Source organism: Perca flavescens, chromosome 4 (assembly GCF_004354835.1).
Source record: "Perca flavescens isolate YP-PL-M2 chromosome 4, PFLA_1.0, whole genome shotgun sequence".
In the NCBI taxonomy this organism is placed as follows: Eukaryota; Metazoa; Chordata; class Actinopteri; order Perciformes; family Percidae; genus Perca; species Perca flavescens.
Window position 1 is genome coordinate 16,256,074 of NC_041334.1, and position 72,089 is coordinate 16,328,162.

The 72,089-nt window shown below is 39.0% G+C and overlaps 6 protein-coding genes across 7 annotated transcripts in view; 2 read left to right on the forward strand and 4 right to left on the reverse strand.

Annotated features, from left to right (window-relative positions):
- LOC114553690 (tubby-related protein 1) overlaps positions 1-10,160 on the reverse strand; it is a 16,511-nt gene extending 6,351 nt beyond the window's left edge. Inside the window, exons 1-5 of the mRNA XM_028575028.1 lie at positions 10,114-10,160; positions 8,516-8,564; positions 5,770-5,902; positions 5,512-5,628; positions 5,241-5,366 (exon numbers count right to left, since the gene is read on the reverse strand). Coding sequence (XP_028430829.1) covers positions 5,241-5,366; positions 5,512-5,628; positions 5,770-5,902; positions 8,516-8,564; positions 10,114-10,160 — 472 coding nt within the window. The remainder of the gene's footprint in view (positions 1-5,240; positions 5,367-5,511; positions 5,629-5,769; positions 5,903-8,515; positions 8,565-10,113) is intronic.
- Positions 10,161-24,517: 14,357 nt separating this feature from the next.
- On the reverse strand, positions 24,518-27,443 carry LOC114554042 (adenosine receptor A1). The gene is made up of 2 exons (XM_028575599.1): positions 26,944-27,443; positions 24,518-26,703 (listed from the first exon to the last, which is right to left on the reverse strand). Exons 1-2 carry the CDS (start codon positions 27,291-27,293, stop codon positions 26,061-26,063), a joined length of 993 nt encoding a protein of 330 aa, XP_028431400.1. The 5' UTR covers positions 27,294-27,443; the 3' UTR covers positions 24,518-26,060.
- Positions 27,444-37,689: 10,246 nt separating this feature from the next.
- LOC114554043 (adenosine receptor A1) lies at positions 37,690-39,679 on the forward strand. The gene is made up of 2 exons (XM_028575600.1): positions 37,690-38,003; positions 38,920-39,679. The coding sequence occupies exons 1-2, from the start codon at positions 37,690-37,692 to the stop codon at positions 39,554-39,556; spliced, it is 951 nt and encodes a 316-aa protein (XP_028431401.1). The 3' UTR covers positions 39,557-39,679.
- Positions 39,680-44,567: 4,888 nt separating this feature from the next.
- On the forward strand, positions 44,568-47,109 carry rplp2 (ribosomal protein, large P2). The gene is made up of 5 exons (XM_028575601.1): positions 44,568-44,674; positions 46,313-46,436; positions 46,529-46,577; positions 46,669-46,764; positions 46,981-47,109. Exons 2-5 carry the CDS (start codon positions 46,314-46,316, stop codon positions 47,055-47,057), a joined length of 345 nt encoding a protein of 114 aa, XP_028431402.1. The 5' UTR covers positions 44,568-44,674; position 46,313; the 3' UTR covers positions 47,058-47,109.
- Positions 47,110-49,255: 2,146 nt separating this feature from the next.
- Positions 49,256-53,406, reverse strand: LOC114554281 (uncharacterized). 2 transcript variants are annotated; one of them, XM_028576015.1, is made up of 6 exons: positions 53,173-53,406; positions 51,537-52,273; positions 51,247-51,348; positions 50,878-50,939; positions 50,167-50,427; positions 49,256-49,979 (listed from the first exon to the last, which is right to left on the reverse strand). In XM_028576015.1, the coding sequence occupies exons 1-6, from the start codon at positions 53,193-53,195 to the stop codon at positions 49,941-49,943; spliced, it is 1,224 nt and encodes a 407-aa protein (XP_028431816.1). In that variant the 5' UTR covers positions 53,196-53,406; the 3' UTR covers positions 49,256-49,940. The 2 variants fall into 2 exon arrangements, with proteins under 2 accessions (XP_028431816.1, XP_028431817.1); XM_028576016.1 differs by having other exon boundaries at positions 53,088-53,406.
- A 7,404-nt stretch (positions 53,407-60,810) lies between these two features.
- On the reverse strand, positions 60,811-62,478 carry LOC114553691 (potassium voltage-gated channel subfamily A member 10). Its single transcript, XM_028575029.1, has one exon. The coding sequence runs from the start codon at positions 62,476-62,478 to the stop codon at positions 60,811-60,813; it is 1,668 nt and encodes a 555-aa protein (XP_028430830.1).
- Positions 62,479-72,089: the final 9,611 nt, after the last annotated feature.

Genomic DNA, 72,089 nt, shown 5'->3' on the forward strand with positions numbered 1-72,089 from the left:
AATTAAATCCATTTCCATGGGTACCATTAACAGAGCACCTGGCTTTCTTTTACAGGAGGAGCAGGGAGACACAAACACAAGTTAGAGCAGGTATTCCTGAAATGACTGACAGCTGATGTGAGGTGGAGAAAGGTTAAATTAAGCTGAGAGGCAAAAGCTCTGGAGATAATCCAAACAAAGTCATAGAAAAGAGCAGCAAATTGTAGGTCAAGTCAAAGGAATAATGAGCTACACACAAAAGTTTTCCCTCTCCGCTGTAAAAGACAGGTCTGTCATGTTCTTATAGTTTGTTTTTTTCAATAATTAGTGACATTAGTGCCAACATATTTTTGTTCCGGTTCACTGAATGAATGTTTAAGACTTGACTGGTCTAAAGCCATGCTATCAGCTCTGTAAAGCTGTACTTTGGCACAGCAGTGCTTTGAGCTAAATGCTAACATTAGCATACTAACATGCTCACAATGACAATGCTAACATGATGATGTTTAGAAGGTATAATTTTTGCCATGTTCACCATCTCAGTTTTATGTGCTAGCATGCTAACATTTGCTAATTAGAACAAAACACAAAGTACAGCTGAGGCGTGGTCACTGTAACTGGCAGCCACAGGCCAGGCTGCAATGTAACCCTATGAGGCAATTGTGCATCGTCAATTTGGTCCACTAAAAGTTTATTTTGCCACTGAAATGCTTAGTTTATTATTCTAAGTGTCTCACAACATTATGGAAAGGATCCCTACAGAGATAGGCCTTTAAAAACCGAATTTAAGACCTTTCTGTTTAAGCAAAAAGGTTGAGAAGACGACCTAAAATGGCTTTTCCAAGTTTTATGTCGTTTCTGTCGACTTTGAATTAAGTGAATTTTACGATTATTTACATGGAGTCTGGTGGCTTTAGCGAACGCAATTTTGCAGATGCTTTTATGTTTAAAAAAAGGATCTTACTCTTTAACAGAAAGGTCATTCTCTTTAGAAATCCTTTCCATAATGTTGTCAGAAACTTAGAATATTAATCTGAGCCTGTCAGTGGCAAAACAAGCACTTTTGTGATCGTAAATACAAGCTGGACAATTGGCCTATTAACTTACATTGTAGCTTGTTCCGCCGCTGCAGACTGCAGCGGTTTTGCTTAATACTGGACCAATGTTAAAGATTGTTGTTCTCATCAGTCACTTAGACACAAAGACATAGGAAAATAGGGTCCAGGTGGAATAAAATGGTAGTTACCCTTTAAGTGTAAAAAAATTGGGACCTACAAAACAGCCTTGGTATGTACCAAAACTTTGAGTCACTGAAGTGGAGAACACCATGACCTCACATCCCTCTTTCATTTTAGTTCTCAAGCTGGAAAAAGACTCAAAGTTCATTAAGTCATTCAAAGTCTTTAATTATTTCTCACCATAGTTGCAATTTAGCAAGCTTGTTGGCTAATCAGTGTTTTCTAATTATTATATAGTTATACTAACTGAGAATGTGTTCTACAGTTTGGAAACGTCTAACATCATTTTCTCCAGACCTCCTGCAAAGTGAATTTTCTACAAAGTGCTACAGAGGAGTCTGGCCAAAACCTTTGATTTTTAACTGTACATTTAGAATTAAGAGGACATTATCAGAATTTGACCGTTGCAACAATTTGATGAGATTTTCCACAGTTAATTACTTAAGGAAAGCTACTCCCCTGACTGCCGTGTTTTGTTGCCCCTGCTACCAAGTCAGTGTTTCCATTCAATCACTATTACACAATAAAAACATTTAATCCTCTTAACAACCTGAGTCTGGTCTCATAACTGGGTATTTCCCAGAATTCGGGCCTATTTCTGTCCACAGGGTGTAATTCTATTAAAAACAAATTAAATCTAATACATTTTAGCACCACTAACTAATATAAACAAAAACAAGCCTACACTTTTTTATGGCTGCTCTTACTAATGATTTTAACACATTTTATTGGTGTTTTGTGGTACAATATCTGTGTTTTGGTGTTGTCCGCCACCAGAGTTTTCACATGTCATGCCATATCTCAAACATTATTTATCACAAATTAATTAAAAGAAATATGAATAGGAATTAAATGTTACCTGAACTAATAAACTATATGCACAGATTAAGCATATGTATGCATTTTGTACTTTATTTTGCTCAATTTCTACATGTCCCATGGTTTAGCCGTCATTATCAACACGATCTGCATAAAGGCACTTTCCTACTGTTTTTTCATCAAAAGTTTATTTGGTAGCCATGGTAACCTAATATCATAGTGGAGCACATGGATTTCAAGCTGCAAGACTGATGCCTTGATGTCCAGAAAAGTAAGTAAATCTACTCTTTATTCTTTGTGTTGGGCATGTACACTTATTATGCGTCATTACCATATGTGTTGTATTTCTGTATTTTTAAACATTTTTGGATTATTTTTATCACTTTAATAGTTAAAATGGTGTACATTACATGTAGAAAGCTAGCTGAATTTGATTAGTCATCATGTTTGCTAGTAAAGCTAGTTTTTTGACAAAAATGTCATTACCAGCACAGTCATTACCAGCACATTACAGCTTGTGCTGGTAATGACATGGTGGTGATGACGGCAGATACATTAAACATACTGTTCTTTAAAGAATTAATATACATTTACCAATCAAAAGTCACTATATTTTAAATGAAGTAATGCATTTGTTTTTAAAATATTAAATTAATTCATTACAATTGTTGTGTTTAGGTGTGACATGGCTCCAAAAGCAGCCGCCCAAAGGTCCAAATCATACAGAAAACGTCTAAAAGATAATCCTGAGAAATATGCACAGTGGCCCTCATTTATGAAACGTGCGTACGACCTAAAACAGGCGTACGACGGGCGTATGACGATTCCTACGCAAAGCTCGGCATTTATCAATTTGGACGTGAGCGTAGGCTGCGATCAAATCTCACGTCTGGTCTGAACTCGTGTACGCAAGTTCTCGAGTCAGTGTGGACTTGCGGTGCAGCATATAATCAGTTTAACAGGAGAAGGAGAAGTCATCAGTTGATCACGTATCAGCAATGGCAGATCTGGCTCTTTTAGAAGACCTCTATGCGCCGGTCTGCAACAGTGTTTTAGCCTGGGGGGTTCTGCACAACATCACACAGGAAGACACGGTGCCATAAATGTAGCGATGGAGCCAGATGACCCGATGCCCAGAGAGCAGTGTCCAGAACAACCCCAACTGAGGGCTATATGAAGGAGACAGGATATTATTCCTCACTTTTAAAAGGTAGCCTATAGTGTTATGTTTGGCAGTGATATTCAATACAGGAAACATGACGATGCACAACATTTTTATTTATTCTTCAGGTTTTTGTTTCTCTTTCAAGTGAATGATTTATTTCTGCCATTGACCAAGTTATTTTGGCTTGTTTTTCCAGCCCCTCTGCTGTCAGGAGACAGGGTCCAGCACGGGGGGGGGCGGAGGACACGCGCTCTCCCTCAGCTGTTGCCTCGTTCCGACGAACACGAGTAAAATAAAAGACACTGCATAAACTCCGCTACCGTGTGTTTATTTAATTATAGGTACACCTACATGTAGGCCTAATAGATTGCAATAGAAGCCTGTATATTACTATTAGGACTACAGAAAATGTGTCAAGGATGTATAAATTAAATAGGCTAAACTTCAACTGGAGTCCGATTTACTACGGCAACACTCTTGACCGCATCAGTGATCTCTTTTCATCCCGCATTCTTTCTACAGCCTTTAATACCAGTTTTCAGGCTGCCAAATAGTACACACGTTAGTGCAAATGAACCAGAGATATCAGGGTTTCAATCTCCACCTCTGAAAAGTTCTGCTTCTCAGCCGGATTACGTCTCGCCATTTCGTAAATTGTAGGGGCGAGGCCTCAAAACCCAGAATATATTGGGGCGTGATATTTAAATGACGATCGTTTCCAGCCGCCGCATTTATCAATGTACGACCATTCTTACGCTCGGATTGGTGTGATACGAACGTTTCATGAATCCCACGTGAAGCCTGTCGTAAGACGATTTCTGCACTCATATCTGCGCTGGTTTCTACGTTAGGTTGATAAATGAGGGCCAATGTGTATCATTGGGGTTAACCGTTTTTTTGGCCTCTGAGAGACGACATCCTGTGGTACAGGCATGAAGATTTCCTGGGGCTCGTGCCACAGCCAAAACCAGTCACCAAGAGGCATATGATGCTTGATGTCTCTGTCTGGAATAAAGTATCGTCCATGATGGATGAGAGGATGGAAGTTTGACAAGTTTTTGTCTGTTTTGTGGAAGATTTGGTATCAATGACATGTTTGTGGTGTTTCATATTTTAATCAATTGTTGAACAAAAAGTTTAAGTAAACTGTCAGATTAGATTCTAGTTCTTTGGTATAGTTAATATGACTAATGTGTTATTTCAGCGTTTTACCTGTTCTTGACTGCCCTCCTGTCTGTTTATAGTCTGTTTAGACTATATTTATACTGAACCAATCCTGTTCACAAGGAACACAGTTTATGTTTGGTCTTCCATATTCAGATTAAACTATGTTTTGATGTTTAAACAGATTACTAGCTGTTGTTTTTTTTGTTGGTCTGAAGTCACTTAGGTTAGGATCAGTGATTTGTCATCACCGCAACAAACTGTCATTACCAGAACTGCAATGTCATACATATTTTTGCCAATAAATTATGTATACATTACAAAAACAACCTACAATTATATATTTCTGACAATGTTGGACAGTCTAAATGATCACTGTATTAAAAAGTTTTGATGTATGGCATTCACTTAAAATAAATTTATATTCCAAGCCAGGGTAGATGGATTAATCAGAAATGTAGATACTTAAATGATTATAATTCACCTTGCAAGTAAAAATCAACAATCCCATTAAATTCAAGATAAAATAGATTCCATGTGAAACCACAAAATGTTTTAAAAGCACTGATTTATCATTTAAGTTTGATTTTTTACATATATTTGATGATGTGATGGTAATGACACATTTACTTGACATAGTTAAGAAAATGGCAAAAAATCATAAATTCCCTTATCTTATAGTCTTAACCAATCTCATAACGTCGCTCCTGACTAACTGATAATTTGATGTATACAAATTAGTCAAATTGTGAATTTTAATTTTCAAAATTGCAGCAACCCAATTTGGCCCTTAATCTGAGAAATGCCCAACTGTTGTTTAGATTAATTACACTGTTAATGCCTTTAGAAAATTGTTTTCCTGCTTCTTGCCATACCTTTAGATTTAGATTTCTTTTCTTTGGCAGACGTTTCAGAGCTGTCCTTTGTTGTCTTTTTCTTAGTCTTCTTTTTGGGGGTGTCTTCATCATCATCATTATCGTCGTCATTATCTGAGCCTGAACCTGCAAAGACGGAAAACATATTTGGAAGACTTATGTTTTGTTTTATTGATTACATTTGATTTAAGAGTTCATTTGTATGGTATTTAATTAGAGTTAGGCCTTAAAGGTTTTCATTTTAAAACTCAGAGAGTCACTAATGACATACCTTTCTTCTTTTTTGGAGCACTTTTGGCTTTCTTTTTTGGCTCTTTCTCCTTTTCTTTGTCCTTGTCTGGTTCGTCTTTATCTTTTTCTGGTTTCTTTTTCTTCACCTTTTTTCCATCTATAATGTTGATAAGGAAACAGCAGTGGGGATATATCACAGTAGAGCTAGAGATACATGCAAAATATCAGTTTGTTATTGCGGGCTTTGTAGGAAATGCTTAAAATATTATAGAAATATCATCTCTTCAGAGTTGCTCACTTTGGATGGCAGGACTGTCCTCATCGGATACATTTTCACTTTTCTTTGTCTTTGTTTTTTTGGGCTTGGCCTCTTTTGCATTCAGCTTGGCTTCTGTTGTGCCATTTGTCTCTTCTTTCTTCTTTTTTGGCTTCTATGGATTTTCTTTAAAAGATTCAAAACAGATTAGAGGTGAGACTTGTGGAAGAAGGACAGGAGATCAGAAAAAAGATGACAAGGAACTGGACAAAATGAAAACTGGGAGACATAAAAAATAATCCTGGAATAGAACAGCATTTAAATATATAATAATAACAACTCACCATTGCAAAGTCAGATGTGAAGGGAAGCAAGGGCCAGAAAGTGAAAGAGAAAGCAAGAATTGTATTGTACAGCTATCAATATTATTTTTCTAGTAAAAAATATACAGTAACTTACTAATTTAATGCTGAATTGTCCACATGCAATTTTATAAAAAATACCCTAACATCAGTGCAGTAAGACAGTCATATATGTCATATTGATAATGTAAAAGCTTCTGGTAAAGCTATATGTTCAGTTGCTGATATCAGCATGTATTTATGTTGTAAGCATTTCCTTGAATCAAATCATCTTTTGCTATTTTTGATAATACAGTTTTGGAAGACCCAAAAAAGGTTTTTAAACTATTTTATGTAACTTGCTCAAGCCTCGTCCTATGAACACTAAAAAACGTTTTATTTTTAAAACGTTTTTTAGTGAGGTCACAATCAGAAACACACTTCACATCACACATATTAGACACAAGATGGCAAGTCAATTACTTTATGAAAAAAATACATGAGTTAACCACCAAAGACAGTATAATGAGAGCCAGAAAATGTATTTATTGACTCTTTCTTGTTCTCTTGTCTGTTCTGTATCCAAAATAAACGTGAACATTCTCTCCAATTTGCTATTTCTTTCTACATCACCTGCAATATAACCTTTCATCTTGGCCGTTTGATGCAAGCTAATGGAAAAGTCCAAAGGGGTCTCAAACCCCTGACCCTTAGTCCTCCGACCCCCCCCCCCATTCAATGCATTCTTACATACATTTGTCTATATGAGTATGTTTGAATATGATAAAACAATCAAATATATCAATGTTATAATAAATAAAAAGAGAACCAAGATGTATTTGTATGAGGAGTCTGGAGACTAAAGTACAAAGCGACAGGAACAACGTGTCACTGACACAAGTCACAGAGAAGGAGGTCAGTGTGATTGCGGCCGGTGAAGACAGGAAAGGTAATCCTATTAGATGTAGATCCTGCAACCATGGAGGTCTATTTGTGTTCGCAGACAATCCACAACTCAGAGTTACAGCAGTACATTTGACATTTGTCATATTGTAATCAATTGTTGTGTTAAAGTTGTCCAATGTCATATAACACTCTACCAAAAGGATCATATTTGTTATATTATATTTTTCTTTTGTAGTGTTCCGCTGTGTATATTTTGTAGAATTACACAAAATTACACACAATTTGAAAAAAAAAGTTTTGGTTAATTTCTGTCTGCTGTACTTTTCAAAAATCATTAGATTTTCTTTTATCATTTTCAAATGCTTGGTTATAACCGTAATCAAAGCTAATCTTTTTTAAATAATGTATCTGAAACTGTAATAGTGACCTTTATGCATTGCTTTGTAAATTCTGGATGACACATAGATTGCATAATTATTGCAATTCACTGGGAGGATTTGGATTTAACAAACACATTTATAAAATGATGATTCAGTAATCACCTACAATAATGCGTAAAAGGGAATTGCATTAGAAAGGAAATGCTGTTGCATTTGGTTTGGACGTCACCCCAGTAGCACTATAAGTGGTTTGGGTAGCTGGATTACTTGTCTTCAATCCACCATTCATGCTTTTGCAGATGCATTACTCAGGAGACGAGTGCCATAAACTTGGAAATCATCAGTCGAGATGCAACATAATGTCAGATATAAAGTCTGTCCAGGCTTTAGCTGCCTAGAGAGATGCTTTCCAGTTTTGAAGTTCTGTCTGAATATTGTCTCTGGTGGATCTCACTCTGATGAAATACTTCCCATGCTGGCATTGGTATACAGAGCAGTTATCTCACATGTGGGTCAGAGATTATTGTTTACATAATCATTATTCTAAATATATGTGATTTAGATTTAAGTACCTGAAGTAGTCTACATTACTAACTAAACAGAAGGTAAAATGTCTGACAAAAAAGATTGAAAAATGTCTCATGGATGCATTGCTTCCCATCTCTAAACTCTGCATGGGCAGTCCAACTGTAAATATTATTGTATGACAGCAAAAAGTGTTATTTGACTCTTTTCAAAGTAACTTGTATCCCTTAGGTCTCTCTTCAAATAGCATTACATGTCATCATCACACATGTAATCAGATTATATTTGGTAGTCAATAAAATAAATCCACAAAACCACAACCCTTCCCTTTTACCTTCTCTGCAGACATGGCGTAGCCTCTGACTTCTGCTCTACCACTTCTTTTTAGAGGTTAGAAAATAAAAAAGCAGACTTCTCAGTGGAGATAATAAAAGAGTGGGAAAGCCCTGTACTCACTGAGTCTCCATCAGCAGAAAGTTGTTAATAGGATTTATGTGTAAAGCCATCTGCTCTGTAGAAACACGTCAACGGGAGAAACCAACAAGGCTCGGGAGGAGGGAGACTTGTCTATCACGTGTGTCCGATATCCACAGACTTAGCACTCATGTAGAAATTACATTTAAATAAAAGATCTACCTGAACTTGCAGCTGTGGGGCTGAAGAAGAATCCATATCCTCTTGAATCCTGAGGCAAAAACAATTATAAACACATTAGTAATTAAATTTAGTGATATTAGCTGTAATTTCATTATTTTTTTATGTATAATTACATAAAAAAAAAAAAAAAAAAAATGTATAATTGTCTCATTTTGGTGTCAACTAAATACTTAATTTACCTAAAAGAGAGGCATTAATTTGCTATAAAGTATATGATCTGAATCCCACATCTGAATAGGGCTGTAACCAACTATTACTTTCATTAGCAATTTACCTGTCAATCATTTTCATGATTAATCGATTAATTGTTTGGTTCATAAAATGTAAAAGTAAAGCCCAATTTGTCATATTCATATTGCTTGTTTTGTTAGACCGAGAGTCCAAAACCCAACTATATTAGTTTATTGCCATAAAGGACAAATAAACCAGCAGATATTTACATTTGAGAAGCTGGAACCAGTACATTTTGGGCACATTTGCTCAAAAACAATACATTGATTGTAATAAAAAGTTGCTGATAAATTTTCTGTCGACTAATTGATAAAAAAAACCAAATAGTTTCATCTCTAACCTGGAACCACCCGCGGCGCTACCATCTGCCCGGGTGGGCCTGGGCCCACCCATTTTAGGTCCGGGCCCACCCATTTTGACCCAGGCCTATAGTGAGTAGTGAGTGATTTTCATTCTAGCAGTTCATCCAATAAGCAGCCCGAGGGAAGCTTTGAGTGAAAGCTTCTCAGCCAATCAGCGGCTTCTACCCCACTGTGGCCTCTTAAGCCCCGCCCACAGGCTGCATCATCACCAGCAAGTGATCCAATGAAATGAATGACGTTGCGCGCAAGCTTTTCAAGCAAGCTCAAAAAAAAAAAAAAAAAAAAAAGACACAGACGGTAGCTATTAGCTAATATGAAACGCAAAGCAGCTCGTTTTCATTTAAATTCAGCAAGAAACGCTCCGAGGAGCAGGAGGAGGACATTTTAAGTAACACGGTTACAAGTGACGAGTTACCATCCTGCTTGGCCGCCCTCTCCCCATCAAGTCCTCCCGTAGCCACCCCCCCTACACACCAGCAAGGCAAGTAGGGCAACAGTTAGGCTAACGTTAACGTTAGTGTCTGGCTGTCTGTATGCAGGGGGAACCTGGGTTTTTTTTGGCTTATTTTAACTGGCCCATCCAGTTTTCTGGAGGCCCACCTACAATCAATATCCTGGCGCCGCTAGTGCCTGGAACCTGGGTAGGTTAAAAAAAGGCTCAAATAGCATGTTCCCAGACAAAACAAATAATTACCTACATACAAATTTTTGCTGTACAGTTATATTCAATATTCACCTTTGGCATTCACAAATAAAACACCTTGCCATACAAATACAAGACAATACACTCCATCCACCCATCCACCCATCCACCCATCCACCCATCCATCCATCCAGCCAGTGTCCATTTTTTGCCAGCCAAGACAGTGTCAAAAGCTTCTCATCTTCAGCTTCCCATAACTCAGTGAACTCCGTGGTACAAATTGTCATTCTTACATTAACATTTGTAAAGTTTTGTCTTGTTGTGTGGTAATGCTGACATACCTGTCCTGTGTCCAGGCCTCTTTCACACTGTGACGGTGGAGGGGCATGGCTGATGTGTAGAGAGGTTACAGCCTATCCAGATTTTGGTCTTAATGAGCAAACATGACAAAGACAGTGTACTGACAAAAGGATATCCAATGCAAATCACTACATTTAAACCGGTATGTTAGTATGAACTTAAAAACATGCATTAATACAATGTCTCACCAAGTTTTTCTAGGCAGCAGTGTGATTGTCTCCATCCAGCTTGTGAATGCCCACCAGGCTCATGACCCGAGTTCTAAGAGGATTTTTATGAACAAAGCAACAGGTTCCCCCTGTTGACTACCACACAGCCAGGATGCCCGACCCTTCAACTGGGATTACTCTAATCAGCTACTCACCATCTGTGAGCATTTTTGTGGAGGTTCCCAAGAAACAGCTTGTGTGTAAATTTGCTTTACTGGGGGAAAGTAAAACAGCTTTACTTTAAACAAAACAGATAGCGTTTTTAATTCAGGTGCTTTTTAACCAAAACAGGATGGAAGTGCACAATTGTCAAGAGCCTTGAAATTAAAGAGGAAAACGAAAGGCTCTCTTCCCTTTGACAGCTACAGGTACGATCCCTTAATATAATTTGCTCCAGTGGATGCAATGGAACAGCTCAGCGTGAGTGTGAAGCAGGATCATGTTAAAAAATATGGCATGTGACCTTCCCTAAATAAATAAAGATAAAAAAATGTGTTAATACAGTGTATTAAATGTGTGATTTCCTCAGTCAACCACCAGATGCTGCTGTACCCCAAGAGAGAAAAAAAACAAGCAAGAAGCAGCTGTGAGGCACCAGGGGGCACCATGGCAGTACTGTTACTTGCATATTTCTAAAATGACTGACTAAACCTCAATGGTAATATTCAAAACAAAGTTCAGAAAATATAATTATCCGTTGTAAAAGTGGTTTCCTACAACTTCAACCCTATCTCAGTCCTGCCGGGTTGCAGTCTCAGGGCTCACAAGAGGAGATGGGAGGAGAGTCATCACAGCCTAAGTGAACAATAGCACATGTGATAGGAAATAAGGAAGGAAAAGTATCTCTTGTGTAGATTTATAAGGCCAGGGCCTTTGTCTCTCCACATCACCGTGCTGCTCACGCTGTCCAGTCTGCTGACTGTTGAAAAGGGTCTAGACTAATGGCTTTGCTGGCATTTCTGCAAACGCTTGACAGTAACATGGCAGTTGGCAGGCAGCCTAAGGAAGGCCAGCGAACTCAAGGGAGCAGAGGAGAAGCCATCAAGATCTTAAAGAGACAGAATCCACTGTGTGTTTCTCACCGTCCACTGTTTTCAATCCATTTTCGTGTCAGTTGTGTTTTATTGCTGCGAGCAAGATGGTAAACATTGCTGAAGCAACAAGAAGCAGCAGGAGTATACCAGAGAGGCCGTAAAACCAGCTCTTACTATACCAACAACTGTAACAACAAGCCTGAATGAAATGAAAACACATTAATCAAAGTTATGGTGAAAAGGGGACCATTCAAAGCACTTGTACAAACACTAAGTCAGGAAGAATTATGCTAAATACATAGAGGTAGAGCTTCCAGTGGCAGTGACCTGTGTTTGAGGAGGGGGTATGATGATATTTTAGTTCACCCACGGGTTGAGTGCTGAAATGGCACGTCGTTGAGGACGTGAACCCAGTGGCACTGTAAAGCCGGGTGAATCATCAACTCAGAGGGCCTGTGTCTCAGGAAGGACAAACAATAAAGACGAAACAGGAAAATCAGGGTGAAATGGGTCTATCCCCGACGGAGGGATTGTTTGAGGAAGGTAGTGTACAAAAAAAGAAGACAATAGCAGGAGGTGTCATCCATTCATTATAAATGGGAAGATGCTATTTTTTTGCAAAATAGTCTCCTGGGTTGTAGATAAAATGAAACTCACAATCTCACACTGTAGATCCTGATAAAATGGAGAGACGAGATTACTACTTTTCAATTCTTAACACTGGTGCGGAAAAACAGTATTGGCCTAAGGTTGTTGCTAGAGGCAAGACAATGTGGTTATTGAAATCAAGTGGGTCAGACTCAGCTTGTCAGGCTCAGCTCTGACTTGTCAGACTTGTCTACGTTATCATTTGCATTACTTTGTCTACGTCAGCTAAGATACTGTTAATGTACAACAACTCTTTGCTAACATTAACATGATGGAATACCAATGTTAGCATGTTAGCATGTGCAGCGGTACCCTTTTCTGTTATCCATAATGTACCGCTACTAGGGGCGTGGCGAGACACCCAGCTCACGAGACGAGACGAGACACGAGATCGGGTTCATGAGATTGAGACAAGATTTTAACACTATTTTACAGAAAACTTCAATGAAGAAATAGGACTGGAAAAAATAGTCCTTTAAAAGTCCCAAAATGAAAACTGAGGACTGAAAGGTTTTTCCATTAACTCAAATGACTGGCTTCTCTCCTGTATAACTAACAGTTACACTGTTACTTATTCCATATGTATGGTGGAGAGAGTCTCCTCACTCAGAGAACCAAGGTTACAACATAACTCAGCGTTTTCTGGCAGTAGTTGAGACCAAATGTTTTGTACTTGAATTTGTCATTGCACAGTAGACAGAGAGAAATTAAACTTTAAGCAACGGAACACTCAAATTAAAAATGTCTCCAGATATACATGTACTTCCGAGTATGTGCAGTCCCCGTGAAGGGTACCTCTCCTCTTTATTTGTACACATGTACTCTCACTTTGCCAGACCCTCCTCCAAAGCATGCTGAAGGAGGGTCTGGCTACTCCACACAGCATTCAGGGATGGGAGGAAAACGTGCTCTGGTTTATTGGCAATTCTTTAAACCAATCACAAATCGTCATGGGCGGTGCTAAACTCCGCACAGAGCTGCTGCAAAATAGTCATGCCAGAGAAAACTCAGATTGGACAGATAGTCTAGCTAGCTGTTTCAATTTACCTTGCAGAGATCTGAGGAGCAGTCAACAATAGTCCTCATAAATCCACAGAATTTAAAATTCCAACACAAAGAAAGCGGAAGGAAACGGAAAATGCATGCATCTGGCGGAATTTTCCGCGGCACTGGAGCAATCCCGGAAGTGGAACGTCAAGGAAATAGACTAGTACACGTGTGGTCTTCACTGGACCAAAGGGTTAGCTTAGTGAAAAAGATAACATACAACACTGAAAGAAAAGTTCAGCATGAAAGCTTGGGCAGCTCAAATCTAATAAGGAGCAAATTGAGAACATCCCTTGATTCACTCTGTTCTTTGTTAATAAAATCTTCTCAGCAACATAAAAGGGGCTCATAATATGGCTATACATATCATGCATCACTTGCCCTTACTGACCGGGGGGGGGGGGGGCTTGAAAAACACAATGCAGTGCACAAAGTCAGTGCTGATGATGTCACTGCTGTATATATATATATATATATATACAGTATGTAAGCAGAATCTCAACTGGATGGTCCCAGTGGAGAGTCAGAGTCCTCAGACACTGGTGCCAGACTATTAAGGCTAACTTTATCCTCAAAAGTACACTAGTAAAGATGCATAACGATGTTCAAGTAAATGCACTGCACATGAACACATGATATTAAAAAGTGTGACTGATGAGCTGCATACACGCACATTAATAATCTGAGGACCGTATCGGACTAATTAATGCAGAGTTTATTGTATTGTGGTGTAACTTAAGTTTATAAAAAGTCTGTTAGAAGTCCAGATACTACAGTATCAAACAGCTGGAAGAACATGTGTTTTTGTCAGCATCCTGCATGTACAGTATGCTGCCTGCTGTACATTCCAAAGAGAACTGTGTTTTTATAACCTTTGAGAAGGAGCAGTTGACTATTACCTCTTACAGTAGGATGTGTGATCTTTACACCCTTCCCACTGCGTAGATAGGGTCAGTGGGTTCCTTAAGTACAGACAACAGTAGTTTACAACTTTGCACAGCTTTTAGTCCAGCAGGAAACAGAGAAGAAAGTCTGTCTCACTCTCATTTCAGAAAGTTTAGATATTTTGTACTGTAATTATCATTAACAACGTTTGGGCACAAAGGTGTAGGAAAAACATTTGTGTTGGCAAATGTTATTTCACACGGATATCGTTCCTGCTTGCCCCTGGCAAGACACAGTGCTCAGATAACTGTCCTCCATATGTGACACCTGCACAGAGAGGCTTTACAATAAAGCAAGCACACTATACGAGGGAGAGATTACCCTTTGAATAGGAAAATAACACTAGGGAAGGCTAAATTACTGTGTGTTTGAAACCATTGGTTTTGGGAGCATAAGCCTACAAGTGCACTTTCTATCATTGAGTGCATTATTCTTTTCAGTGTAAATCTTGCAGGACAAAACATTTTAAAAGAAAAGAAAATGCACATTTGGAGCACTATAACATGTAGAGAAGGAAGCAACGTGGAAGCTTAGATGAGATTCCCTGAGCCACAAACGAAGGCAAAGCAGCCAGAACCTTGTGTGAACTGTAACACAAGCAGTGCTGAGCCTCGTGAGAGCTTGACACACATCTGAAATGGCGGACAAAGTATCCAGGAAATAGTGCTGTAGCTTGCATTTCCTATGTTCTGAGCGTCCACACTGCCGTGGAGCCCTAACAGATGCCTCAACGACTGAGCTGGCACGAGGTGGCATTACCCTGAGAGCAGAGAGCAAAAGTCCTGGGAGCGGTCAGTGCACTGAGTCCCCGAGAGAGAGAGGGGTGGCGGGAGAGAGAGTGCAAAGAGCCAGCGCTCCCTTCACAGACTTGTCCCCTCCGTTTTCTAAAACAGGCAGTGCTCTTTTGAAATGGTGCCAATGGAGGTTGGCCCAAACCCTTGCAGCTGAAACTTTTACAAGCTCAGTGTTCGGAAGGAGGAAAGAAAAAGACACAGAGTTAACGTTTATTTGCAGCTCCTCTCCTTATCTTCGACCTGCCTGAGATGTCAGAACAATGATTCATGCTTGCTTTTTTTTTATTTCATTTAAACCACAAATCCTTCAAGAACATGTACAGAAATGTTTTGGAAAGAAGACTGCATGAGGAAAGAAAGGATTGAAAGTTACATTTTATCATATTGAAAATATATTTGGACATATTTGCTTTAAAAAAAAAAAAAAAAAAAAAAAAAAAAGAGTCAGTGACGTCGGACAGGAAGCTGTCTTGGATACTGCCTGAGGAAAATTACTAATGAGTGTCTGTGGCACTCAGTGGTGTGGACACATTTGAAAATGAAGGCGCTGTGCTTTATTCAGGACTCGCACATTGGATTTTTTTTTTTGTGTGTTTTTCTTGAATTTCTCGCTGATGGTGCACGCAAAACTTTATCTTTGGATTTGCTTGTTCCCAGAGATTGACCCTTTCCTTGCCCTTATTTTCGCTTCAGAGCTCCATGACACAGTTTGTTCCTTGAGGATGTATTGTGGTAAACATCCCAGACCACTCGTTTGGTCGGTTATGTTGACAGTAAACACTGGTTTCCATTAACAGCTACAATCAAATTAAATCAGAGCCTCAGTGGTTACCATTGTTTTCTATCGACTCTGCAAAAAATCTGATTAAAAACACAGGCAGGTGCAGAACAACTAAAGACGTCCGGAGTGACTACCGAAAATGGGAACTATGAGGCATGTACTACCTGGGAATCATGCCAACTGCTGACAAAAGACTTTACTGCACGGTTCTGAGAGAAGCCTTTAACTCATATGCTCTGAAATGCTTCAGGAATATCTGGCACTGAATTCAGTAGATAAATGTGTCAAACCTTTTGGTTTTGTTACAAGACAGCATGTAAGTACTCACTTCTGATTTCTTTACCCAAGCTTATTTCTCTGTCTGTTTCTTTCCCCCACCTCCCAACCCCTAATCCTACTGTCAAGTGAGATGGCTATTTGATGACACATCATCTACAGTTCATGTGACTGCGTCCCTTTATGTGGTGAGTGAACCACATTAACTCTCTGACTTCACTTCAAATCAAAACTCAAGCTTACTTGTATGCATATTTCGGGCGGATTTCAGATCTTTAATAGGACAATTTGGTGACTTCATGATTTCTTTTCCTGCCTTCATTTCGCCTTGTTGTCTCTCCCTCTTGGCAGTGGGGCAAAAGTGGGCAGGGAGAGAGGAGGGCATGGCCCACAAACTGCTCTCAAGCCCCAGCCCCTGCTCAAGTTGGGTTGCTTCCTGGTACACTACTCAGCCTTTCCCTCGTCTTGCAGGAGAAAGAGAGGGATGTGGAAATGCATTCTTGTCTCCTTTCTAACCCGCCCTTTTTTTGGGTTTTTTTCCGCCGCCACAATGGCCTAATTTTCTGCGCGTGAACACTAGCCTGACCTGTACATCAAGGTATTTCTCATTTTTGATTCTGCTTCTGTTTCGGCCTTGATATTCCTCTTTGTCCTGAGGTCTCCCTTTATTCGTTTCTTTTGCACTTTTACACTACTTTTATTGTCACCTTCCACACTGTACACGTGTCTGCTTTGCTTGCACCGAACACAATGACTAAATCTCCAGCGTTTCTGTTCGATCAAGACACACCGGGATCTAGTTGAATAAATGATGTCGTTTCTTGGGTTAAATGCATTAAGAAATAATGACCAGAGCATTTGTTTATAGTTACTGTAATGAGCCGACTGTTTACATAGCATGTACGATAAAACAGGCCCTCAGTAAAAATAGATTTTAGTGGTTGTGTGTTACTGCCTCTTAAAGTACAAGACTAGTAAAAACAACAACATTTAAGTATAGTTTACTGCAAGTCAGAGCCTAAAGACATTACAACTCCTGTGGCTCGAACAAACAAATTTCACCCCATCAAAAGTGATAATTACCTCTAAGTTTCAAAGAGGAAATTCTAGATAAAAGGCATTTCGTGTTTTTAATTAAACATTTTGGTTTCTGTGTTGCAGGGTTGCTATGAGGGTGCGAGATATCTGCACCAGAGGCAATACAAAATATCCTTCAGCTTTATTGTGGCTACTGTTCGCCATTTATTTTACCACAAAATGAAAACAGTATCCCACATGGGTTGAATAAGCATCTTGAAATATACAGTATGTGGTTTGTATATGTCATACACAGGCAAACAGTCAAATCGTATAATTTTCTGACGTGTTCTTAAACGCTGCAGTTTGATAGACCTTTTCAAAAACCAGTATGAACCAGATCCTTCTGTTGCAAGCATTGTTCTATACATGAAGGGGCTTGCATTGTAAGATTGGAAGGTTTAGGTAAGCCTTTTCGGTTTGGTTTTTAACCACAAGAGGCACGAAAGCTATCAAAACGTTTTTAAAATTAGGGAACATTTACAAAAATGTTTTACTTTACAAATTACACTCCTATATGAACCAGACTTATTGCGAACTGACAGCGTAAACACTTTCGCACATGCTACTTGGTGTGCAGCTGTGTGTGGTTTGGTTTGCATACAGTCGAGTCAGCGTTTGGGTTTGAGTGTATGATAACAACAGATTATGGCATACTGTACTGTACATAAAGGGTGAATGAAGGGGAAAAAAAAGGGAAGGATGTGCAGCAAGAGAGAAAATAACGTATTTCCTCCTCCCCCCAGTTCTCCTCAGATGAACTTGCTTGATGACATGTTGTTTAGAAAGCCATATCCTCTGCTATTTGCGTTTCTCTCCTCCCCTTGGTCGGAGTGACTCTGTGGTTACCAGGATCAAAGTCTCTTTTTTTGGTGGTTGCTTTTTATCAGGTCATACTGCATATACACATTCGGCTCTTCCTGTTTGCTAGCAAAACAGATTAATTGGCTATAAACAGCATTTGATCTGATTCTTTTGACTACAGCCGTCTTACATAAACTACCATTTTAACCCTTTCTAGTTTTGAGAAAAAGCCATAAGAGATCCATCTTGAGAATAACATCTGGAAGGTCCACCACTGTCTTCGCATTTGTTTTAATGTGTGGAATATTGGATTGGCAGGTTTCCTGTGACAAGCTAGAGCCACGTATGACAATTAGCTCACTGACCAAACTTTCAAAAAATCCCCTGAGATCGTCTAAACTTCCAGCCACTCATTGTATTGACACCAACTAAATAACTTTGACTACAGCAAACCACAAAAAGTACTTACAAAGACTTTTTTCACCCTATAGTCTCTTGAGAATGTCATTGTGTGTATGGTAAAGACCCATCTGTTGTACTTCACTGAGTGGTAAATACAGCATATGGATATGATATACAGGCCCAGAAATGTATAGCTCATGACAAAATATACACCACAAACAACACTTGATAACTCTTCTAGCCTCATCATCACTCTAATAAAACACCATGCAATAAACAAACCCCCAATAAAGCACAAACACAGCGTATAACAGGAAAAATATTGAAAAAGTAGATAGTGGAATTGCTCTTCGGATACATTGCACTTAGATTATGATACACTGAAGGTATTAACATAATTATAATAATGAATCATTATATGGGTAGCAATTAAGATATCATGATGCTGAATGTAAGTAAAATGGGACAGACACAGCACAGCTACTGGTCATAAACACCTACAGAAGATAACTTATGCAGTCAAGTAGCATGTTCAATAGACCTGGGTTTGAGCTAATGCTTTAATGGTTTCTGTGTTACTATGTCTGATAATACAAGCAGTGCCAAAACATTTAGATGGTGAATTTTAGGTTTTTTTAGTATACATGTTTGTAAAACATTTTTGTATTATTTTGTCAACCTGCATGACACTCGTTACACGTAAAATATATTTCTAATGTAGTAAATGCCCACCACCTTTGGTGTAGGGGTACTTAATGTTTGTACATTTCCCTTTATTCAACAAGCATTAGGCTTCAGTAGAAGGGGCAGCAGTATGTAATCTTAAAAAAAAAATGGCATGGTAACTCTGACATCTCATGAGGCTAAAAACAAAGGAGAGATTTGACCTGAGGCCCTAAAACCAAAGCCAATCCATTTAATAATCGTCCTGACATAATGTAGGGGGCCATTTCCTCCCAATTAGGACCAGATATTAAATTGTGTAGTCCAGTGGCTCTGAGCCTGGGGTCTGGAACCCCACAAGGGGTTGTGAGATTAATCTAAGGGGGTCACATGATTACTGCGGTAGGAAAATAAATAAATAATGTTTATTTTTTAAATTAAATTAAATTTATGTTTACTTTGGTTCCTTCTTGTGAATTAGTGCATAGTTTTCCCTCTTCATGTCAAAATGATTCAAAATTAAACAAACACAATCTGCTGCTCACAACTCAGCTCTTTGTCACAGGTTGCACAATCTCGTAATCCATCGGCTGTATCGCTCTGACAATGATTCGGCCTGTAGCGGCAACGGCCAATATTTCTGGGGTTTCGGTGTAGCCATCAGATATCCAGATAGCAGGTCCGATTAGCAACTTAAAATGCGAGAATGGAGTATAAACTGACATCTGCATATAAATGCAGATAAATAAATTTAAAAATGCTAATAAATAGTGAAATCATCAAATCCGTTTACCTACATGCAACCACAGTCCGCTTAAACGTGATGGGTCGGAATACAAATGGAAACCAGAACGTTTCCCATATGCAATAATAAAGAAGGAACTTTAAACTGACATTGTGGTGTCTGAGTGTGGTATCATTGTACGTTCCCTTTAATACATGATATACAGTAGAAGAAAAAAAGAAAGTGAACAAACACTAACTGACAGTTAGAAACATCTGACTTTCCATGAGGATAACTTGTCACAGTCAGTTACTGCACCAAAAGTATCCTCCTGTTTTGATACTCAATTGAAAATACAATTTGTTTGGAAATGATGTTCTAAATAAAGACGTCAAGACTGCTAGATGGAGCTAAACTCAACTTCAACTTCATGTTTATGCAGCAGGACATAGTAGATACAGGACAATAAAACACAGCCTACATAGGCACTGAATGCTGTGGACTCTGGGCAAACAACAGTGGACCGAGGTTGGCCTTCCCATCATATTAAAGTGCCGAATTTTTATCAAATAGGACGCACCACATTTGATGAGATTCAACTGAAACCTCAGGCTCATTCAAAACATAACCGCTTGTCCTACATATGGACAGAGTCTGCTTCTGGAACAATGGACCTTTCTCTAGATGTGTGAACACCTAGCTCACATTGCACTGAGCATCTGGCAGCAAGCTACGCCACCATACCTTATTGTGTGGTATCATAGCCCATGTCTGACATGGCATCCTCTCATTGCTTGGCTGCCAATACTCTCCTCCCCCCACTCAGTGGTGGGTTCTGCCATGCTGCATCCACGACATCACCCCCTTTTTGTCTCATTGAGATTCAGCTTGGCACGGAGACAATGCCCATTTCTTGGCACCAAATATTGGGGAGAGCCGCACAACAGAACCAACCTCAGTCTTTTCCCTCACAGTCGTCCCCCGTATTCCGCCGATCATCATGGACCAAAGCCGACTTGTAATGGGTATTTTTTTGTGCTTTTGTCTACTAAATTCTCAGTTTGTTCGGCACCTCGGCATTTGACAGCATGGATATCTTTAATAAGTTGAACGTTTACCACTAGACGAGCTGCTCTATGTGAAGCAACAGTGAATGACGGTGTCAGCGATATGTTGATTGGCACGCTGATTGTTCTGAGGGAGTCTCAGATGAAGGTCATGGATTTATAACACTATTCCTTCGTTATACTCTGCAACAGAGCAGCCATTTTCCTATCATCAGCAGCTTGGGAATGGACTGTGAAAGTCAAACCATCACTTCAGTGTGAAAAAAAAAGAAAAAGGAAAGCATTTCCTGTAGTTCTTGGTTAAAAACCAACCCACTCACCCACATGGACTCGTATTGAAGGTACTAATAGGAGTTTTCTTCTAGCTCAGCTTTTGTTAAAATGCACAATCAGCAACAGGATATTTGGAAACAATCAAGGTAAGAATGACAAAAAAAAGTATACCTGTTTGCAGGCCTCACTGGCCTGTGGTTGAGAGATGTATTCCGCATGGGAATCACAACTTCTGTCTAAAGTAAAGGTAGCAGTTTGCCTATCTTTAAAGTAACTGAAGCAGAAGAACGGATGTTTGAATCAGACTGCTGATAATTTAATGAAACAATGTGAACACATCATTTGTATGTGTTTTGACTGTTCTAATATAGTTTTTATTACCTTCGATGGATAAGCAGGTATCAGTCCTAACAAATACATTATTTTAGAAGATGTCAATGTTTCACCAGAGAACCACACAGTAATGGCCCATCACCACAACAAATTTTGTTTGTAGTCCACACAACTTTTCTTGTATTTAAAAGTTGAATCCACTCCTGTTTTCATTCCATCCCTTCTGCGTTGACCAGCCAGTTAGAAGAGTTTGATACCGTCTAATACTGTCTTTACCATCTAATTAATTCAACATCTCAATTAAGGCCTCCCACTCTCTGATGCCCTTGTGCCTTTTCATTCTGCCTCAATGAGCATGCCCTGGCACCATAGCCGCACAGCCTGCCAAAACATTTCAATCACTGTCGGCATTAATTAGGCCAAAGAGGAATTCAGAATGTAATGAACTGCCCAGCCGCTTTTCAGCGTCCATGGTTCACATGCTAATTTATGCAAAGTGTCCTAGCCTTTGCATGAGTTGACCATCGTTGTCTACCATAACAGTGTCTGGGCTTGGGAAGCTCAGCCAAAGTATGGCTCTGTTGGGTCCCAGACAGATCTGCCCAGCTTGTGTCCCAGACTCTGGCACAGTAAACAGACTCCCTTTTCAATGGACTTGAAGTGGCTTTCACACTGAGCAAAAAGGGCAATGCTGCATTCTGAAGTCAAACATTCAGCTCCTCCATTAAAACAACTCAAGCAAAAACTAAAATCACTTGCAGGATTTCTTGGCATGCATTTCTCAAACAGCAACAATCAACTCTCTGAAATAATGTATGAACAAGTATTCCTCAAGCCAGTCTCAACATCCCCATTATCATTATTTTTCTTTTTTGGGGGGGGATAAACAGTCTATCTTATGGAAAGGGATTGGAAGGAGGAGGCGGAAGTTAGGTTGCGCCACAGATGTTTGGTACGGGTGCCAAACGACTCCCTAAGATGGCCGACGTACTGCCATTTTCCATTTTTCTACTAGTGCTTTCTGGTTGTAGAGACAGAAGGAACTGAACCGGGGGGAAATTTGCTTGAACTGAGTTATATTTTCTGTTTGTAAGAAAGCTAGAAAGACTTTTGAAAAGGTTTTATAGTAAAATAGGTACTAATTCTTGGCATAGCTACTCTTCATTATATTCCAATTTCCCTAAAAAAGTGAGCTCTTTTATGTTGACAGAAGTGTATTTTGTCTTTAATGTGCAGGTCATTTAGTACGTACTTTTTTTTTGCAAATTTCCAGTGTACGCCAATGTGCGGCATGTCCACCACCTGTTGTTCTCAAACACTGGCCAAATGCATTTGCGCAGACCAATGAAAGTGGTCAGACACTGAATAACACATACAGTAAATGCAGTAGCACTGTCAGGCTGGTTGCAAATCCGGTGAAATGAGTCTTGATTTTACTCTACAGTGGTGGTGAGTCTGGAGATGAAATTGCTCGTAGAAGGTAATTCCTGATAAAACTGTTACCAGACTACCTCGTTCCATGGTGAGGGGTGTCATTTGAAAAAAAATGTATATCTATTATTTATTTAAGTTTGTATGTGTGCATGTTTTAACTAGTATTTTGGATGCAATTGCAGGAGCTTACTACATAAGAAATTAAAATAAATGACAGTTACAGGAAAGAATTTGCAGTCTTGCAGGTTTTCTGTAAAGTGCTGCTACTAAACACAGTCTGAAATGACATCATGTAAACACATCTATCTTGGCCTCTACACAGACTGTATATTCTGTAAGATTTTTTAACCTTTGGGGCCCCAAGTGGAGCTAAAAACTCACTTACTTTCTCTTTATTTTTGTCTCGCAGTTTGACCGACAATTTTCCACTGCTACCTACACAAGTATCTGTCCTTGAGGCTGAGGTAGTAGATTGAATAGTTGTGGGGATTGTGTCCTCCCTCTGAGATAACTATACAATCTACTGTCTTTCCTAAGGAGACAGGTTGATCTACTGTGAAGCCGAAACCTACATGGCAGGCTCCATGGATAAGGAACTCAGCCTCATGGAATTCAAGAGATAACCCGTCCCTCACCTCTGAGGAGAAGCGTGCAGACACAACAAATACATTTACCAGACACAATGATGGAACTGGTCTATCCTAATAACATGTATTGAAGTTGATACATATCGAGTTATCTTGTTAAGGATATTGGTGCCTGAAGTTGAGCCTAGCAAGGTGAGGTAGTAGGTTGTATAGTTTGTGGGATGGAGCAAATCCTACTCAGGTGATAACTATACAGTCTATTACCTTCCTTGAGAGGTAGCCTACAATGATTGCTAGGAATGAAGCTCGCTCACACTGACTGAGTGGGGAAGGAGCCACTCTGACCCCATCTTGTGGCCAAAGACTATCATCACTCGAGAAATTAAGCTTTGGGAATTATACTGCAGAAGCTCTTAATCTTTTTTCAGCCAAGGACCCTTTACAAGATAGAGAATATACCGGGGGGACCCCCTTAATGTATGTCCCTTGGAATACATTTTTTTTTATACTTCTATAGCCTTTGTTATGTTATGTGAAATAACAACACATGAGAAATGTATTAGAAAGATATTAAACATGTTTCAAAAATATTTTTCTTTAGATTCTGAGGTATAGATTTGTTAGATTAGAAAGTAATCAATGAACTATTTGAGATTTAAAAAAAATATTATTTAGTAGTTAGTTAAATATGTATAATGCATTTTTATATCATGATGATTTAAATTAATGAATCTGAAAACTTTTCACGGACTCCCTTGCAGAGTGCCACGGACCACACTTTGAGAATTACTGTCTTATGCTACATTCACACTGTAGGCAAAAGTGGCTCAAATCTGTGTTGTTGTTTTTTGCTGATATGTGAATCACTCTATGACCCAGTGTCTAAAAAGTTAGTTATTAAGCTGTACGGTTTTGTAAAAGTCAGTAACTTACAAACTTCATGGTGGACTTGCAGCAATTTATTTCTAAGAATACAAATTGGAAGTGCATGTCTGCTAGAGAGATTGGAGGATTGATAATAGATATAAAAAATATATCTTTTTTTCTGTCAAATGTGCCACAGTTAAAGTCTGCACATGCAACAATGTACAAACAACAGTCATGGTGGTATATGCTTTTGAAAATAAAATCACATTTATCTGCATGGAGAGCTATTTTTAAGTGCACCAGTGTAGACTGAAGACATTAGTTTATGATATATTTAGTTGACATTTTGCTGGCTCGTAAATATGCATAAACTGTTAACAGCAGGCAGAAAGTAACTGCGCTATTAAAAGACTGCATTCATTAACAGGAAACAAGTTTATTTTTAATTTCAAAGGTTTAGGGTATGTTCAAAAGAAAATAGAGCTGAATAGATTCTTAAAGTGAGGAAATGGAAAAAGGGCTTTACACAACTAACCACAAGCCTGTGAACATAAGCAATCCAGTTCCACTTCCTTTCTGAAATAAGAACTTAAAACACGCATTAACACAAAAACAAACAGCATAATAAAGATGAATACTGATTAGCCAAAGAAAATGTCGTACTAATCTTTGAATTAAATCGATGTACCTGTAAAATCAAGTGTGTCTTTTTCACTATACTCCTGTGTGCACTGCAAATATCTTGTTTTGATACTATACTTTATAAGAAAATAATGGAGTAAAAACAATTCAAAATGCAATGCACATTACCAACAGATGTCACTAACAATGTTATAAAAACAACCCGATCAGCGATGGACACCCGTCAGGCTTTATCCCAGTAATGTACATCTGTTGAGCCAGACTATTCTTGAGATTGCTTGTTAAAAATACATCCATTATTATGAACTGGTACAAAAAAGAAACATCTGTACAGTATATTGTTTATGCTTTTTGTTAGCTGTGGTAGTACAACTGGTAGTTGGCCACGTATTGGTGATATTCCATATTGTAGTCAACACATTGACCAGAAAAATATAAATATCTGTGCAACCTAATGCTATCCAATACAACAGTTGTGCAATAAATGCTTCCTTTGTGATACTTGTAAGGTTTGAATGTTGTTTAGACTAGCTCAACTTTTGGGTAATTCTTGAGGCTGTATTTTGTGGTGGTGTTGTGGTAGACTGCACTCTTTTGAAATGTTTTTTCTACTTCTTGTTCAATGGGGGAAGACATATTATTATAAGATGTCTATGCTATCCAATCCTATACTATGGATTGAAAACTACAGATTAAAATAAATTACTATACATCTCACACCGGTCTAATATGGTCTGAAGGTCTAAAGAGTTCTCTTACAGGCCTGTTTGACTATAAAACATTGTACATGGGTTTCTAGTTTTGTAGTCAGGTGTACACGGCTACATGCCATAAAATGAATGTTCGCAATTTAATGACAACAAAAATAATGCTTAAGATGTCTGAATTTATCTTTCTAGTGTCATAAAAGTTCAATTCTTTTTCAAAGATAGTGATAGTGAAGGTAATTTCCAACACAGTGTGTGCTTTCTGTGAAATTGACAAAAGAACTGGAACTTCAATATAAACAGAAGCACAACAGTGATTTGAAACTAAAGCTTTTAAGACAGTGGAAGTGGCCCCTTCCTTCTGCAAGACAATTTGTGCAATAATCACCCATATACACCCACATACAGGTCACACAAACACAAACAGATTCCAAAACATAGCGATATTTCAGTGCTAGATATCTTCACAATATCAATACACAGAACATCATCCTCATCCTTTAAAAGGTAGCTTTTGGATTTCACACAATGTGTTTGACCAATGTTTAATTATGCTCAACAGTCAATCAAACCTGCTCCTTAAAAACAAAGAAGCTAACAAACAAAATATTCCTTCACTCATTGTTGGCCATGCTACTGAGATTGTTGTCTGTCGACTGGCTCGTCTGAGATCCTTGAATTTCTTCTCCACATGAAATATACCGTCTCCAGAGCTTCAGGTACGCTGTCTTGATCTTTTGTATTTTGAACGCATAAACAACTGGGTTTACAGCTGAGTTAGCATGAGAAAGCAGAATGCCAATATAGACAGCTACTAATGGTACATCATCTGGCCCACCAAAATAAAGTATGCAGTTAATTATCTGGAGAGGGAGCCAGGACAGCACAAACAGAGCCAAGACCAGAGCCAGAGATCCTGCCAGCTGTCTCTCTTTCTTTAGGTACATCTGCGATTGGTTTTGGGCACCGTTGCCTGGTTTCTCTCGAAGGTTTCCTCGGATTGTCCAGAAAATGTAGGCGTACAATACAGTCATCACCAACAGAGGTGGCAGTGTGCAAAGAAAGAAGTTGAAGTAAACCAGGTATGACATGGGGATCACATCTCTAAACTTGCAGACAATAGTAGAGTTGACGGACTTAGACCAGGTTTCATGGTTGCACCATCCAAGCATGGGAGAAAAGCTCAGTGGTATTGCAACAAGCCAACATGTTGCTACTACAAGCCAAGAATGTCTCTGTGTTACAGTCCTTTTGTACCTAAACCGAAAAAACACTAATTATTGATATGTCCAATTATGTGGTTAAAATGCACAGTAATAACAAATTATATAGAACCATCATTAGCTCATTGTAGGTATGTATAGTAAATCAGTGCCTTTTTACAGTACAAGTCATGCAAAAGGGCCATAGATGAGATTGAGATAAAATGGATAAAACATACTTAGCAGCACTATTTTACTTTTCTTTGCACAATAAACCATCCAGGAAAAGTCTTACCTGAGAGGGAAAAACACCCGGAGAAAGCGGTCCACTGCAATAGCCAAAAGAGAAAAAACTGAGACTAGGGTCAACAGAATGACCACACAGCTGATGAAGAGACAGCCGTAGAAAGAAGTCTTCACTCGTCCGTCCACCACCACCGCCAGCGGTATGGCCACGCAGCCAACCATAAAGTCAGCCACAGCCAGACAGACAATAAGGCAGAAGGTAGGCTGTTGAATGCTTTTACTGGTCCACAGCGCCAAAATAACCAACATGTTACCGAGACAACAGCTAACAGCAATAAGCACCTCGAACAACGTGTAGATGACTTTTTCCACAGCCATTGTGCTTTCAATCTGGCTCATGTTTGTTGGTTAATGGTGTAGCGTGTCTGAATATAACTCTGAGCTGTGCTGTGCCATTTATCATTCATCTCGGTCTTGTGAAACCTTTATAGGAAGTCTTTGGTCACTCGCTTTTTTTTTGAAGTTGCGATGACACTAAGATACTTTTGCTGCACGCTATGTGGATTTTTGCATGCTTATGTAATTGTACTTGTGATTGTATGGTAGCATTTAACTTTTAATGCTGTGCCATGTCTGAAAAAATATATATGTATGCTGTTGCAATATATCATGTGGATGACAAAAAAAAGTCTATGATAAGAGCCCTGATGTTATTTCTGTCAGGAGGAAATGAATCATATCTGACAACAAATGTGACTGGTTTACAGATAAATACTTGCAAATTCTTGTAAAAAGGTTAATTCCTATCAGCTCACATTAGCAGCTTTAATTCATCTTAGTGCATTCTGCACAGACATATTAAGTTTTTTGATTTAGATAGAAATGTTTCACAATGTTAGAGACTTGTTTTGAAGCGACCAACCTGGAGCCCCAATGGTAAAATAACCACATTCACACTGAGAAAGTGGCATTAGTTTAGGTACATTGACTGGTATTGTGCTGCAGTTGTCTATCATGCTGCTTTTACCAGTCAGTTACAATCCCAGATGTAGCATATCATATTTGTATCAATATGACATTTAGTTTGTTTTATTAGAAGCATTGGATACAGTCTCTGAGAAAAAGCACCCACTTCTCACCCTGATCCTAATCTAAACTTTAAAAATGCTCGATTTTTTTTTCTTTAATACATGTGGTCTGTTGTCTTTGTGCTGGTGGTTGTGGTAAAGGCTGTGCAAGTAATTGAATTTTGATCACGATTTTGATTTCGGCTCCTAATGATCACAAATTAATCTAATCAAGAAAAACAATTATTTTGCACATTACGTTAGGAAAGTAAACATCTAATGACACACAATTAAGTTACATAAATAAATGTTACTGACCAGGGTCAAACTTCCTGCATACTGGTAAATTTGTATGCACCAATTTATGGTGGAAATGTTTTTTTTTTTGTAAAGGAAAATGCAAGATTCAGGCAGCAGGTGACATTCAGGTGTTTGGTGTTTTAAACCCCCAACGTCATCTTCCAGGCAGCGCTGCTTGGAAGGCTATACGATTAGGCAATGGTTAGGGTTACTGTTATGGTTAGCGTTAGGGTGAGGTGCCTTGAAGTCAACGGTCACAGCGCTGCCTTGAAGTAGAATTTGGGGGCTTAAAACACCATCAAGCTGACATTCAATATATGAAAATATAATGGAACATAATGCAGTAAGGTTCTCAGCCATTCTGTATTGGTTTCAAATATATTTATTTGTTCTCCTATAGATCAACTTCTCATTTAATGTTATCCCTGCTGAGTCATTTACTCTTCCCTTCTTATTTTGTCTTTTGTTTGGCGGAAGTAATCTCTTTAAATGTCCATTTTCACATCAATGATACATTATTTCATTTTAATTAATGTATAAATATAAAAACTAATATACAAAACTTTCTGTACATACGCAGTAACGCTCAGCGCTCACCGGAAAAGTGCTTCTAATAGCAAAGACAGTATATAAGAATGGACCAACAGATCCCGTTGCTCTGGACGGAGAGTGAAGACTATTAGAAGCACTTTTCCGGTGATGGCCGGCTTTACTGCGCAGCCTCTAACTGAGAGAGACAACGTAATGTGATGTGACGTGAGCAACGTGTCTGAAAGTTGTCTTCTGGTAGCTGTGCCAAGAGAAATCTCAATCATTCCCAGTCTTACAGAGACGGAGAGTGTAGGTATATGTAAGGAGATTACATGGGCACAGGCTAATTATTGCTAACTAAAATGCTAGTTAACATTAGTAATTAAACCTAACCCAATGCAGGGCTGGACTGGGCTGGCATTTTTGGACCAGGCGGCCCACACCCACCGTGATTGGTCAGACACATTCCCTGCAGACAGTCCTCTTCACATATGCGTGCATTCTATGATATGAGTTGCCTAGTGTTCAGCGTTCATGTGATAGTTCTGGATCCTTCAAGAGGGGTCTCAAGATTTATCTGTTGATCTTACACTTAAATAATTAATTCATTCTTAGAGTTATGATTTGTATATTTATGGTATTTTTATTATTGATATTTGATATTGTATTGCCATTATTGTTATTATTACTATTTTGCTTAATATTGGCTTAGCAACTTTAAATTTAATTTTAACTATTGTAAGATTCATATTTTGTCGCTTTGGACATAAGTGCCTGCTAAATACAATAACCATAACCCTTCCCAAAAGCTACAATAAAGCTGAGAGTAGTAAGCTATATGCCCTGGAAAAGAGCACCAATACAAGAGAAGCTAATTAAGCAATTCAAGGAACACTGATGATTGTATCAACACTGATTTTATAGATCACACACACTTTTCAGCTACCCAACAGGCTAACCACTAGCATTTTCAATGTAAGCGTAAACAGATAGGTTACCTGACAGGCACTAACTTTAATGTTACAGACAAACTGCTTGTTGTCGTTATGACGTGACACACGCATGCACGCACGCGCACACACACACACACACACACACACACACACACACACACACACACACACACACACACACACACACACACACACACACAAACACAAACACAGCCTCCTTCCCTTCCTGAGAGTCCCTTAATTTGCCTACTCCTTACCACATCGTCATCTACTCTCCATCTATTCCTCACTCGCTCCCTTGGCCCTTTCATGGTCACTCTCCTCCTCCTTGCAGCTTCTTCCCTGTCATGATGCTGTTTCTGCTTCTCTGTATAGCCAGCCACCTCTCCTCCTTCCTCTAATTCAGGTAATGCTGATGTTAAAGCAGCTACTACAGCCCCAAACATGTCCTACATTTTTGAGGAATCCGCCTGTAGATTCTTAATCTTTTTCTCCTGTAATTTCTCTGCACCTCCCCTGCACTTTAGTGATTTTTTGTCCATTTTAACGTAGATGCTAAACTTCCAGCATAACTACTACAGCTTGTGTGTCAGGGCCGGGAGGCGTGGCCATAGTGGGATTCGTAAATTTGCAGCCCGGAGTGGGGAAGGGGGTTCCTGGATTTGATTCGGTCAGGCCAGTGCCAATAAAGAAAATTAACCAATGGGCCGCTGTGAATTCTTTATGGGCCGGCCCGGCCAAAAAATAAAAAAAGGCCTATTTATATCGGTGATTCGGCCCAAACGTGCCCGGAATGCCAGATGGCCAGTCCAGCCCTGACCCAATGCCTTGCCTTGCCTTGCCTAAACAGCTCATGTAAGTCAAAACTGCCTGCGAGCTTCTCCTGTACTATACGGTAATTCCTCTACTATGTGACACAATCGTTAGCCTATTTTTACAAAAACGTCTGCTACGGAGCCATAACATGAGGTACAAGATAATGGAGCCTTTTATATATTGTCGTCTTTCTTTAGAAATAAACAATGGACAAACAAGAGTCTTTAAACGCTTCACATGTAAAGTTATTCACTGTCAAGTGACGTCAAAATGAATGCTAGTTAGTGGAATGCTAACGTGAGGTGATCTCTTTGTAGCATCAAAATGGCGCCATAGGAGGTTCGAGTTCTGAAGCAAAGCTTACCCCCTTGTCTAATAGCCTTCACTGGTCTCCGTCCAGAGCAATGGGATCTGTTGGTCCATTTTATATTTTGTCAATGTGCTCACGTCGCGTAATTAAGTCACTTCATAACATTCCCATGGCAACAGGGGAAAATGGCTGCTCTTGTGAAGTAAACGCAACATTTTTCAACTTTCTGCTAAGATATTTGTGACTTTTTTGCAATGAAAATGCGGGGATTATGAAATCATGCAAGCCCCGCATATTTTGTGAGGAAATCGGCAATTTATGCAGCGAAAGTGCGGCGTATCTAAATAAATGCGGCCCCCGCATAAATATGCGGACTTTGGCTGATTATGCATTGAATTATGCAATCGCATAATCGCGTTTTTTCAGATTTTCAGCGGAGGGAATTACATATCGGCTATTTGTTGGCTTCTTGAGCTGTGTGTTGCCAATGCGCACATCAGTTTGAATTATGTTTTTATATTTTTTATTTGCTCTCACGATTGCTTACCACTGCCAGTGTTGCAACTGAAATAATAGGCTAAAGCAACGGCAGTTTATGGAGAGCACAAGTGTACTTATGGTCAGATCTTGTGCCTGATTGATGGGGAAGTGATATTGATAAGCTTTGTGATTTTTGCATTTGCAGCGTCGGCTTTCTGTAGCTTTTCTTTTTTTTGCCAGCTTTCCTTCCTGTTTAGGACGACTGTATTTTGTTTTGCCTGTTACACCCAAGGGGGTAAGCTTCGCTTCAGAACTCGAACCTTCTATGGCCATTTTGATGCTACCTGGCCATCACCTCCCGTTAGCTTTCCACTGACTAGCATTCATTTTGACGTCACTTGACAGCGAATAACTTTACATCTGAAGCGTTTAAAGACTCTATTTGTCCATTGTTTAGTTCTAAAGAAACACGACAATGTATAAAAGGCTCTGTAGCAGATGTTTTTGTAAAAATAGGCTAACGATTGTGTCACACAGTAGAGGAATTACCGTATACAGGAGAAGCTTGCAGGCAGTTTCGACTTACATTAGCTGTTTAAGTTTAATTACTAATGTTAACTAGCATGTTAGTGATCAATAATTAGCCTGTGCCCATGTTATCTCCTTACATATACCTACACTCTCCGTCTCTGTAAGATTGGGAATGATTGAGATTTCTCTTGGCACAGCTACCAGAAGACTTACGACTTTCAGACACGTTGCTCACGTCACATTTACGTTGTCTCTCTCAGTTGGAGGCTGCGCAGTAAAGCTGGCCATCACCGGAAAAGTGCTTCTAATAGCCTTCACTGGTCTCCGTCCAGAGCAACGGGATCTATTGGTCCATTATAAACTGTCTATGGTTACACCGTGTCTGTGTTATTCATATTTATGTAGAAATATAGTTTGCTCTTCTTATGTAAAATATGCGGCTCTGGTAGATGTTTGCAATTGGTCATGCAAACACTGCCTCTTTTATGGCACCAATTCCACTTCCACTTTTAAAATGAATGGAGCCCAAATATTACTGAGCTGACATAGAAAAAAAAATGTGCAAAGCAAACAATGACTATTAAAAAAGCACCTTATCACAAATAAAATAGAATATATGAAATAAATATGAAAGTGATCATAGCAGCACTGCCACTAGGAGCTACAGTAGTTGTAACCAGGAAATGGTAGCCTGGGAGAATTACAGTAGTAGCCAGCCTGGATGATCTTATTGCATTAATGATTCTTTCAAGACCAGAAAGTCATAGGAAATGTTTAATTTAGGAGATGACTCAGAGTTAAGATGATGACTTAGAGAAAAAAGTAGACCTGACAACGGAATTTACCTGTCCGTTAAAACTTATATATATATATATATATATATATATATATATATATATATATATATATATATAAATATAAATATAAATATATATAATATAACACCAAGGTTCTTGGCATGTGGTCTCATGTAGGCAGAAAGGTGATTCAGATTCTGGACAACAACAGTGGTATGGTGTTGGGGGCCAAATAGTTTAGCTGAAGGAAATTATGAGCCAACCAGTTTTTGATGTCTAGGCCGACGACGTAACTCAATTTTGTAATCGAGTTACATCGTCGGCCTGAATTTAGTTGGTCTGTAAATTTAATATTTAAAGCCGCTCCCTGATCTATTTTTAAGTGTGCTCCATTTAGCTTATTCATTTGAACACTCATATCCATTTGGGAAACTGCTGTGGTTGACCGATTAATATAGACACAAACAGAGACAGCATAGCAGCCGTAGTCATTATGTCAGAGTGAAATAAATTCTGCATTACACAGGGATGCTCTGTGAGGATGTTGACAATACTTTTGTTAATTGGAACCGGTAATAGGTTTACTGTCATGTAGTCCCTGTGGCACATGCGCAAGCGGATCCCCGCAAGGCCATAATCAAATTCATTCCTTCTGTTTATAGATAATAATGTGTGGTGTTATGCAACTATCTGTAGAGGAATATCAGTGGAAGAAATTATCATGCAAGGTGAAACCATGAGTCTATCGCATGTTTCAATCTGCAGCAATTTCAATTTCCCATAATTAATCATCAATAATTGGTGGAACAAAATAATGCAATTTCTCCTTCATGTTACATTATTGTTAATATATAAACCACGCCACTACAAAGGAGAACTTTTTCATTTCTGGATCGATCCAAGAAGGGGAAAAAAAGAAACAAACTGCAACGACGAAATGGGTTAACAATAAAAGTGCACCAGATACAGTACAATAGTGTTCTTAAAGGTCCCATGACATGGTGCTCTTTGGATGCTTTTATATAGACCTCAGTGGTCCCCTAATACTGTATCTGAAGTCTCTTTCCCGAAATTCAGCCTTGATGCAGAATTACAGCCACCAGAGCCAGTCCCACAATGAGCTTTCCTTAGTATGTGCCATTTCTGTGTCTTGACCAACTGCCAAACTGCTCGTTTGAAAGCCATGATGTCTCTCTCTCATGGGTGGGCCAAATTCTCTAGGCGGGCAAAGCAGAGAACGGGGAGGTAACCTTGCTCCTTATGACCTCATTAGGAGAAGATTCCAGATCGGCCCATCTGAGCTTTCATTTTCTCAAAGGCAGAGCAGGATACCCAGGGCTCGGTTTACACCTATCACCATTTCTAGCCACTGGGGGACCATAGGCAGGCTGGGGGAACTCATATTAATGTTAAAAAAACTCATAAAGTGAAATTGTCATGTCATGGGACCTTTAAATGCTGAACTTATATGTTAGATAAATACTGCAGTGTTTTTTTTTTTTGGTGTTTTTTTTTTTACAGTTATTGCTGAAGTGATAGTGCATGTAGACTCCCACTTGAACTAATGAATGCATGTAGATTGACAGAGGCCTAATAAAACTCATTCAGTGTTAGCTCATGAACACTCTAATGCTTAGACCAGAGCCTGAGATCATAAGCAATGTCCCGACACAACATCCTGAGTCATCGGACTGAATATATTTACAGGCAGACATTGAATATGCTTCCTTAAGGAAACATCTGAAGACCATCTCATTGATTGCTTGCTCAGTGATACTTGCTGCCAAAGCCTTTTCATTCTCTAAAAGACAATTAGATTAAGTTTTAGTAATTGAACTTTTGGATCTAATTCCTACTTGCAGTTTACCCTGCAGAGTCCAAGTTATAAAAGGTTGGAGGAAAAAAAGGCACCATTAAAGCTGGGGTAGGCATTTTATTTTTGCCGCCGTTTGGCAAAAATTCCATAATATTCTTTCAGCATTTAGTAATTCAATGAAACGTGTTTGACGCGGTGCTGCTGCTGCTGCTAGCCTTGTCTGGACACGTATGTTTCCCATTGATAAAATGAAATACCATGTTAAACATAAATATATACTGATTTGATTACAGCAAAGACAACGTCGGCAGTATTGACGGCAAAATAGGCGGGAGAGCTGGTTTGCTGGGGTTAGCCTTTAGCCTAGCACAAACACTGGCTCGTGTAGCACGTTTACTTTTCCGTCTCCGGGGTGTCCTCAGATGGCAGCAGCCTGCTACGAGGACCAGAGGCTGAAGCCACAGCGCCGCCTACTGCTGCCATCTGAACGAGGACATGCCGAAGTTGGTGTGAGAGGAAACCAAGGGGGTAAGCTTCGCTTCAGAACTCGAACCTCCTATGGCGCCATTTTGATGCTACAAAGCGATCACCTCCCGTTAGCATCCCATTGACTAGCATTCATTTTGACGTCACTTGACAGTGAATAACTTTACATCTGAAGCGTTTAAAGACTCTTGTTTGTCCATTGTATAAAAGGCTCCATTACCTTGTACCTCATGTTATGGCTCCGTAGCAGACGTTTTTGTAAAAATAGGCTAACGATTGTGTCACATAGTAGAGGAATTACCATATAGTACAGGAGAAGCTCGCAGGCAGTTTCGACTTACATGAGCTGTTTAGGTTTAATTACTAATGTTAACTAGCATGTTAGTGATCAATAATTAGCCTGTGCCCATGTTATCTCCTTACATACCTACGCTCTCCGTCTCTGCAAGATTGGCAATGATTGAGATTTCTCTTGGCACAGCTACCAGAAGACTTACAACTTTCAGACACGTTGCTCACGTCACATTTACGTTGTCTCTCTCAGTTGGAGTCTGCGCAGTAAAGCTAGCGATCACTGGAAAAGTGCTTCTAATAGCCTTCACTGGTCTCTGTCCAGAGCAACGGGATCTGTTGGTCCATTCTTATATACGGTCTATGGAGGAACAGAGGGGAGAGGGAGGAAGAGCTGCAGCAGACCATCTGGTAGTTTAAATTCAAAGCCCTTTTCTCAAACTGGAGCTCAAAGAATTCAAAGTTTTTTGCAGCAGATGTACAGAATTCTAATTCAAGTTCATGTTTATAGTAGCAGATAACTAGAGCCTTGATTCAATTAAAGAGGAACATGAGTGCAGTATGTCAAATCAAAGGAACATTTTGGGAACTACTCTTTACTCAGTCATTAATCTGTACAAAAACAGTTTAAGTTTAAAAATGACTGCAGCAACCTTGTCAATTATTGTGCATTCAAACTGGACACCGCAATGTTTGACATGGACCACCGGATTTTGACATTGTTGAAAATTAAACTTGTGAGTGCGGGACCAGCACCTCAGCTTCTCGGTGTTGCTCAATAAAGCCTGTTAGCATTTTCGAATGACCATGCTTCCTTCCCATGTCATGTCCCCTGAAGGGACATCGAAAATCTTTGTTTTGCGTGTTTTTGTCCAGAGGCTATGGACTATAGCCAGTAGTAGCAGCTAGTTCCGTATGTTTTCAACCCGCGGAACAAACAAGGGCAGGAGTTTAAGCTATGTGGAAAGCTAATACTAGCCGGCCACCTGTCCCATCCATCCTGCTCCCGCGTTGGGAGTTTTGTTGAAGTTGGATGTAGTCCAGTTCAGAGACTGCTGTGTTTTTGTTGTTGTGGAAACATGGCTGAACAACAGTGTACCCGACTCTGCTATCCAGCTACCAGGCCTGCTAGCCTTCCGAGCAGATAAATGCTCTCTCGCCGGCTAAGACTCGTGGAGGTGGGCTGTGTTAACACAGACTGGTGCAGAAATGTGGTGCTTGTATCCAACTACTGCTCACCGCTGGTGGAGTTTGTGACTGTTAGATGCCGACCATTCTACATTCCACACAAATTCACGGCTGTGTTTATACTCTGTGTTTGGATCCCACCAAGCGCTTTTGCTACCAATGCGTTAGCTGAACTTTACGGAGCTATCAGTGAGCTCCAAATCGCACATCTGGATGGCCTATTTATTGTTGCTGGTGATTTCAACCACGCAAATCTCAAGAAAGTTCTGATATTCTACCTTCACCTCACGGTGAACCTAACTTATAACAATCAGTGCTCTGTTACAAGTGTACTTATACCCCTTTTGTTGTCTGTCCCTTATCTGTCTTACATGCTCTAATTTAAGTAGTAATTGCACATTATGTATGGTCTATAATGTGTGTGCACTAAATTTGTCTCGTATGTCGTTTTTATATAATGTTTTTATAAAATGTCATTTTTATATATTTTAAATGTGTAACACCACTTGAGCCACGGTGAATGTTTCGTTTCACTATGTACAACATATATGTTTGAAATGACAATAAAACCCACTTGACTTGACTTGACTATCCTCTGTAACCGGTAGGCGTGGCTTGGGAATGGCCTCGTAGGGAAGCGAAGCAAGGGCATTCTGGGGGTTGTTGTCTTTCATCCACATGAGACAAAAATACATTTTCTGGCTTTTCTCGGTCTAGAAGGCACCTACTTCAAAAATTATTTCACATTTCTACTACATAAATGACTTAATTTAAAAACATATTCATCTTTCCAACGGTGAAATATCCCTTTAATGTGAGCAAAACTATTGCTGCAGGGTGCTGCAGAAGGCAAAGTCCCTCCCCTCGATTTTATGACCAGCACAGTTTTTACAGACTTGTGAGAGAGTGACTAAGAGCGAGCGCAAGTAGGGATGTAGAAGAGTATAGTGATGCACTGGCATCCAGTCCTGAACAAAGCTTGAACAACATGCTAAGGATTAATCGTCCAACATCCCTTCAGGAGAACAAAAGGGCCACTCATTAATGTGTCAATGTGGCAAAGAAAAAAAAGTACAATTATTTTCAGCTAGTAATGGAAGCAAAACCTAAAGTGGAAGTAAGAAGTTTCAACAACCAATTTAGATTTTCTTTTAGTATCTAAAGGTAAGCGAGATCTGCGAATAGCAAAAATGTCTTCTCCTGGTATCAAGCGTCGGGAACATGTGGACATGATGTACATCTCCATTGAAACAGCTATTGCCCTGGCCTCTGTGGTGGGGAATGTGCTGGTGGTGCTGGCTGTGTGTGTGAACCGAGCTCTCCGCAACACCACCTTCTGCTTCATTGTGTCTCTGGCCGTGGCTGATATCGCTGTGGGAGTTTTGGTCATCCCTCTGGCTATTATCATTAGTCTGGGATTTAATACTCAGTTTTACACCTGCCTCTTCCTGTCCTGCCTGCTGCTGATCATCACCCAGAGCTCCATCCTTTCCCTCCTGGCCATCGCTATTGACAGATATCTGCGTGTCAAGATTCCCACCAGGTGAGGAACTGTTGTAAAACGAAGTGGCTATACTTTCATTTAAAAAGTGTAATTTCGTTTTCTGAGGATTTAGAAAGATTAACAGAAAGTGTTTTGGATGATGAATGTTGTGATGACAAATCAAGAAGAGCAATAAAATATTCATAACTGAGAGCAATAGGAAACGGATCCCAGCATAATCCATGAGTGGTTGTGATTGCCTGTTCCAGTTCATTGCAGCTTTCTTGATAAAAATAGACTCTGAAATATGTTATTGGCATAAGTGCTCTTTATTCACAAGCCTGATTTCACTAGAACTCAACTGGTTGTAGATTGAGCATGTATCTCTTCCCATATAAGTCAAATCAAGTAACTTTTATTTATATATTACCCCAAATTACAAATTGTCTTAGATTGCTCTCAGAACCAACATATTGTGACTGTAACAGTTGAATTGAACTCCTTTCTTAAACAGCAAAACCCCTTAATTTTCTGATAATCCTACTCCCTAAAGTTGTCCCAAAAACATTATAGGAGAATAAATAAATATAGTAGTAGTAAGTCTCTTTTTATTGCTTTTAGCCTCAGAGAATGAAACAAGAGCAGATGGTTGATGTCTGACGTGGCACCACATATTGTTGTGTGGTTTAATGCAAATCAATGGGCTGGACATCAAAAGCTTTTAAGGAAATGAAAATGTCACTCTCTGACTAAATAACTGACATAGTTTGTTAAGGGATTTTGGCAGTTAACCATACTCCTTTTTATTTGTATGTTGGATCCTTATGTCAAAGCTGGTACTTGAGAAAAATGCTTCTCAACAATAATCTATGTACTGGCGTTTGTTCAAAAAAATACTCATCCAGTAGTACAGGATGCATGTGTCCATTTCAGTGATTAAAAACCTGTCTTCATTTGTTTTCCAATAACTGCTCAGGTACAACACCATAGTGACCCAGAGGAGGGCATACGTGGCAGTTTTTCTGTGTTGGATCCTCTCCTTCCTCACTGGATTGGTTCCAATGATTGGATGGAATAACCGCAATGTTCAAGGAAACCTCAGCAGTTCCAGCGACATTGTCTGTGAATTCACCACTGTCATGAGAATGGACTACATGGTGTACTTCAATTTCTTCGGCGGGGTGGTGGTACCCCTGTCCGTAATGATCGCTCTGTATGGGGAGATCTTTAGGGTGATCCGGCGACAGCTTAACCGGCGTGCTGAAGCCACGTGCGATGGAGACAGGTACTATCGGAAGGAGCTGAAGCTGGCCAAATCACTGGCCTTGGTGGTGTTCCTCTTTGCTGTGTGTTGGCTGCCAATACACATCATGAACTGCATTAGCTTTTTCTGCCCAAAGTATTCCATACCTAAGTTTGCCATGTATGTAGGCATTTTCATGTCCCATGTGAACTCAGCACTCAACCCAATGGTTTATGCATACAGGATAAATGGGTTCCGTGTCACGCTGATCCAAATCACTAGCCGCTGCATGTTGTGTAAACCCACAGAGCCCACCGCGTGCCCCACCACCACACCAGCCATACCGGATAAAGTGGATGTAAAAATGTAACAAAGAACTGCAGTACTCCCGTGCACATGGTTTACAGTGAGATAGTGCATCGATGGCACTCATTGAATTACATGTATGTGATATTTGGAATATTAACCGATTAACGAACACAAAAGCAAAGCACTTCATTGGGTCATGGGACAAGTTCATCTCTGACCCATTCATATTTATTTGACATTTAGATTTCAAAGAAAATCAGAACTTGCAATCAACAGAACAACTATATAGTCCCATCAACATGCATTATTTTGTTTTCAATTGATGCTTCATAAATTGATTCATATTGAATTATAATATATACATCTACATAATAAGTTATGCAACAACCATTTCATGTTCAAATAGGTTGTGGATAAATTCACCAGAATAAACTTTGATTGTTTCTTCAAATATGCTAATGTTACAGTTCTTATTTCAGATTTACAACAATTTAAATAGGCTACATTTTAGACAAGACAACGAGTCTCCAGCTGTGCCTGTGGCTCTGTGAGGCTGTATTTAGGCTCAGCAGTGCTTTAAGCTAAATGTTAACATGCTCACGATGACAATGCTAACATACGGATGTCGAGCAGCTATGTTACCATGTTCTCAATCTTAGTTTAGCGTGTTAGTATGCTAACATTCAATAATAAGCACTAAACAACATACGTTTTGCAAGTATTTGGTCATAAAACAAAGTATGAAAATAATGAAATGTTAAAAGATCGGTAAAGTAAAAGTTAATCATAAAGGGGAACACAAGATCAGAGGATCACCTGAGTCATTAGGATTCATCCTCTGGGCACCATGAATGTCTGTACAAAATGTCATGGCAATATGTCACACAGTTGTTGAGATATTTTAATTGGCACCAAAGTGGTGGACGGACTGACCGACAGACGGATCAACATTGCAGTGTAGAACCATGCTGCTAGAATTAGATTAGATTTAGTACAAAACATTAATTTGCAAATGCTTACTTTTGATGTTTGAGTAGTCACTTGAATGGGAAAACGTATTGGGTAAGATCAATAGAGAGAGAGAGTACAGTGTGTTCTGAAATGTTAGACACAAGATCAGAGGATCACTCGAGTCATTAGGATTCAATATACAGAAAACAGAAAAAGGCCCTGCCTGGAATGCAAATTAACAATAAGTCACTAAACCAAATGGAATAAAACTCTGGCAACATTAAAGCAATCCAACAATTAGTCTTTATCACAGGATGCAGGCATCCTTTCAACTAATTCAGCTTGTTTTAGCCATATTTCAATCATTAGCTGTGGCAGGGTGTTGAAAAGACTCTGAAGCATTTGAGTAAATTTCCCAGAGAGCATTATGCTGAAGTGATTTATCCCAACTCTAAAGCTTCTTGTAAATCTGCATCAGTTCTGCTTTGTCATCAGTTTGACCTAAGCCTAGTTTCTGTCCATGTCACACTACTTCCACTCAGAGAACCTATACATAAGAACAAAAGGTCTAATCTGGTTCAGACTCTGCAAGTTTAAATGTGTTTGTCATTTTATATGTGGGTTTTGACTATTGCGGTGAGATGTTTATTTTTCTCATATTTATGTACATTCACCAGCTCTGCCCTTTATAAAGATGAATAGTTTCACATGAACATGCTGTCGTCTGACACTTTCACTCTATCTCTGTCTGTCCCTCCCTCACAAACATATCAATACGTATTTTACCATCTGTCACCTCCTTCCTTGATGAGGGATTTGAAACTGCTGAGTGTTGTCTAATCCCCAGCCCTCGTCTTAGTAACTGAGGTGCTACATAACCAACCTGCCTTTTACTGCCTTTGCACCACACACTCCTTCTGCAGTCGCAGGTGACCTTCCGAATGCTGAAGGGGCACACAAGCACGGTGTAGGTGTGGAGACAAAAAAGCCAAGAGTCTCAATTTTGTGTGTGCATCTTATCATCATCCTTAACTAATTCTCTTTGAGGTAAGTCCCTTCACATTCATCCTAAAACAGCTGCAAAGCAAATATTTGAGCAGCGTCACGAGAGACAATATAAGTAGTCATTTTAATATTCTCACACAACAACAAAAAAAACTTTCATTATCAGCACCAACGACACAATAAAATGGCTGCAGCAGAGGGCGGCCAAGACCTGGAGGCTCCGGTGGAAGAGATGAATGACGAACATGAAGCCTTGCTACACTTTGGTAAATACTACGAAGCCCGCCGTGAGCTACCTTGGGAGCAGTGGACATTCAGAGAAAAGGCAAACTTTTATGTGGACCGCATCTTCCTTGGTCTCTTGGTCATGTTTCTCCTCATGGTACTGGGAGAATCTGGCTATAAAGTATGGTATGTGACAAACATAAAGAAGATTGCAGAGTTTGTGTCAGATTCGGTGGCCTTTCTGTTTGACTGGCTCTTCACCCAGGAGAGACAGGAGGAGCTATTTGAATTGTAGCTTTGATAATACAGGGTGACCACTTGATTCTATTATCAGTCACTTTGTTTGTTTTCTACAATGTTTTAGGCACATGTGGTATTACAAATTCCCAGTAAAGAATCCATTCATAGCTCCATCTTAACTAGAGATACAGCAATGTATTATGGAGTTCTGAACTATATTTTTGGTGAATGGAAATAAATGTTTGCAATTTATCAAATCATTGTTGTGTCTTAAAATACTGCACACATGATTTGTAGTATCTCCACCTTTAGACTGTTGTTATATTGTCAATAAAATGGCATTGTTTTAAAGATGGCATTGATATATAGTATATTCCAAATTTAAAGCCACTTAAGAGACCATTTAAGGAAAAAACACGGTTTCAAGGGGTTAAATGGGGTTTGATAAGATCAGTCTCCTCTACTCATTTACTCAAGTACTAAACAGTTCTGAGGAAGTAGTAATTTACTTGTTTTTTTTTCCATTATAATTATAAATTGTATTTATAAAGCGCTTTTTACAATACTCAAAGACACTTCAGAGTTCAAATTAAACAAAACCACACACTAAAAATACACACATTAATTATTCAAATGATATAATCACCTCATAAATGATACATTGTTATATATTAATCTACCCAATTATTATATCATATTTTGACCAGTTACAACATTTAAATGCTACAGAAATGCATCAGTAATAATAATAATCCAATATTATAACATTCTGAAAGAGATTCTGCTGCCTAATGACTTATTTTGATACTAAAAGTACATTTTACTGGTAATACTTTTACCAGATTGTACTGTAAATATCAAAGAAATGTAAGATAAACTGTTGACATACGATATATTTTACACCATTATACAAGCTGCCTTAGGTTATATTTTAAAAAGAAATACAGAGTGTTGATTAAATGAATATGTTCTATAAAGAATGAATGATGAATGGTGGGGGAGAAGAAAAAGAAAGGCAAAACAAATAACATATACTCATATACTTGCAGTGGTTGAATGTAACTATTTGCACAAGTATACAGTAGGCCTTATTGAGTTTTGAGGTACTTGTAATTTACTTAAAGCTATAGTGCGTAGTTTCTTTCTCCCACATGAGGAATTCTAAGTAATGACAACAACACTGTCGGCGCGTCTACATGATACAAGCCTTCCGTGATTGCACACACGCCCCCACCCCTCCTCCACGCAATTGCTAGTGTGCAAGGAGAACATGGAGGATTAAGAAAACATGATGGACTCTTCAGAAGAGGTAATTATCTTCACTCGAATTTCTGAACGGGAAAGTCATCGGACAACACAATCTTCTAAACATAGCCATACTGAAAAATACAGAGAGAGCTGATAGTCTTAAAGGTCCAGTGTGTAACGTTTTTAGTTGTTCATTATCAAAATCTGTGTTGCCCGTTCACAAACTTGTCCTTTTTCATGAATATTTACCACCACCATCAATTCCAAGTATTCCTATTGGCTTGAAATTTTAAACTTGCATTTGCATGAACTGGGGTAGACGCTCCATATTCATGCGCCATCTTGAAATACGTTAGCCAGTAAGGGACATAAAGGACATACTGCTCCGCCTTTTGCTGTCACATGATAAACTCAAAGGTGCTGCTAATGCTGCTATGGGTATCGTAGCTTCCCGGACCCAGCAAGTTTGAAGAAGGAAACATGGAGGACCACACATATTCAAAATCCAAATTTCAGGAACAGGCGAGTCTTGTTCTTCGCCAGAAAAAGTAAAGGATATTGAAAAGAGCAAGAGACCGGCGTCATCAGAAAAAAGCATGAAGGCTACCATAGCTGTAATATGTAGGCTACTTTGAACTGTGTGGCGCGAGAGAGTTGATTGCAATACTGTATATGATCTCAAAGCTAGATGAGAGAAATTCCTACATATTGGACCTTTAAGTAGCTTTGTAGCAACTCATTTAGTAATGGCTTGAATGTGACAGACGTTCATTAATATCAAAAAGCTTTAACTATTTTCTTTTATGCCACTTTATATTTTTACTTCACTTAATTTCAGAGGGAAATGAAACATTTTACTCCACTCCAATTATTTGACAGCTAGTTACTTACTTTAGGTTGAGGTTTTGGTTATTTTTTAGTTGTTTCTGCATTAAGTACGTTCAGTACTTTAAGTGCATTCTTGTCATTATACTAACATACTTTTACTTATGTAGCCTAACATTTTCAATGCATGACTTTTACTTGTAACAGAATTTTTTACAGTGTGGTATTAGTACCTTTAATTATGTAGCCTAAATAATCTGGATACTTCCTCCACCACTGCACACTTAGTAGCCTATTGCAGTTTTTATAGTCTTCATTGGAGATTATTCTATTGCTTAGTTATTATAATATTTAGAAAACACTAAACACTGATAAAATAAAACAATGATTTCAACAACACACTGTTTTATATTGAAATATAAAGTGTTCAGAAAGTTGTTATTTAAATACTAAATACATACAGTAATAGTAAATAATGGGGTACGTCTATTACATGTAACAGATTTCTTTAATTCATGTAACTCATTGGTTTATCGAAATGCTGACGTACACGTCTGTCTTCCAAATGCACCAATGAAATCGATGCATTACACTCCTCTAAAATTCCCGGTACCTCCCCTACCTCCTCCCTTCTCTTCCGGATTTTCTAGCGTGACCGACGTTTCGTGTCTGTTTAGACTTAAAAGTAAGTTGAATTTAAACTGTGTGTCGATTAGGTCATGGCTAACTGTGTTTTTAATACGAAAGACACGCGACGGTTGGTTATAATTACGTAAAATGTGGCGTTGCTGGAACAGAAGCCGCTGTCAGAAATAGAGGACAGCGAGCGTTATGGGAAAAGCACTGGCCGCCATGCTGTCTCTGTTAGCTCTAGCTACATACCATGGTTCACAGTTGTACTGTGCAACGCTGCCGGAGAAATAGACAGTAACGTGAGGCTACATCTTAAGTGAAGCACAGTGAAATACAAACTCTTAACACCGACCTGTGATTCTTGTGTTCTTGTCCGAGTGAGATTTTAAGTCTAAGCATCGTTTTCAATTTACGGACAGCTAACGTTAAAGCTAACGTCAAACTGGGCTCCTCCCAATAATATTCACCTAACGTCGCTAGTCGTTAGAGAGAGAACTAACGTTACAGTATTCAGACCATGGTATTCTGAATTAACTGGTATTTTATGCATGGGTGTATGTTTAATAGTGTTGACTTACACCACGATGTCACAACGTGATATAGATAAAAATAAGCCTACCAAATGTGGAAAGCATGACATGTTCAGCCTCCTAATGGTGATTATAAGCACTGAAGTGAGATGCAGGAGTACGTCATTTCTGAATATTATGGTATTAATAAGTTTGGGTCCATTTTAGAAAGGAAAGTCATTCGTAACATTACTATTTCAAGAATCATTCTGTCCATGATTATGGCCGCTGCCGTACATTATACCACAAAAAGCGTAAACAAAATTGTGCATTTAATATTCTATCATCCATTGAGAAAGTAATCAACGGATTAACGGACAATGAAAATAATTCTTATTTGCAAAAAAAATGTATTGATTAATTTAACTATTCAAAATTATTTAAATATGTTGACAAATTTCCATCACAATTTACTGGTGTCTACGTTGACATAATCACACTGCTTGTTTTGTCCAACCAACACTCCAAAACCCAAAGCTAATAAGAGACAAATCCTCATAGGCTTAATTATAAAAAAATAACAGGAACTAGTGAATTCTTTGGCAGTTTAGCTTGAAATATTACTCACATCAATTATCATAAAAGTTACTAGGTCGATTTTATGACGATATACTAATAATTTTCTCATCAGTGATATTGACTCTCTGTTCATGTATATTGCATATCCATCGACTTACTTACACCTCACTATGTGCCAGCATTTGTAATGCCCACTTATTCTGCACTTTATGCATCATATTGTGTTCTGTATTCTTGTACTGTATTGAATGTGAAACTATTTGTTGTCTTGCACTCCTACGCTTTTCTTGGCCAGGTTGCCATTGCAAATGAGAATCTGTTCTCAACGGCCTACCTGGTTAAATAAAGGTTAAATTAAAAATAAATAAATAAAATGTTTACCTCCTAAATTATTTTACGGCTTAGGTAAAATCAGCAAAGCCAAGTGTGTGTTTGTATTTGAACTAAAACCAGCAGGTTTTAACACATAAAAACCTTAAATTCAGACACGGGTGGCTTTCTATTATTTTTCTCTCCCAGACTTGACGTCAGAGTTGCATAACTTGTAGAGCAGAACACATATTTTTCACCTATCATTTTGTGTGTCTCTTTTGTCAATACAGAATGCGTTACGTGGCCGCTTACCTCCTGGCTGTGCTCGGTGGAAACACCAGCCCCTCTGCAAAAGACATCAAGGCCATCTTGGGCAGCGTAGGAATTGAGGCCGATGATGAACGCTTAAATAAGGTATGCCATTTAACAATGGTAGATTATGCTATTTCAGAAATTCCCACACTAGATGTTGTGTGGCTGAAGTTAAACTTTATATTTATCTGCAGGTCATTAGTGAGCTGAATGGGAAAGACATCAATGCCGTCATGAACTCAGGTAAAGGCCTCTTAGTTAACATGCTTTGAAGATTACAAGATGTCGTACATGGAAGAGGGCTAAAAAATGTATTTCTTTCCTTTGTCCACAGGCCTCTCTAAGTTAGCCTCCGTACCAGCAGGTGGTGCTGTAGCGGCCCCTGCCGCTGCTGCTGGGGCCACTGGAGCTGGGGCTGCGCCTGCTGCTGGTATGTGTATACCCCTCATTCTTAAGTTGGATTTTTTTCAGTTTCTCTAGGATTCCTTTAAGTTCTAAATGGCATTATCGTATGTTATTGAATTTCGATAGCAATGCAAATACTATGATGCATTTAGCAGTCTTTATTGGAAATAAGTGCTGCTAAACATTCTTAATTACTGTAGTCTGTAGTGTTGACTGTTGTCTTTCTCCATCTCGTTTTCAGCGGAAGAGAAAAAGGAAGAGAAGAAAGAGGAATCAGAAGAGTCAGATGAAGATATGGGCTTTGGACTCTTTGATTAATCTGCATTCTCTGTGTTTAAAAAGCAATAAAAATGTAAAAGGTTTACACTCATCACATTGTCTTTTTGTCTTTTTTCCTTTGCCTGTGTCAAAGTAATTATTCCAAAGACATTACTACTATTGTCTGGCTTTCAAAGCTTGACGTTGAAAGTTTTTTTTGTTGTGAGCTAAAAATAGTCTAGACTGGGCAACCCGTCATCATTAGGCAATTCAGACCCTGCATGTGGTCAGTCTGTCCTGCTGTTGGCCAGATAACCACATAATGGCTCCGGCTTAAAGGGACAAGCCTTGATCCAACTACAACAGAGATGGCCCCACCACCACAACTCAAAACAGCGTTAAAACCTGCAGGCAGTTTAATTTGTCATCTTATGTATTAAACAACCATGTCAGTGATTAACATTGTAATTTTTTTTTTTTTTTACATTGGTGTTTTTGAACAGCAGTAAAACAGGCCTTTTATTTAAACTAATGGTCAATAGAGAAACAAAATGCAGATTTTTCACATTTTGTAGTTAAAAAAAATTATTTTCTCATTTCCTGCCATACAAAGACAGACTTGAATTTAAATGTTTACGGGGAGGTTATTGACAAACAGATGTGAAACAGGTACTTCACAAATTAAGAAAAGAAGTCTAGCTACAGTAGTAGACAGTAAGGTTCTTCACAAAGCAAGGACTTATGTAAGCTTCAACAGATGTTTCTCGTGGTAAAATTATAGTTTTCTTAACGAATACCATTAATAACGGCTGTAGTCCAGTAGCAGGGACACCTCAGTGCTGCAGAGCTGGCATTAATGTTATTAATTCCACCTGTGCTCTCCGTGCTATGATGAGCCAACAGTCTGCTGGGAAATTTGTGCTGATCTAAGGGCTGGGACTATGTGGTGTATAAATGAGATGTGAGTCATCAGTTACATCGCAAATCATCTTTTGTTATTTAATTTGAAATCTTGTATGTGACCATCATTTTTCCACTACCTGCTCCTCTGCACGTCATATTTTTTTCTTTCTTTGTTTTCTTACCTGACAAGTCACGTGAATGTGTGTCAACAAAGTAAGTTTCAGACGTCACCTTCCATGTTGGCAAAAGAAACAAAACAACTCATCTAAATGTAAAGTAGTATAAAACATGAATGTATTATGTACGGAAAGATTTAGATTTACAATTCACATTTAACACAAATTAAATTTCACATGGCAGTGAATGAGGACACCAGGACTACTGTTTTCATTGAGCGGTTTCTTCATCTTTTTCTCCATTTGCTTCTGCCACCCTCTTTTCCCTGATGCATGGGAGTACATGTGTTGCATAGCCCTGTGCTGCTGGATGCACGAGAATCCCTTGTGAGCACATTAGTTCTGGCACGATATAAAGGCGGTCCTTCATTTTGTAGAAAAAGGCCTCCTGGCTTTTAGGGGAACCTGAACCACAGGTGAGAGCCATCAGTGCACGCTTTAAGCATGTAACTGACAGACTGACTGTCACATCTCATAATTACCTGACGGCTGGGAATCTAATATAGATGCCATCAACAATCTTTACAGAAGTAATACACATGAACACATCTGTTATTGATGTTTAGCTGCATGACCAACCCACACTGCAGAATGTTGCAGCAATTAGGTCTTGTTCATTCCTCCACCTTCGCACCTTCAACTAGCTTGCTTCATAAAGTTGAACAGTACTTTCAAACATTTTTGACTTGTGACCCCTTAAAATAAAGCACTGTCAGCTTGTCATTGGTTACACATTTATACCAGTGGTAACAGTTTTATCAAAGCGTTGTTTTTCGAGAAATTTTAGAAGACGGATAAGGTCAAATTATCCAGGAGAAAAAAGGCAAATCTATATATATTGTCTAAAAAAAATCAAACATAATGTTAAAAAATAATTATGTGTCTTTTCCCAGACATCTGTCTTTTTAATTGTCTTGTAACCTTTAAAATGTATCTCGCGACCCCTCGTTGGGGTCCTTACCCCAAATTGGGAAACACTGCCCAAGAGCTCTGGACCCAACACTGGCCACAGACAAGGGGACACTCCAACATCCAAAAGCAACTGCAGTATTAGCCTCCAGCTGTTTGACATTACTCATTCTATCAGATTTCACCCTCTCTTCTAGTGAAGGAGTGGATTTCTTGGTATGAAAATATTTGTGCTCAATGATTATTTTACAGATGGAGTGAGGCCAAGAGTGCCATTAGCGGGCCTGTTTCAGCAAGTCTTGATTTTGCATTGCTCTATTTATTGCAAAGAGTTACACAGTTCAAGAGACATAAGTTCAATTACCAAAGAGTAAAGCCTGACAGAAATATATGGTGTCAAATACAAAAAAACAAACACAAATTTGAGCATTAAATCATCTTTCAAACATATAATATGAACGCCAGCATTCATGTCACATTTCAATTAGCTTCTATTAAATAAAGCTTATTTTAAAATCCTAGAAATATATAAAATATATATATATATATATATGTATACATATTGCACAGTGGTGTCTTATAGCTTATACACATCACAAGTTATTGCATTGCTCCTTTGTATAATTACAAAACAATATACAGGAAGTATAGAATTCAATGGTGGATTTGTAATAAAGAAAAAAACATCACATGATTAGTGTCATTGTAGAGTCAGCTATTTGTGAGTCAAAAATATTGCGTCATGTTTAAGGACTGTGAACTTACACGTGAAGAACTTTTGAGAAGTACACACTCAAATGTTAATGCCAACAATTTCTCGTTTACAAGCTTAAAACTTGTTGTGTGAGGTACCCCACTGTCATCTCGAAAGGGGAAATTCATGCTTGCGACACATCCTGAGAAAAAGTTGAACGCTTCACTTGCAGCAACAGTTGGGTTTTTAAATGGCTGCCTCTCAGACATCACTGTTGGACCCTGGATGATTTGTACATGCCTGTAAAAAACAACAAAAGCGTTATAACCTCTTGGTGTGTTTATTTGTTCGTGTGACTGTTCATACTGTATGCTGCACTACAATTTAACTGATATACTGCGCATACTTATATTCAAGCTAAATCGTTATGGGGTTAATGTTAAGTTTTCTCTGTTTTCTCTTTTTTTCCAACAGGTGTGATTCTTACCTGTTGGTATTTAAATCGGTCCTGTAGATAACGGTGCCCCAGGCCAGTGATGTGACCTATATTCTGTTTTGAGAGCCCGGCTATCCTGGCAGTAAAGTCCAGCGTAAAGGCCAACTTGACCAGCTCGGGCGCTGTCGGTAGGACAGTGGGAGGATTGTGGGTCGCCGATGCTTCTGTCTCCAGATATGCATCAGCCAACTTCTGGAACGAAGAGTATGACATCCCTTGAAAGAAGCTGTTCAGGGTGGGGTTGTCTTTCAGCTGCAGGTGATAAGGAGAGCCAGGCTGTCAGTAAATACAGTACACTTTGACCTATCAGGGATTTTACTGCTAAGAAACATGCATGGTAAAAAAAAGAACACCATAAAACAGCCACGGCTAAAATACATATTCATTATTATTATTCTAGCAGGTGACTGGCCAATCAAACATGATGTTCATGGAGTTTGTACTTTTTATTGTCTTGACTTTATAACAGCTGTTTATGGTATATTAATGTGCTTTCACTTTCTGTTGAAACTGCTCAAGCACAACAACCCTTTATATGTATGTTACCGTAATGAATTCTAATAATTAGCTAATTGCATAATCTTAAAAAACACTGTCTGAAGCATTAATTAAGCAGTAATCCTGTCAATATTCCCAAATTATTAACCGTTACGCAGTCTCATCAACTTGTTTGTTTTACTTAAAACAGCAATTAATACCAACCTTGATATCTATGGCGTCACCCTCCTCCTTTGTTAAATTAATGATCCTGTCGATAACTTCCTCTGAGAGAAAAAAAACAAAGCAAGGGGAAATATAATCAGAAATTATAGGAATTAATTTCATCTTTGAGTTATTCTAATAATGCAGAGCTAAGACACACAGCCAAGAGAAATGATAGGATGGCACTTTTTTTTTTTAACTTCAAGTCAACACAACTTTCACTACTTAACCCATTACAAACTACATTTATCAGAGAAACTGTTTATTGTCTGATGCTGTTTTATCATCAACTAAAATGCTTTAAAAGCATTTGAATACTGCCAGGCACTTGGCAAGGCTCAGTGAATGCAAAGAGAAACAGTTTCTTACCATTAGAGAGAGGTTGAACTAGGTTGACCTCATGAACAATTTTTTCCAGTTCCTCTGACACCTTCTCGTAGTAATATTCTGTCGGTTCCACGCTGACGACAGCTGCAAAGAAACAATCAATTATTTGTAATTGTCCTTCAGGATAAACAGCATGTGGTTAGAGCATTTTTTACAACATATTTCCAATAATTCTGGCTACATTAAGAAAACATTTTAACATATTATTTGTCACTTCAAAGATCACACAGATGATATTAATTTAGTCAGTCAAGTTCAATCATCAAACTTACCTTCAACTCGAGTGATGTCAGTAGGGTGGAGATCTTTACCAGGTTTATTTGGTTTTGTGAAAGATAACCCCCTTTTGGAGAACCTTCTTTTTATGGATTTTTTCCTCATGGGCTTTATTCTTGGTGAAAGGTCTGGAGATATGGGCAGGCAGGTTACCACAGTGTCTTCTGCTGAGGTGGCCTTGGCCATCTCTAATGGACCGTCCTGCTCTTCATCTATCTCCTCGTCACTCTTCCGAGAGAAAAAATCAAGGAAACTTTTCCAAAGTGAGGGCTTCTTGTTCTTTTTTGACTTTTTGGTGGGTTTCTCTGCTTCCTCAGGACGTTTCTCAGGCGGAGCTGCGAGAAATTCCACCGCAGAAAGTGTACCAATTTTGTTGTTGTTTGAGGGCTTCTTGTTCTTCTTTGACTTTTTGGTGAGTTTCTCTGCTTCCTCAGGACTTTTCTCAGGCGGAGCTGTGGGAAGTTCGACCGCAGGAAATGTACCAATTTTGTTGTTGTTTAATCCATCGGCCAAGTGAAGGGAAGGGTCACTGGAATGTCGTCTTAGCTTTCTTGGCATTGTCACCCACTTCTCTTTCCTCCCAGCCGCCTTATGCCCCAGTGTCCCATCATTTACGCTGAGGCTGCGCTTGACGTACACCTCCAGCAGACGGATTGTATCCTTGTGAGGCACCAAAATCAACTGGCCATTATTGGGCCTTTGTGTTTCTGTCTGTGTTTCCATGGTGGGATGACTACAAGGAAAAGAAAACACCACACATACAATAGGTTACAAGATTGCTTTGCATCAAACGTCTGCCAATTTCAGTCAGACATCACTCTATGCAGCATTTTGGAAGAAGCCTTAAGAGCTGAAACGATTAGTCAAACAACAGAAAAATAGCTTGAGTCATTTTTCAAGCAAAAATACCAAACGCAAACAAATGCTTTGTCCCAGGTTCTCAGTTGTGAGGATTTGCTGCTTTTACTTTTGTTTTACAGTATGTGATAATTAAGTAAATATATTTTGTGTTTTGCAGTGTTGGCCAGACAAAACAAACTATTTTAAGATGTCAATTTGGACATTTATTTTACTATTTTATAGACCAAAAGATTAGTTAACAATTAATCAAGAAATTAAGACAGCAGATTAATTAATAATGAAAGTAATCATTAGCTGCAGCCCTAAACTTTATTGAGGCTGCAACTAAGGACTATCTTCATGATCAATTAACCTGCCAATTATTGTCTTGTTGTTCAATTGATTAATTAGTTGGTCTCCTAAAAAATAGCGGACCTATTCAGATAGCTTGTTTGTCTGAGCAACAGTCGACGACCCAAAGGTATTCACTTCATTATCACAAGAGAGTTATGAAACCAGAAAGCTAGAAAAATAAACAATTAATAAATTATTAAAACAGTTTATCTCGTCGATTAAACCATATATAGCCTAGAGACATAGCCTACTTGTTTACTAAAAATTATATTCTTCTATATTCTAATATAATAAATAATAAACTAGTAGACATTCAATACTACAGGGTAGCGCCAGTGTATCCATGGACTCACCTCGTCTCCTTCAGCAACAGTAGGTCTAGAACCGTCCCTGCCGAGTAGTTACTGAATGCGACTACTCTCTCATGAAGGGACTTACCTGCTCACTATCTCCTCACACATACTTGGACACGTCTCCGCCCGCCTTCCTTACCTGCAGCCGCCTACAGTATTGTCATATTTAGGCCGAATATGTCAAAGTGGGCGGGGACGACGGGGAAAATGAAGCAAAAGTCTTCCTGCTTTGCATGTGAGCTACTGTCTATGGCTCAGACGTCAGAATGTAACTTGTTTACGGTTTCGCCGGAGCTATCGGTTCTGCTGTAAATCTTCCCCTCCCCGGTGGTTTTGCCACGTTTTACAGGAAGTAAAAGCAGCAGAGTTCATGTATTTCCTTTAAGAGACCGGCTTTGATGTGTGGTGTTTGAATAGCCTAAATGCATTAAGGAATAACAACACAAGCTGCATCATATGAAGGCTATGATATCATCAATGGGCGTATATGCTCCTGAATATCTGTGTTCACATATAACAATGGTCCATATGTAACAGTGATATTTTGAACACATTGAATGGAAATACATCCATAGGTTAAAAGATACTTAAAAATGTGCATAAAAGTATAAGCTAAAACTGCTAAGTTAAAATGTTGTAATTCATTGCACTGCTTTTAAATGCATAGCAGAAGTATTTTGTTAGGTGCAGCTAAGATATATTTTGTTTTGTTATTGAAAATAGTTTTACTGTTACTTACTCAAAACTGAGTTACTTAAAAGGGACATTATTGTGTTGTGAACAGAGAAAATACATGGTTTGTTACATCTTGTAACTCTGCTACTGTGATGTTACTAAAAAAAAATGCATTACAACATTGGACTTGAGTGAAGCAACATCGTGTCCGTGTAGTTCATTCTATTTTCCCCTTTTACAGGGGCACAACACATACACATCGTTCATTCATTTATCTATTACTTTATCTTTCCAGAAGGGAATTGGTTTGCAGTGTGTTGGTACAACATTTAACATAGCATACCCAATAAAAGCATACACAGAGGGAAAGAAAAACCAAAACAATCAAAGACATAGTCCGCACATGGCAGACTAAACACACAGCACACACTGGCCAGTGTTTATGAAGCCTTCAGTAAATAATGGAGCCAAATATGACATAACAAGGGGGACTTCCAGAGGTTAGGGTTTATGTAAAGGCCTGCAGAAAAAACATAAATCCTGAAACAAATTCGATAAGGACAACAAATGAGTAAGAAACACCATGCAATAAAGCAATGAAAAACTACATTAGGCCTAAAAGTCTGAGAATATAGAGCCAGAATACACACTGCACAATTATTTTGTTTTGCTGACTGAAACTCACGGTCCATTTGGAGGCTTTAGTTTGAAGTGCTGTTGAATAGTGTTGGTCATGCTGGTGTGTTTCTATTATTTTGTCCACCCTATTTATATCAATGAGGTTAGACAAAATGTTCAAAACACCACACAGTTTATAATACCTTTACCTGTTAGGCCTATGTATAGTCAGATCTATACATACAGCATACAGGTAAATGTGTTATATACCTTAAAAATATGTAACAATATTACAATATTGATTATATCAATGTCAATATTTTGCTATTGATACTATTTTAATGGTGATAACCAATAAATTCATCAGCATTTCCACCTTTAATTATGTCAATCATTTACCACGGGCAGCACGCCAGTGAACTGAACAAACTATTATGACTTCACCTCAGACACTTTCCCCAAGTTTTGCAATCGCTGCTTTTTCTGGGATTTACCTGGTACTATTGCAGCATGCAATGCTGTCAAAGATTTCTATTATCTCTTATCAGAGTAAAACTATATTCATAGAGGGGAAACATGCTTTTCCTGTTGCTTATTTCCCTATCAATCAACAATTTTCTCATGACCACTGTATCTGATGAGTAATCTCTTATCTGACGTGTTTACAGGAAACGAGATGTTTTCTGTAACTGGTTAGTTGCCCAGTTTCTGGTTGTGCTGCATTGTCCAGAGACTATAGCTGACTGTAGTTTGATCATTATGAACGTGTCCTCATGACCCCAATTGGCCTAAATATATCTTCATCATATTGCTGATTCTTTTAATGTTATTAGGGAAACTAAGATTTTAAAATGTCTTTACTTACACCGAATTATGTTGTGCTTTGAAGAGATTTGCATGCATCTGAAATACAAATGACTGGCTTTCCACATTTATTCCAAATTGTAGACAGGAAATGAATTGTAACTGTAATTTAATCAGCTTTTTGTGAGCTTTAGTTGGACAAACCCCTCACTTGCTTTTTAAATGTAATTACTAATTGCCCTATAGAAAATTAAAACTCATTCTTTCCTATTTCATATATGCCAACACATATATTTTTACAAAAACAAACAAATTAGTGAAAACCTTCCAATCAGTTTGCTTTGTATGTAGTATCACATCAAGGCCATAAGGTGTCATGCTAAACACAGTGAAACAGCGTTGTCTCTATGGTCTCACAAATCCAATCCTGTCCCCATGAGTTAGGCTATCAAACGTCTCACTAGTGTTCCCTCTAGGCAGCGGTGGATTGTAACTAAGTACATTTTACTTGAGTATTTCCATGTAATGCTACTTTATACTTCTACTTGACTATGGATATTGGAATTATTACTCCAATATATTTATTTGACAGCTTAAGTTGTGACTTACTTTACAGATTAATATTTTACTAACAAAACAAACCTCGCCTTGCTCTCACAGTCCATTTTGAGATTTTCAAACAGTACATGTTAGTTTGTGGAGTGTGTAATCTAAGAGGAAAAGTACAATAACACTCCAGTTTAAATGACTAAATACTGAAGTCTAAATGAATGAAATTTTCTATATTCTGGAAGCCTGCCTTTGTTTTATGTACAGTAGTCATTCCCATTGTGAGAATAATTAAGGTTATTATTGTGTGTAGTGTTTTCCAGATTCATCTTTTAAAATGCACTATAGCTAAATGACCCATACTTGGCACATGCCTCTCTAATCTAGTCATTGTAAACATTTTTGGCTTTCCCAGATGTGAAGAGCGGCCTGTGGTCACCTGAAGGCAACACCTTGCCTACTGTCTGAACCCGGGTGATACTTGAGGTCACCTTCTTCATTTTTCATTGGTGTTAAGCAGGACAAAGTGAGACTCGAGTTTCATCCCACAAAGTCTGGCCGTTGACCTCCAGGGCTGACGCACTGCAGCGGAGCAGTCACGGTGCAGTTACCTGTCATAAATCTTTATCTCCTTGAATCATTACTCTCCCTAGGTTGTGGGACTCCACTCTCCAATCTTAGTATAGAGCCAAATTGAGCTAACAAAGAATATTCAGACAGATACTGGAGGATACAACAATTGCATTAATCTATACATCCAAAATTACTATAGACTTACTTTATTGATTTGCTATAATATTAATTAAAATTATGTATTTCATATATTGAGAGCTGGTCATCACACGTGTCCCTTTAAGCCACTCTGAATTATTGAAGTAGGCCAAAATGTCATTTGAATAATTGATGTTTTTAGGAACAAAGTTCTTCTGCCACGAACTCTCAATCAGGATCACAGGAGTTTCTTATCACTAAAAAGGAGAGGATAAGAGAAAATCTGTTAATGCCAATTCTATATATGCACTCTGGGCTGTAACCCCCAAACTGGGACAGTGGCTCCAGCAATCCCGAGGACCCAAGCTTGAAGGAAGAGGAAAGGACTGCCAAGGAGATATATATATATATATATATATATATATATATATATATATATATATACATATTTTTTATATTATTATATTTTATATTATTGTTTTATATTATATTATTATTATATTATATTATAAGATAGATTCAAGTTGATTTATGTATTATCTTAAAATCGGAGTTAGTAATAAATGGGAGGACGTGCAGTATGCCTCAGTGATATCATGGACTTCCAGCATGGGTGAAGCAAATGAAACTAAAGATGAGAAACAGTGACTTCCAGAACATTAGTGTTTTATGACACTGTGTCAGGATGCCTGATCTCCCATCACCCCCATTAAGAAGCAGGGTGTGTCCTCCACCTGTCTTGCTGAGAGAGCAGATGGAGCGCCTCACAAGCTTCACTTATCTAGTGCCAAAAATATGCGGCTCATTTGTCATAATGCATCCTTTACCTTTTGGTGAAGATCATTTTGCTTTTCCATTTAATCATATTAATCACATTAAAGTAATGCAAAACCAATGTCTGAATGTTGTTGATTAGCAAAATCAGGGCACAGAATCAATGGCTCGAATAGTACTGTAGGTGAGGCAGCACTGCTGAACTTTGATCAATATTAAACCCATGACGATTGCTTTGCCACTCAATACTGAGCACTGCGTTCGCACTTTGATCAAACATATAATGGCAAGGTCATGGCAGCGGTGAGCCGGCTTGATGCCAGTTACCGTCACTGGAAGAAACAGGATACTTTGGATGGATTTAATACAAGCTGCCCATGTCCAACTTTGACTTTGCCCTCTGGAGGGAGGGAACTCCAGCCTGCTGTCTGTGCAGGTCTGAAATTGGCTTATAATGTGTCTGCTGACAATAGAGTAACCCAATCTACAGATATGAGTTTCACAGTCTGAGCTTTCGTGTGAGACCCATCCATTGTTTCTCCTTAAAGCAGTGGGACCGTTCTTCTTGTCACGAAGAACAGAGTCATGCAACAGGAATATTTTTAGATCCATTAAGAGTTGCGGTACAGTCTGCTGTGTCACAGTGATTGGACACAGAATGGATTTCTTGGGGTGAATCTTTATCAAAGGCAGGATGGATGTGATCTCTTCGTGGAACACCCAATGAATTATAAATGACAGCCTCACATTAGCTTTGACCTTGCCAGAACCACCTGTCTGTTAAATGCTAAAATGCTATCAGGCCTTGTCTTCGTTGTATCACTGTAGGATCAGTGATCAGCAGGGCAGAAGGGCGGCCCATTGACCTGACCGTTAACTAAATGACAACAGGAGCAGGCCTCTGAACACACTGCCAAAACGCAGCCAGTATATTTTAGCATGGAAATGACTTTAACAGCTTTGTCTTACTGAGCAAGGTGATACTGTTTTAACATATTTCCCGATGATATGTTTGTGATGTGAATGTTTGGGACAGTAACGCAACAAATGAAACACCCAGCTCCTAGCATTGGTGGCCAAGATAGATAATCTTATAAATAATTCATTTGTTCTGCATATTTAATTTAGTGCTTTTGCTTTAGAAGCTATCACAGTCAAAAGCATTGTCAAGCTCACAGCACTAGAATTTCTCCATCTAGTGAAGATATTGTGCCAATAGAAAGAAAACGCTAATTTGATCGGTATCCCCGACAACAACAAAAACTCCTCAATATGTCAGCTTTCCATCTGTTGCATTTCTACATGATTTGATAATCCTGTTTCATGTTCCTATCTATTTTTAGCATGGGCTGTATTCTACTCATTTCTTAATTAGATAAAAGGCTTGTTACAAAACACACAACAAGAAAACGTCTGCTCTTCCAATCTGCCACCTACACCACGACACCAGATATGTATAAAAAAAAAGAATTTTTGAATAGAAAGAGATGAAGAGGCAGGGAGAGAGATGCCATCATGATATCAGTGCAGAGAACCAGCAGTGAGAAGGCATTAATAACAGCTAACATGAGGTGGTAATGAGTGTTGACCTGCAGCAATGGACTGACACTTACATTCATCACTATTGTCAAACAGAGAAAAAGTTTAAATTTGCTTGATGTCACAAGTCCAATTTATCCCAGAAATGAAATAATCAGAGGGAAAATTTACACAGTTAGGATACATGTTTAATGAAAGGCACTCTTTACAGGATAAATAAAACATTACGACACTGTACACTGTACAATGTTGACACATACCGTACAGTAACAGTCCTCAAGTATTAAGTGCTTCATAACATAGTAAAGTGCTGACGTGACTAACTGATGTCACCTTATTGCATTTAATTTTAATTAATTAAAGTATTGCTCTTTCCATTGGGTGAAAAACACAACATATTTGTTTTTGCCACCCACACGTCGTCATTATTGTATATTGTGGGATTATTAGAAAGGCATTGATTGTGTTACAACTACATCCACTGCCATTTCTATACAAGCTGTATTTATATGTATACTAAACTCACATACAGTACATTCTCAAGATTGAAATGTGGCATGCATATATATAGTACCAATTTTCCGCTGAGACACACAATTCATCATTTGTTGTCATCATTTCACAAATCCAGTTGTAGTATTGGCTCTCCCTATCACATTGAATATAATGATAATCACTATATGATTGAAAGACTAATATATTTAGGTACAATAAATATGTCAAACTTTCAGTTACTGATAATAAGAACTCATTTCGGCACACTATGCCATGCAATACAAATGAGAGAACAAGGGTAAATAGAGGCATTTTCAAATACAAGAGTGCAAAGTTATGTTTTTTTGTCTATGCCCTCTCCTCGATTCTCTCAGTCTGATCACAAATATATACCTCATCTCACATTTACATTAGACACTCTAAGAAATGTGTTTTCCCTGCCAACAGCTGATGGTGTAAAGCTCCAAAAGTGCTCAAGAGATATGTGGGAATAAACTTTCAGTGCTACAAATTGATATGGTTTTTAAAGCATAAAGTCACGTTATAATAACAATATTAGGGATCTTGTGCAAAACGCCAAATAGTAAAAATGAAACCATGTAGTTAAAAATTACTTTTTATTTTAAAAGCTGCATGCAACTACTGCATGTACTATACTGCAGATTTATATTTTGCCTATCTACAAGACTAATAGCAGACATGCCAACTATTTAATTTATTCAGGAACATTTTAGGGTGTAAAAAGGCCCCAGAACTTAATTTAGACCCTGGTCCCTGCGGTCAAAATGCAATGAGTTCCTCAAAATGTTCCTACTGTAGATCCTGGGGAATGTTCCTGCCGTGGAAAAGTGGCATATCACACAGATATTGTTATGTTATGCTGCTCATATGGAGAAGTGCTGCTGGCTGAGCATTCACATCTATAGATTTGCTGATAAGACAATGTGTGCGCTCCGGTCCTCTTGCCTTACACTATTCGCCTGCCCTTGAAAATCGTGACAAGTTCTATTTTGGTTTTGCTGATTATGACAAAGTGTAGACTAACTGACTCTGAGTATACTTCCAGTTTAAATGCTCTGATTATCACAACAGTTTTTTTTTCTTTTGTGGGATAAACTTACTGTTATTTAGACCCTCAAGGACATTTTGGTGAAACTTACAACTTACTTTGCCTTTGCACTTGTTTATTCCAACAGTCAACATTTTCAAGGTGAAGAAATGTCCATAGTACAAATGAGCCATAACATTTTTCTTCAAATTGCACTGGATGAAAGATGATAATTATACCTTTCAGTTCTTCTCATTGAAGTTGAACGGACAGAGTAGTTGCTGAGTTGTGTTAATTGCACTTTGACACATCCACAAGCAGACAGACATGTATAAAGGCTGCCTTACCACACAGGGCCTAATAATACTGCCATAATATGCAAACATGTTCCCATGTTTGGAGTACAAAATAGTGAGAAACAAACTAATATCGCCGCAGTGCATCTCACTACTGGATATGTTTGAATTGTCCATGTGTTTTTCATGCCCTTGATGTATAGAAATACTTTCTCTAACAGTGTGCGCCATTTTTCTCATTTTGCCAGTTGCCGTTACTTTTGTTTAGCGAGGGTGTGCTTCCATACTTGTTTGCAGCGGACGTTTTCTGAGCAGCCTCTGCCGCTGCATCCATCACCTGTTTCTCCTCCTGCTCAGTCTCACGATGGTAAAAATAGTTAAAGTTGGAGACGATGACAGGGACGGGCAGGGCGATGGTCAGGACACCAGCAATGGCACAGAGGGTGCCGACCATTTTGCCTCCGATTGTGATGGGGCACATGTCTCCGTATCCCACAGTGGTCATTGTCACCACAGCCCACCAGAAGCCGTCAGGGATGCTGACAAACTGGGTCTGGGGCTCATCCACTTCTGCAAAGTAGATGGCACTTGAGAATAGGATGACTCCTATAAAAAGGAAGAAGATAAGCAGCCCGAGTTCCCTCATGCTGGCTTTCAAGGTCTGCCCCAAGATCTGAAGCCCTTTCGAGTGTCGGGAGAGTTTAAAAATTCTAAAAACTCTCACTAGACGGATAATTCTTAGGATTGCCAGGGACATGTTCTGACTGGAGTTCATATCATCATCAGGGGTCGTAGCCAGCTCTGTTCCAAGGGTTACAAAGTAGGGAATTATAGAGACTATGTCAATGGTGTTCATGATGTTATTGAAGAAATCCCTTTTGCTGGGGCACACCACAAAACGGACACCAACTTCAAAGCAGAACCAAATGATGCAAATAGTCTCCACAATGAAAAAGGGGTCTGTTAAATATGCAAACACGTCTTTAGTGGCGGGATGAGGGGCAGAACCGCCTTGGGTCCCGTTGATGAGTTGGGTTAAAATCGGGGGAAAGTCAGTGTCTTCCCTGAACTCTGGCAGAGTCTCTAGGCAGAAGATGACAATGGAAATGACGATGACAAACACAGAAACCAGAGCGACAGATTTGGCTGCACTGGAGCTTTCTGGGTATTCAAACAGTAGCCAAAATTGTCGTTTGAGTTCGTTGGTGGGCAGAAGGACTTCTGGCTCTTTGATAAACCCTTCATCTTCGCGGAACTGCTCCATTGCTTCATGACCCAACTCATAGAAAACCATTTCATTCGCAAAAACATCTAAGGGAACATTGGCCGGTCTACGGATTCTCCCCCCTGACTGATAGAAGTACAGAACACCATCAAAAGACGGGCGGTTTCTGTCAAAGAAGTACTCGTTTTTCATTGGGTCAAAGTATCTTATCCTCTTCGTGGGGTCACCGAGCAGCGTCTCTGGAAAGTTATTCAGGGTGCTGAGCTGGGTCTCAAACATCAGGCCTGAAATATTGATGACAACTTTCTCGTCTTTTTCTTCAATGCAGTGCTTTTCAAACACATCTTCATTCTCGTAGCAATCCTTTGCCATCTTACTGAAGACGCTGTCAGTGGGAGACTCACTGTTGATCAGGAGCTTCACATTAGAGATCAAACTGCCACTGCTGGACTTTGCTTTAGTGGTCAGAGACGACGGAGGACTGGATGGTGACAACCCTTCTTGACCAGACTGATGCCGACGCCGTCCTCTGTGTGGCGACTGGTGAGGAGAACTAAGGCGGTGGGTTAAAAGATTGTGATCAGGGGCCTCTGATGGGGGTGAAGTCGGGTACCCAGAGTCACTCGGGTCCCCCAGGTTGATGCCAACATCATCCATGTTCTCAAAATTAACCAGCGGCACCTCCATCGCCTGTCGTCACAGGCCACAGCTCCGTCTATCAGCCTGGTGCAGGAGACAGAGGGGATACCACAACCAGTGCCACGCTGTAGATCCTGGCAGGGCCTGCCTCCTTCTGGTTCTCATCCAGGCAGCCGTACGCTACATTTGGATTCAGTCCTCTGTGTAATCTGTAGAAGAGGGGTGAGAAAAAGCAAAGTTGTGTTATATTTTTGTTAAATAGTGCAAATGCAGTTTTGTTGGTGAAGAGACTTTTCTCTTAGCTCATGTTTGCATCAGCAAAGAACTTGCCATCTGATACTATGCTTGTACAGTTATTTTTTTCCCCAATTCTCTGCCATGGAATAAACGAAAACACAAGCTCTGCAAGTTCGGCTGTGAAAGTGCTTACACAAGGTATGGGTAGTATTATCGCTGATCATGGGCTACAAAACTGAATGTTTAAATTGCTAATGGAAAAATGTCTGAGCTTTCACTTATGACTGGAAGCAGAAACTCATCAAAACTGAAACACACTTATTCCTTTTGTTTGAATGTCAGTCTCTAACTACTGTTTGGGTCAATCCATCTCAACCTTGTTGTGGGGTAGTCTATCAGCATCACATTTACTTTATCTCTAAGTAGCTGTTTATCATTCCATTTGTCTGGTTCAGAGAGGTAACCAAATCCCGACACATGCTTCAAACGCTGCAACCTCTGTGTCCACTTGACACCAAGGGCCCTGCGCACTCGGAGAGACTCAGCTGCCTCTATTTCCACTTGCATCGTAGCAGATAACGTAACAGTCTGGGATTGTATCTTCTTTTGAAAAAGACATCATGATAAGGCTTGTACGTGCAAAAAATGAATTTATTGATTGTGCCCTGTCAGCAAAGAGGGGTTACTCTGACCAAGGGAAAGGACATTTGAAGATGCAGAAAACAGAAAAGTGCTGTTAAATCTACACTCTTGAATCTTTGCATTTTTTTCTAAAAGCAACTTATTGCTGCTAAATTGCTACTAAAATCTTCCCACCAAACAAACTTGCCTTGTCTCACACAGCATCAAAGGCAACAGAGCCACAGAGATCACATCACTACCCTTATCAAACCACCCACAAACGCACGCAAATATACATTTAATCAATTGTTTAAAAGTTTAAATCCAGCTGTGTGCAGATGGTCCGCACCACTCACCGGCGTCCCCGGCTCTGCAGAAGTTGTGTTGCCTTCTCAATCCTGCCTGGCAGCTCCGCTCTGCTCCCCCTTCCTCCCTTCAATCGCTCCCTCATCCAGACTCACAATCAAGAGTGTCTCTAGCTCTATTAAAGCGCCCATTGGGTAATTTAACACCCTATGCGAAACCAGAGATGCCAGAGGTACCCACACACAATGGCAAACATACACATGCACACGCACACACAAACAGAGACAAACACGGAACACAGGAAACTCACAGTATTTTGAATTGGAGGGGTGGGGGTCACCTGGCTTTGTTCTCCCTGCTCCCTCCTCCGTCAGTGGGATAAGTGAGGCTGTTCTAGGCAGCTCTCTGATAGGAGATTTATGCTGCAGGAGCCAATCACGGTTTGATATGGCGAAGGGAGAGTGGGACCCACGTTTTCCCCTCTTTCCTGCAGAGTAAGCATCAACACGGAGGATCATCCTATCCACCCTCACCTTGGGGATTATACTGCATTCTTCCCCCGTTACAGCACTTGTCATAGCTCTCAATACCTGCAGCAGCGCACATCTGCCCAGGGGATTCAGCTTTCTCTTGTTTACATCCTTAGTGATACATGCTGACGTGAAGTCTTATTTCATCTGACATCAATATTTTTTGACATTCTTTAACTGACACAAATGTTTTCCAAGTCTTCCCTGAAATCTCAGTCAAACTTCTTGTCCCTAATAAAAAAACAGCCCTGTATGCCTGTGCTCAAATCAATAAAAAAGCATTTGCCAGTCCCTCTTTGCAAAAACAAGAATTATACAGCACACAAGAATCAATTTTATTGATAAATACGTGTACGTTTTCACTGAGGTCATTTATTCTAGGCACACATTTCCCCGAGAGGTGTTGAGTATAGATTTGTTAGAAGGGTCATATAGTGTTGAGAGTAAAAACAGTCCTTTTCCAAGAAAATCCTGCAGATGTGTTTCTGCTGTCCCTGCCAACTCCAGCAACTGTGTGCCTGCCAGCTATTGAAGGTTTGTCAGATTAATACAGAAGCTTTGAAAAAAGAAACGAGACGAGCCTAATTAAAAGGTTAATTCAAATTACAGAAAGGCTGCACTTCCTTTTCTTAGTCCGGCTGAATTCTCTCGAGGAGCGCAAACTTTAATCAAAAGTTAATCTTGCACTTTTGCAGAAGGTCGGCCAATTTGGCAACATAGGTTGAATATAGTGTTACCTGATAGTGAACCAGTAGCCTGAAATCAAAAATCATTCCCTAATCTCCCTCTCCTCCTGCTGCAGCCTGCAGTTGGCTGTCTGCTGGTCCTCGGTAACATTGCGGCATGAGCAGCACCACTGCAGGAACGGGCACATGGCTTCAAGGTTACAGAAAACTTTTTTAGGACTTCACAGTCTACGCTTTGCTGTACATCATCACACACCATTATCAGTAAGCATCTCATTATCTGTCCTCGCAGGAACATCGCGCACATGTGCATCAATGAATATACACTTCACGTTTGTATATGCAGCTATACATGGAGGTTTGCCCCATGCGCACAGGAGTACAGGGATGCAGGGAGGCACATGTTCACAGACAAACATCCCTCAAGATCCTTGACATTAGCGGTATATAGGCATCTTTTTCTTGGATCATCCTGCAATGTCCTAGAGATGTCATTGAGAACGCAGTCAGCTGAGGCATGACTTGCCACTTAAACACTTCATAATAGAATTTGTTACAGGCGAAGAGAGACAGGAAGACAGACAGTGAGGGGGGGCGATCATAGACTACACAAGTTGGATTGAGAGGGTAAATAATCGATCCATTCCACTGTTAAACGATTTTGTGTCAGTAGAAGAGGGAAATGGGTGGGATATGAGCTACAAGATGAGGTGGACTGCAGCTACTGCAGTGTCACCCGTCTCAGGACTCCTGACGGTGTGACAGAGGGATAACGTCCTGCCTTCTGTCCTTCTACGCAGCCCTCGATCCATCATTTCTCCCTCTCTCCCTCCCTCCCCTCCCCCCCTGCAACCATGACACAGTCACCTTACCCATTAACACACTGTGTTGACAAAGCATTTTCTCCATCAGCATGCTTGTGCGTGAAGTATACTGACGCTGCATAGGTATAAACACCTCCTTCCTACACACCGTTACAGGGCTTGACTTTGAGCCACAGACAGAAATAAAAAAAAAAAAACTTCAACACAGTAGTGACTGAATTTAAGTGAAGGAAGTATCCAAATTGCTCAGTAAAAGAAGCATTACAGTAACACACTGTGAATATACTTCATTAAAGGTGAAGGTCCTGCAACTAAAAATGTTTCATTCAGTTTAATTCATGGTGTCCTGTATGAGGTTTCTTGACATTATTATTACTCTGCATGCTTATAAAATATTAAAATTTAATCTTGTATTTTTATAATCTTTTTTAGCTTGACTTTGTCAGGGACTACCAAAGTTTGGACTACAGATGAAAAATAGCCTTTTGGCCAGTTCTGGTATATGTACAGCAACTTTGAAATGGCTCCTGGGAATGTTACATTAAATATTATATTATCTGAGCCAAGTTTTACCATTTCATTGATTGTTGGGGTGGTTTGATCTACAAAAATGCATCATATTTTATCATAAATGTAAACTCTTAAGTTTAAAGTTGTTTTTTTCTGGCATTTTTGCTTTTGTTCTACAGGGACAGTAGAGCGATAAAATGAGGGGAGGGAGAGGAAGTTTTGAAATGCAACAAAGGTACCAGGCCATGCTCAAATATGGGACGTGGTCAGCGCCTTAAGGAACCAGGACATAACTTGTATGTAAACTTTGAATGTGTTAAGCAACTAGTATCTAAAGCTGTCAAATAAATGTAGTTGAGTATAAAGTAATGCTTTTCTCCGAAATGTAGTAGTGTAGTACAAAGAGGCATGAAATGGAAACACTCAAACCTGCATTAACTGATTGTTGTGGCCACTTCAGGGCAGCAGAAACAAGCCGTGAACACAGTTGATATGGAGAAATTGTTTGCAAACAGTTGCTTATTTACAGTTTTGATTTGCAGTTACAGAGAAACATTGGTTCATTTGGAGTCGTGTTACTGACCACATGGCAAATGTAAGTCCAATATTCACTGTCCTTTAGCTCAGTTTTTAATCTCCATATAATGAAATACCTGTTTCATAAGCTGCTATATGCTCCACTATGTTCACCAGGTAAACGCTAACTGTGTGTCTGTCTACCACTCTAAACCCTTTTTGGGAAAATAATGTATTATATTATTATGATTTTCTACATTTTCTATGTACTTTGCTATATACTGTGATAGTTTCTATGTGTGTGTTTGTGTCCACATATTGCTTTGTGATGGTTATTAGTTAAAGTAATGGCCTGACGAGTACTCGCTTAGATCGAAACATTGCTCTTGTTGAATTACATTGGCTGGGAGCTGTCAGTGTGTAGATCTTTTGTGTGATTTTCGCCTTTCTGATTCAGCACCTAAAAAAGTTTTCAGGATGTGCGTCCCCTAAACTCTCTCTGTTTGTCTTTGGAAATGACAAAGTAACTAAATCTGTGGGCAACTCATCTTGTGCACATGATCTAAGTAATTCTATCGCAAAAGCCCATATGCTCATCCATTAAGGGTGACAGGATTTCAAAGTGCATGTCAGGTAGCACGGATTAGATATTCCAGCCAGGTAATCTTATAGCAGTTGTAAAGGCAGCTGGTTATTCCAGTCTAGTAATCCTATATATTGTAGCAGAGGTTCCCCTCAGTGCAAATAACATACAAGGACAGGTCAGGAGCATACAAGGGTTATAAGAGCTACAGTATAGAAAACCCCATACAGCTCAAAACACAGACACATGTTCATCCAGAACCTCAGAGTTCAGATAAATTCAGCAACACTTACAGGTAAAGTGATCAGGGTTTCTCAATCACAGGTTGGGATGCCTTGTGGGTTCAATTGATAACTAGATGGTGTCACAGAAGACTGGGGAGTCTTTAAATACTAATGTAAGGTATTCTTTTGATAAATGTTTTATCTTAAGCTTTAGCTTAAAATATATTATTATTTCTATTTAATTCTTTTGGAGCTATGGTCTTGACAATTTAATACAATAAAAAATAAAACAATAAGAACAATCATCCTCACAGACTTTGTGACCTTAGGGAGGCATTGCCTTGGCCAAGGTAGGCAGCAACAACAATAACAAACAACACGAGATGGCTAACACAAAATATGCTTCGAAATCTGAATGAATTAAACAGAAATGCAATTTATAAAAACATTTGTAACACAATCATGTAAAAGATTTCATCCTATAAACAACCTGTAACTTAAAACAACCAAACAGCGTTGTTGTTGACCATGAAAACTATGAAAATAACAGCAATCCAAAACAATCACTTAATCAGAAAAATCAAGATTCTAATATACACCATAAAGTACTGAGATTTAAGGTGATCACAGAGAAATGTTCCCTCTTAAGCAGATAAATGTGAAAGCTAACTTTTCTTCAAACTCTGCACTCACATCATTCTGCACAGTGAAGGGCAACCATCCAAGTGAAGCAATAACAAGCAAAACACATTTTTGAGTGGGACTTTAAATGTCAGTCAGTACATTTTTGATTAATAAAAGATAGTTTTTCTGTCCACCGTGAGTGCACACTTCCCTTCATTGTTTGGACGGAGGATTTGGCCTGTAGCTGAATCTGTGGACCGTTACTCCACTAAGGAGATTATGCAAAACAGGAGATCAGCCCGGAGAATCACCCTCATAGATGAACAGTGTGGACTAAATACTACGGACTTAATTGAAATGTCTGGATTGTTTCCAGCCCCACTAATCAAAAGCAAGTGCTAATCTTGGATGACTCTTTGGACCCAACAGGGTAGGGGAGGAGGCGAGCAGCCACAACATTTAACACTTCAATCCTTAGTTTAAACAAACTGATTAAATTCCACTTTCTTTTGCAAACATCCATCTGTTTTTCTGCTGTCAGAGCACAAAAACATCCGATAGATGCTGTAACAAAAAACAATTCCTTCAAAGCACTATCACAAGCAGTGAGAAGAAGAATTCTCCATCCAGCAGTCAAACAGGGAGGAGGATTACCATGCACCACCCACTATTTTGATGTCAACATTGTTCACCGTTGGACAGGGAGGTTCCATGGCTGCAGGCGCTCCGAGCTCATCCAAAGCCTCCCGAGTTACAGAGCCTCCTCCTCATGTTCCCATATGGCCTGTTGTAGAGTACAAAACATTATGATAGTGAGGAATTATTAGTGAGATGCGTCAGATGTAAACCTAGATGCAATTTTTTTTATATTCAACTATGATGATCAGACAAAAAATGAATATGTTTAAGGGTGAAATGTAATCCAGGATTTCAGCATTGAGATTAGGAAGGTTTGGGCAATACATGACTACTAATAAAAAACAATAATACTTTAACCACTACCACTGTGACTACAAAAATCATCATAGCAGCATTTCATTTATAAGTTTTACTGGTTACATTTTACAGCTTCTATTTAAAAAACATCTAAAAATCCAGGTGTATAAATTTCTGCATGAATTTTTCATTTTATTTGGCTTATCTTAATATGAATACTGTATAAAAGCATCAACATGAATTTACCTTGTTATCCAGCGGTGAAAGAAGCTTGTCTAAACTCACTCACGCACCCTCTTAGATTAAATATCCAAACAGTCAATGGCAGAGTCTTAAGGAGCAGTTGTAAATCTCTCTAAAGTGAGAGGTTTTGACAGAAGGCTGGGCAGATACAGTTAAATACTCCCTAAACAAGACAGATGTTTTGAACAACAACATGGTTTCAATCGATTCGGTCAGTCTGAGTAACATGCAAACAAACAAATCCTCACACAGCTCCCTGTTCACATCGTGTTAATGTAGCTTTTGTGCAGTGATCCCCATTTTTGTTATAATTATTCTGCAAGACTGTAATAATGCATCAACAGCAAGACAATCCGCACAACCTTCACATAAGTTATGTCACTTGAAACCTCTAAGTTCTTTGCCATCTCTGAATAGAAACTCTGTTCCCCTTACCTGTCCATCCCCCCCGTCCCCCATTAGGGTAACGAGCCATAACTGAAGTGAACTTCTGTTTGTGCAGCACAGGGCTCATTTTTCTCATCGCTAGTAAAGTCCTCAATCTGTCCATCTGCCTGCCAGGTGCTCTGGCTTGGCTCTCTATCATATTTCTGTGTGTGTGTGTGTGTGTGTGTGTGCGTTCACCTTTCTGCCCTTCCTCTTGTCTATTTAGTTCACTTTGTTGAAAGTAAGAGGGGGTTTGCTCCGGATTGAATCTCAACAAATATTACGTGGTTTACAATTAATTTCTGCCAGCAGTGCAGGTCAAAGTTGATTGACTGGCACCCAATTTTGGTACACACATTCCTGTTCCCCTCAGGATGAATTGTAACAACATTGGTGATCATCTGACTTTCCATCTAGCGCCACCATCAGGTCAACATTTTCTTAACAGACAAATATCGTGTTAAGTAGACAGATTATAGGTTATGCAGGGAGGGGAAGAACATTCAGCTCATCAGACGTTTCCTAAAAATAAAGACTGTTCATGAGTCCCGCATCTCGAGTCCGAGTCAAGGCTGAAGTCTATCGAGCATGAGACTCATGTCAAGTCTGAATTCACTGTGTGCGTCTTTAGTCTGAGTCTCAAACTCAAGTCCCTATGTCTGAAACATATTAAAAGGAAATGAACAATAAAGCAAAGTTCTGCAATAGACAGGAGCATTCATATAAAATGGGAATATTACAATAAAATATGTCACTATAACATATGTACAATGTTTTAGACTAAGAAAAGAAGGCTGTAAGATTTTTTGTAGGATGTGCAAAAATGTTTATGAGCCTATTGCACTTTTATAGCTGCATTATTTTTAAGGTAAGTATTGCTCTAAGACACACCCCCTACTATAAATGAAGAATTAACAAACAAAAACGTTACAGGGCAACCAAATGATTAAAAATAAATCTGCCAACAATTTCACTGCGTGTCTACTGTTACCTAGAGTAACTGGTCCTGGTTGATGACACTGACAGGCCAATATACATTCAACAAGGAACATAGTAAACTAATAATTGTATTGTAAATATTGTAATTGTAAATAATTATTTTATTCCTCAAAGATAATTAACATTACATTCAGCATCTACTTTCCACATAATGCATTCCCTTGTAATGTGAGGCCAATTTATGCCTTATTAGCAGAGCGCAGCTCTAACAACCACACAATACCCATCATGCAAATCTTTGTTACTAGTAGCCTATGCTCTCCTGAAACAACATTTCTTGGCTTATAAAATATTTCTGCACCAAACGCTTGTGCTGAATCCTCGTGAGGTCTCTGGTTGCCTTGTGTAGCCTCCATGTTGTATTGGTATGTGCAGGAAATAGATACTCTGGCATGCGTCTCAAAGGTGCTGAAAAAGCCCTGGTTGCTGCCATGTAACTGGGGACAGACGGACAGGTATTCAACTCTGAACACTGAGTATCTTTTTATCCAGGGAAACATTGTCAGCCATTGTTGCCGCGCTGTGGTTGCTTTGGGAAAATAGAGCAGCTATAAATCTTTAAGATCGCAGAAGTGGTTTTCACACACTTTTTAGTATGGAAGAAATGGGTTAATGGTAGCTCATTGTTAAGCTCACTATGTTCCAGTATACATCACTGAACAACATGCATCTTTTTTTGCGGTGTTTGAAATGATACTTTTTTTTGAACGTTTGTAGAAGTAGCATTAACATACATGATATACTGTCACGTAATTCCCTCCATTGTTTTAAGGCTTTGTATACCTCCAAGAGCGTTCTACTGCATCACTCTCTTTGATCAACTATTAATAATAAATAAGGGCAAGCTGCTAAACCTCCTTCACTATCTCTCCTCCCCGCTGCTTGCACCTCACATGAACGCTCCACCCAGGAACCCCATTATGTCAGCAGACAAGAAGCTCTAGTTTCTTACATCATGACACAGACCTTTTTTTATGTTTTATTTCACAATAACCATTATTAATAAATGGAAAATAAAGAGTGAATTAAACTTAAGTTATTTTATTGTTGACAATTAAATGATTTATGTTTATTTTACTTAAAATTATATATATATATATATATATATATATATATATATATATATATATATATATACACACAGTATCTCACAAAAGTGAGTACACCCCTCACATTTTAGTAAATATTTCATTATATCTTTTAATGGGACAACACTGAAGAAATTACACTTTGCTACAATGTAAAGTATTAAGTTTACAGCTTGTATAACTGTTTGTGTAAATGTGCAGTCCCCTCAAAATAACTCAACACACAGCCATTAATGTCAAAACCACTGGCAACAAAAGTGAGTACACCCATATGTT

Excerpts from the sequence above, each read along its gene's own strand:
- LOC114553691 (XM_028575029.1), bottom strand. The coding sequence starts at position 62,478 with ATGGATGATGTTGGCATCAACCTGGGGGACCCGAGTGACTCTGGGTAC.
- LOC114554042 (XM_028575599.1), bottom strand. The coding sequence starts at position 27,293 with ATGAGCCAGATTGAAAGCACAATGGCTGTGGAAAAAGTCATCTACACG. Across the intron at positions 26,704-26,943 it reads CGGGTGTTTTTCCCTCTCAG|GTACAAAAGGACTGTAACAC; the intron begins GTAAGACTTTTC and ends TTTTCGGTTTAG.
- LOC114554281 (XM_028576015.1), bottom strand. The coding sequence starts at position 53,195 with ATGTGTGAGGAGATAGTGAGCAG. Across the intron at positions 50,940-51,246 it reads AGTTCAACCTCTCTCTAATG|AGGAAGTTATCGACAGGATC; the intron begins GTAAGAAACTGT and ends TTTTTCTCTCAG. Across the intron at positions 50,428-50,877 it reads GTGACGCCATAGATATCAAG|CTGAAAGACAACCCCACCCT; the intron begins GTTGGTATTAAT and ends TATCACCTGCAG.
- rplp2 (XM_028575601.1), top strand. The coding sequence starts at position 46,314 with ATGCGTTACGTGGCCGCTTACCTCCTGGCTGTGCTCGGTGGAAACACC. Across the intron at positions 46,437-46,528 it reads ATGATGAACGCTTAAATAAG|GTCATTAGTGAGCTGAATGG; the intron begins GTATGCCATTTA and ends ATTTATCTGCAG. Across the intron at positions 46,765-46,980 it reads TGGGGCTGCGCCTGCTGCTG|CGGAAGAGAAAAAGGAAGAG; the intron begins GTATGTGTATAC and ends TCTCGTTTTCAG.
- LOC114554043 (XM_028575600.1), top strand. The coding sequence starts at position 37,690 with ATGATGTACATCTCCATTGAAACAGCTATTGCCCTGGCCTCTGTGGTG. Across the intron at positions 38,004-38,919 it reads CGTGTCAAGATTCCCACCAG|GTACAACACCATAGTGACCC; the intron begins GTGAGGAACTGT and ends ATAACTGCTCAG.